A 61,382-nucleotide genomic window follows, 5' to 3' on the forward strand; every position below is an offset into this window, starting at 1 on the left:
ACTGTTTTCAGTAAGAGAGAAACCGCAGCACGCCTGCTGTGCTTTCAAATGCAACCAAACAACAACCAACCTTTATCTTAAAGTGCATGTTTGTTTGTTTTTTTTTCTTTTTTCCCTGTCAGAACATTTATTGCCCTTTAGAGCCATACTGAATTAATTCATTACTGTCCCTTTTCATGTTAAATACTGTATATCGTAATTTTGGATACTGGAGTTTCTGGAGTTAGTATCAGCTATAATATTGGAAATTAATACTTCATTTTGTAAGTGGTTGAGGCAGAGTTAACGTAAACTGTCTTACTTATTATTTATACTTATTTGCTGAAACATAGTTGAGTATGCAGTAGCATGAAATGGGAATACCCAAGTAAACCACAAGTAGCTCAGAATTGTGCTTTGTGTAAATGCATTTAGTTACGCTAAGGGGCAATTTTTAGTTTTCTTTTCTGTCGAACGTGGTTTATGCCGGGAGCGGGTGGTGGTGATTCTTACTTGCCTTTATAATACAAGAGGTAAAAATCTGGCCTGGGAACACCATGGGATCCCCCAGGAGGAGCTGGAAAGCATTGCTGGAGAGAGGGATGTCTGGATTTCCCTGCTTAGCCTTATGCCACCATGACCCAACCTCGGACTGGTGGAAGAAAATGGGTGGATGGATGGATGGATGGATGGATGGATGGATGAGGTTATAAAAAGCCTTGTGAGCAGCATTACATCTTCAGGGCAGACTGGAGGCAGCAGTGACCCACTATTAGAAAGTGACGAGCCTGGCCAGGCCTAGCTGGTTAGCATGCTAACTTCAGTAGAAGAAAAGAGATGATAGAGACAAGAGTTAACACTTCCATTGTTTCCACCTCTGGAGACAGCTGTTAACAAGTAAGGAATGAGGTTTGAGGCTGAACGCACAGCGTTTCCTCTGGACTGGTAGACTGGTCATGTAAATATATTCAAAAGTATTACAAGATTAAGTAATGGAGCGCCGGGTAACTGCAGCGTTGTACTCCTTCCCACCTGCTGAATGATTTTTTTATTGAGTGAATGAACGTGTCCCTTGTTTGGAGCCGTTTTGAGTTGGCTCAGTCTTTATCGGCTGTACACGACTGACACTCTTGTTCTGTTTAGTCTTTATTTCCTGGCTTTCAGGTTGTGTGGAGGCATCTAACTGTCAGTGGCAGCTTGACATGAATACTTTATCTACAGTAGAGTAAAAAGCAGGCAGACGCCTCAAGAGAAAATCTTTATCATTTCCTTTCTGATCCTAGCCAAGAACAAAACCCTTTCTATGATATTTCAGCATTTTCTCAAACAAGTGGTATTTTCCATCATATTTTTTATACTCTAACTGAAAATATGCATAAAGGTGTGAATAAGACAGGCAACACTGACTTACATGACTTTTCAGGTAAGGGTAATATCAGCAGTGACAGGTGATATTTCAGCGGGTGGAGGAGAACAGAGGGTATTTCTGGACTTTGGAGAGAGGTGTAGAGGTGGTTTGAAGGTTGGTGGATTAGAGGAAAAGGAAATAGGTTGACAGGGGCGGTAGGATAGGTGGAAAGGAAAAAGGAAAGAGGAAGAAAGAACGGGAAAAAGATTTAGTCTAGGTGAAAGCAGATGGAGAAGAGAGAGGAGGATTTGAGGGGAAATGGGGGGGGGGGGGGGGGGGGTGTCAACTCAGCAAGGAGTGTAATGTAGAGGAGAGTAAAAAAGCTGATATTTAACTTTTGTCTCTTTATTTATTTCTCAGCTTATTTCCTTCTCCTCTTGCACCAGGTTTTTTTTTTTTATTTTAGATCTTGATAGTCCTTTCACCTCTCTACACTCACTTCCTTCCCTTGCTTCTCCTTATCTCCTTGTCTCCTCAATCTCCCCCCTCTTCTTCTTGTTTCCTCCTTCCTCTTCTTTTTCATAGTCTCATTTCTTCTCTTCTCTCCTCTCACAAAAACGGTCATATCTTCTTCTTCTTTTTCTTTCATCATTTAACGTTTGACTGTGCTCTTTTAATCGCATCACTGTGTTGCAACGTCCTCTTCTGCAATAGTTCAATGGCCACAATTGGAAAATTTAGCGCCTCCACCCGTCTATCTTGACAAACAGACTCCTAACATTCGCATAACAGCAGACGATGGAAACGTCAATTGACTTAAGTTTAGTTTAGCTGTTTTTCTCGAAATGACGTAAAAGAAATTACACTACGTTTGTAGTTTTTCATCTACTCTATCCTCAGCCTTGTTGTCTCACTGCTTCTCCTCTTCTCTCTTCTTATGTCTTCTTCTCAGCCTTTGGATTTCCTCTCCTTTTTGTGCCTTCTCTCCCCGTCCCTCCTCTCCTCACCTTTCGGCACAGTTATTGATGGCCTCCTATTCTCTGTGGCCAGGCAGACAGGAAACACAGACCCCTGCAAAGACTGAAGAGCATCACAACCCCTGGGGCAGGTGACCAGGTGACTCTCTGCGTGTGTGTGTGTGTGTGTGTGTGTGTGTGTATGGGATTTGTACCCGGGTTAGAGTTATGGTGGTTGCGCTGACAGAGGCAAAAAGGTAAAAGGGGAGAAAAAAGAGGAAAAGGAGCAAAAGAATTCATTTTCTCCAGTAGGATGAGAGGTTTTGTGTGTGTGTGTGTGTGTGTGTGTGTGTGTGTATGTGTGTGTATAGAGTAACAGTGGACTCCTGCTACTTCCAGTCCCGCAGGCCTCTCAGAATAAATGGATTTTCTTTTTCTATTCTAGGACGCACTGGACCTTATTTCCTTCTCATTCTCCTCTCTCTTTCAATCTCTGTCTCCATCTCTGTTCTCCCCGAGCTACAAGAACATGCTCGCAGATGTTTGAAACCTCACTCTCAGCCCTATTATCTCGCAGAGCACCATTAATAGTCTTTAATTGAATCTAATTCCACTTGGTTACAGTGGACAATAAAAAAGAACCCATAAAAAAAAAGCAAGTATCCCACTAACCCTAACGCAGAGATAAGAGACATGCACAAAATAATAGCAGTAGTAAAATAATAGAATAATCCACTGATTTCATCATCGTATATTCTAGGACACATCGGTGTGTTATTGCCATGGCCACTTAAAGAAAGAAAGGCTGTGTTCAAACTCCCCTCCAGTTTTTACAGTGCTTTTGTAGTCATTTTAACTCCAAGTTCGGTAACTTTTACTGGTCAGTTAACTGGTAATACTGTGTGAAGTAGTTGCTATGGTTACCAGCAGAATATTATAATTTCTGTGCTGCTTTAAGACTGTGGTAAAAATGAGCACTGAAGTATAGTTTTAATAGATACCTGCCAATGACTCAAGCAAGTATATTCTCTGCCCACGGAGGGCTATAAAGTAAAGTAATGTAGGAAAGATGATTGTTTTCATTTTACTGTCTCCTCAGCTGAAGTCTTGAGGTTTTCAGATTAAAATTTGACTCGTGTTGTGTCAGTTGTTCTTTGATATTAGTGACCAAACCACATGTGTTAAGAGAACTTGATATCGTTTCAAGCAGACTGTCTTCCCAAGAAAAGAAAAGCAGTGTCAGTCAAACACTCAGATCTCAAATGCAACATATGTTGACAAAGCCCTCTACCAGCTGTATCAACTTTACCCCCTGACTTCTGCGGAAGTGGGGGCGTTATTATACAACCACAAAGTCCACATCAGGTTGAGGTCAGGCTGGACCTGGACCAAAATTCCTCTAAATCTCATGAAGTCATTTTAACCTAAGCAATGATTTTCTCTACCCTGTGTCTGTGCCTAAACCTGACCAAAGGATTGTGAGATCATAAAACAGATTTATTTTTGGAAAAATCCTGTCAATCAGGGATTTACATTAGAAAAAATCCCTGGTGGGCAATTACAAACAACGTGTTTTGTTCTTAAATTGGAAGACTTGTTGGATCCAAGATGAAGGCCCATTCATTCTGATGAAAGTTGTTCTCCAGGTTTCTACATTGTTTGGCCCATAGCGCCTGAACACTACAGTCCACCGCAGGGATGAATGGCATAAAAAACAATTTCCTGACACAGCTCTTCAACAAGTTTCAATTCTGAGATGGAAAGAGCAATTTCAGTGTGTCTGTGATGTTATTTTACAAGTGTTTGGCTGTGTGTGTGTACAGGAAATGATATTTTCTCTGGAACCATGTGAACTCTGATTTCGACTTTCAACATCACCTCTCAGCCTGCCACTGTTCCTGTGACTTTAGGCTGAACACAGTTGTGCTTTACAAGTAATTAGTGAAGTCCCAAAATCCATCCTGTGCCTCAGGTTTAGTGCCCGGTCATTCATTCATTCCTAATTTCATTCATTCATTCATGAAGTCACTGCAGAGAGTGGCAGAACAGAATCCTTTCATGTGTCGCTACGATTATAGGCGGTAACACTAACCTGTTAGCTATACTAACAGCTGAGCTAACAAACTAACTCGCACAACTGCTAAAAATAGTAGACGCAACAATACAAGCAGTCACAGAACTTCTTAATAATAGAATCCTCAGGACTCTGTGGTGTTAAAGCTGCTGTTGATATTCGTCCACAGATAATGTCAATCAAATCAAAAATACTCTTGAGTTTCAGCTAGTGAACTTCTGAGTCCTCTGAGCTAATTAAAAAATATTTAACGGCATAGTCTGTCAAAGGCAGCATTAAAATAGGATTCAACTGTTAAAATTTTTTACTAAAACTGCATCAATAAATCTATAACAAAACACCCCGATAATGAATTCCTGTAAATACACAATGTGTCTGTTTTTACACCAACTCCAAGAGAAGCTCACATCTCTTCATACGGAAAGCACTTTTTTAGAATATCAACTTTCATAATGTTTGTTACACTGTATTACCAAGCTTACATTAACTAAACAGGAATAGCTTTGCTATGTTTTTTTCTGCCTTTGTGCTTGTTGTTTCATTTCCACACTGATGAGCTGAAGCTTTTCAGTTTAATTAATTTTAAAAAGCTCAATGTTGCAGGTTTATTGAGAACACTGCTCCTTGTTGTTCAAATATTAGTCCTTTATCAAAAGTCTTATTAGTAGCACAAAGCTGCTGAGCTTGTGTTTATGTCATTTCACATTCACACTTTTCTTCCAAGGCATACTGTTGAAAATCCTGCCCCTGAATTTGACTTCTCAAATTCTAGTGTAGGCGTTTAGGAGCCGTCCATCTGCTTTGGCTCTCAGCAGCTCTCAAGCCCAGAATCAAATCTACTGTGAGAGAAAGAGGCTGAGAGTCTTGACATTGTCCAGAGAGGGTCCATCTCCAAGAGATCTCCATGGTGATAACTGCATCATGTTACATCTTACAGCAGCGAGGGAAGCTGTGAAAGGAGGAGGATGGAGTGGGGGGAGGCAGAGGGAGAGATTCAGTTTCATGGCAACATGCACGTTAAGTGATGAGATACAAATACAGTAGGCAAAAAAAAAAAAAGGCAAATACTTGTATGTGGAGTATGTACATATACATAGATAATAGGCCCATGTGAATACTGTGAATACTAATGTAAATGATATTCAACCTACTATTTATATCTAAACTACTAGCCATATTTTATAGACGGGTTTCTGAGCCACACGTGTGCAGGGAGGGGGTGGAAACGACCTGGAATGAGATCAACTTGAAAAATATTTTTTGTGCCTTCAATTACAAAACTAATGAGTAATGTTCATTATCTGAAGAAGGAAGCCTGCCTGTTAGCTCAGAGTGCAGAATTATTATTATTTTCATTATATTCAATTAATACAAAACAGATATGATTAAAAGGCTGTGGATGCTTTGACACTTAAACTGAAGGAATAAATACCAGTTTCAAGATCAGACAGCTCACACTGGTACTGGGTGTTTAAGGCAATGAATATCACTAAAGCTCTGTGTTTGACGTGCGTTCAGAGTTTTAATTGGGAATCGGTGACAGCAGATAGGGGAGCAGACTGATGGCTTTGGATGGAAAATTCGTCACGTTGTTGTGTTTATAAGAGAAAAAACATTGAACCGGCGTACAGTTTTGTGATCCTGTGAGGCTGATCAGTGATACTGATTAAATCCTGTACTGACACAGTTTGTCGGGATTGAAGCTCTGCTTGTTTACACTGCAGAGAGAGTGAGGTTTTGTATTAATGTAACACATGTGGCATATATCCTGATATCCAGTGAGGGAGGAGCAGGATTTTCATGCATGCTAATATTACAAATATAATAACTAGAATGAGCGCACAGGCAAACAGCATGAGATTAGTTTAATTTTATGTCAGGGGATGTCTGTGTTTTTAATATTGTGCTGTCAGTTGATGTTTGTGGGCACACAGGTCGTTTCTTTTACCTGTGGGGCTAGCCTTGTGTATTATGTAGCATTATCAGTGCTAGCATAGCTGGCATTTTTCAATGGAATATGTGTCATGCTAGTTGACAAACATCTACACATGCAATGCAAGAATCTGCGTTGCATAGAAATTCATCCCTAAACAGTAATTTCACGGGTTTTCAGCAGCTACTTTATTTCTAAATAGTGAAAATATCCACATACCCATATAATATATATCTAACGATTGTGCAGCATTTCCTCAACATTTTTCTGTCTTGTAGCTTGCTAGCTCATCGACAGAAGGACTGCTTGGTGTTATTAATAAAGATAAAACAACAAAGAGAAAGGCGTGAGTCCTACAGGGCCATGCTGGGGGCATGGCTGAGGGCAGTGACTGTGCCATTGTAAAATCACAAAATTACAGAAGTCCTGACGGCTCGTTTTAAGGCACTTTTTGAATACGGGCTGTGTTCATTTCTCCATGGATTGAGCCTTTTTATTTTCAGCTGAAGTGTTTTAGTCTGTGTTTTATTTGCTACATACAGCCTTAAACAAACTGTTCAACATTAGCTGTAGCTGTTAGCAAGATAGCAATGAACGCAGTGTTTGTGTGTGTGTGTGTGTGTGTGTGTGGAGTGTGTCTATTTGTTCTTTCTATTATTTCCCTGCAGTTTTTCCTCTTGTCTCTGCGCGCTCATGAGGCAGAGTAATAAAATCTCTGGAAAGCATGAATTTTCACTCAAGTTTAAACATAAGACCAAATCCCTGTCTGTCTGCCTGCATCTTAACACGGACTCTGTGTGCGATTGAACCACTTTGAAAAGCCATCTGCCAATTTGTTCTTTACCGTACTGTCTGTGCTGCTATCTGGGAGCTGTTGCGCTCCCTGGTTTAGAGCAAACAGATTAAACTGGAGAAACTAAATTAAAATACAAGTGCAACAAGAGGGGCGATTTCATCTCACCAGCTCAAACAGAAGTGTAGGAGTATTTGAATCTCAGTCAAGGTGAGACATCTGATTTATTCAGCCCTCTCTGGCTGAAGCTCTGCTGTTCTCTGAAATCATCCAGCCCTCCGTGGCTCATGGTTTCACAGGTTTCACAAACAATCATGTTCAGTTTGATTGTTTGCTTTAAATCTGCCAAGAGCAGCAGATGGATGGGGATAACTGATGTCAGGATAGAGTGCTTTACTTTCATGTTGCCTTGGGAAAATTCAGACAATCCAAGGAAAGGAAACCAGAAATGTACACGCTGTGCATGTGAATAAAGCGAATGTCTCGACGGTTTGAGACCCAGCAGTGCGGCCAGGGAAGGTAAATCATCAGTCTACATTCAACACGAGTGCAGGGTGACTGGGATATAATCCACGGTGAAGGGCTGCATTCTCTAATCCTTTGTAGAAGAATGGAAAATTATGATTCCTTTGTTTAACAAACATAGGGACTGAATTTTACTTGAAATAGAAGACATCTCTGACAAAAAAAAAGCATGTAGTGTTAAAGCATTCACTCTTCAATCATACAGTTGTCTCTGTTAATCGTACTGTTCACCAACTTGTCTTTGCTTGCCGCATGTTGTCAGATAACACTAACTGTCCCCTTCCTCACTCAGAAACTATTTACAGTAGATTCAGGTACATATGAAGGTTTTAGCTATTAGAATGCACTTAATCACCAAACCACGCACACCCACGAAGATCGAGGAGTGAGGACAAAAATCCTGTTTAGGGTCTGGCCAACGGTGGTGGAACCTCTTTAGCCAAAGGTGGAGTTGAGTTAGGTGGAGTGATGTATGAAATGAAAGATAGGATGTGCAATGATGCACTAATAAAACATTTTATATTAACACTGACTCGAAGGACTACGTGTGGTGTAAACGGAGAGCAGTGAGTGTTTCAGTTCATTCTTTTGGTTTTAGGGATTTTGGTTTTACAGCCCAGATGCAAACAGCAGACGGAGTTAATATCAATATCAAACACATTCACCATATCAACTTGATAACATGTCAGTGTCGTAATCACAGCATGCTCTTATCACAAATAACTTAATGCAGCTCTAATCATTAGTGGCCACTGAATGACTGGTGTATAAAATGTTTGAATGAAAGTCGACTGATTACCTGTTAGATGAAGACGCATTAGATTTGTAGACTTGTAAATGATAGCATGATAAAGCATGATGATGAAATTATTAAATGACCATAAATGATGATGATGATGAAGGAAATTCATGACTGAACATTGTCAACAGAGAGAGAAGGAAATAGACCATAGGAAGTCAACGAGGAAGCAAATGATCCTGAAAGCGGAATTAGTGCATATCATTAGTCTCCTGCTAGGCTGGCTTATGAAGAGATTTCATGAATTTTAATGAGATTGTTTTTAATTATACAAGTAAGTTTTCAGTAGATTTCAGGGCTGTGTATGACAGTATTCATGAAGTATGAATTAGATTTTAGGTCATATTTACCCAGTGGAGGTGTGACAGGTGAGGATGCCAAGCAGGAAGAACACCACTTGTTCAATAAACTAATATTCAGGAGGGAGTTTCAGTCAAGTGTAGGTTTGCATGTATCAAGTCTGTATATCAATCTTCTTTTCATAAACAAATTAGAGGAGAAAAACAGCTTAAATATTTGTAATTTTGTGGCATGTTAATTGTCAAATTTAGGAATATTTACAATATACAATGGTTTGGCCAAAAGCAGCTTCAAAAAGAAAAAAAATACATTTCCTGAAACTTGTTGTTCAAAATGGTTCCTCTATTTACTCAAAAGTGAAACTACTGACAGTTAGATGTAGTTTCTTATTCCCCTTGGATGCTTAGTGCATCGTGACAGTTTGTCCACTCACTTCTGTCTTCCTCACTGGACCTCAGCCTCTACATTTCCTGATGTTCCTGTCAGTACAAAACCTGTTCATCGGCACAGACACAGGCTTATTTCATGTAGCACTCACATGCACAACTGTGTCCGACATGGTGCAGAAAGAGTCATATATGTTTATGTTGCCATTTATTTCACATGAGCGCTTATTGTGTGAAGGGAAGAAGAAATGAAAGGACACCATCAGAACAAACAGGCTGGGTTGTTTGTTGTTTTCTGGCTAATTGGTCACATTTCTACAACAGCTTAATTGGGTGGAAAGTTTTCTAATTGCAGACAAAGAATGGAAGGTCGCTGGGCTCTGGCCTCACTCTGAGTGAACTGTTTTGGTAAAGTGTATTTGTGTGTGTATGCATTCTGGTGTTAGGAGAAAACTGGACAGCCCTCCTGCATAAATGTGGAACATGTTGTGTCTGTACAACAGCTTTGTCAATATTCCCTGGAGAAATAAAAAAGTAAGAAAGAAAACACAGCTCTCATCCTCAGGGAGTGGATAGGTGATCATCGCCTGCTGCCATTTTTCACAGACCTGCAAACCAGACGCACCTCGGGCCTTATGACAGAGGTTTTTTTTCTGTAGAGTCAATTTTCTTTCTCTGAGAAGAAATTAATCACTTCTTGGCCTAGTGAGTGTCTGTGTGTTTGTGTGTGTGTGTCTGTGTGTGTGTGTGTGTGTCTTTGTGTGTGAATTCATAATAACCTGTGTGCACAAATGACAAAGTGTGTATGTATGTGTATGTATGTAAATGTGTGTGTGTGTGTGTGTGTGTGTGTGTGTGTGTGTGTGTGTGCGTGTGTGTGTGTGTGTTAATATTCAGGTTGTGGAACAAATGCTAATTTAATCAATATGCTGTAAATCTGACTGGTTGCTGGTCCAACAATCCCAGAGGGGAAAAAAGAAAAAACACTGAAGCAGTGTGTTTGCCAACACACACACACACACACACAAAGTTCAACCGCTATCAGATCTATATATAGGTCTTCCCGTCTTCAATACCTGTTGTCTCTCTGGCTCAGGTTGTTGTTGTGTGTGTGTAGAGCTGAAAAGGTTTCCTGGCGGCGACTCCCCTCCATCACCTCAGACTCAGACTCAGACAGACTAAAGCCTCATTCAGACAGGATTTATTTCTCTAGGGGAGTTTGTGATTTTAATATTGCATGTGCTGATCAGTGATTTTAATCCTGTCCGGAGCACATATGGGTGTGATTTTTCTTGCCCTGTCCAAAACATTTAAAATAAAAGCTCTCCATGGATTTAAAGGACCAAACAAGTAGTTTAATGTGTTTTTGCCCACTAAATAAAAACTATACCATTGATTTCCATGTATTTCCATAAGTGTACACCAGTGGACATTGTCAGCTGAACAAAACATATTCTTTGTAAATATGGCACCTTAAACTGCGAGGGTCATTGACCTCAAGATCTTGATGTGTCTTAATATCTGACACTGATGTTAGACACTCATTAAAATCATTTCCGTGTAAAAATGTATGTGAATGCCTTGAACTGCCCCAGTGTGAAGCAGGAGTTTTCAATTAAAAACTCCAACTCCTGTGACTCCTCCCACTGTGAACACGCACACACACCCAGACACACACACAGATGCAGGCTGAAGGGTCAGGGGTAATGATGTCACCTCTGTCTGCTGTGTGTGTGTGTGTGTGTGTGTGCCCATGTGCGGTGTTAAAATGTGTGTTGCTGGAACCTGCCGTCACCTCATTACAGGACACCACCAGCCACAACTCATGCTGACATCCAGAGGCCATATTCACAGAGTATTTTATTTTACCACCAGGAGTTCTCCTAAATGGCACCAAAAAGTTTGGAGCCAAGAGTTTTTCCTCTTAAGACCCATTCACAAAGCTGCTGGGGGCAACCTTTACTGAGGAATGGAGAAAACTATTATAGACAGTGCAATAAAAAATACCCTTTTATTATCCTGTGATCCTGTCTGTTGGTGAAACAAATATACAGTGAATCACACTCATCCCATTAACCACCTTCCCACCTTGTTTGCTTGAATCCACCAAAGTTGAACTGTATGCGTGATCAGCTTGTTAAATTACTTTGCAAATGCATTCACAGAGGTGATTCCATTGAAATTAATAGATTTTATTGTTATAGACACTGGTGTGACTGACCCCATAAAGGCTAGAATTTTTTTTCTTCATCACCTAATCCAACATTGCAGATGATGGTGGTGTGGTTGGAGACGAACAGCTGTTCTCCAAAGAACATAAGTCCACTTTTGAGCAATCACATATCCCTAAACACTTGATCAAATCCTGCCCAAAATAACACCCTGTCTGCACTTTCCTCAATTATAGATCACATTGCAGAACTCAAACATGCTCTAACTAAAAGACTAAAACTGAAAAAAAGATGCTCTAAATCTGTAACCACAGGATTCCCAGAAAAAGCTATCAATGCTACTATCACTGTAAACATCTACCACTGCACCTTAACAAATCTACTGCCTTAAAACTGAAGCTTTTTTTGTTTTTAGGAATATTACACAGGAAAACTCATACTATTTCCCTCTAAAATGATTAGGCTAATATGTTAGCTGACAGAGCGAAACATAATTGTTTATTAGGGCCAGAGCACTGATGGTGAAAGCCCCCTATTGAATTTACAGTGTACATGATTATTCTTGTATGAAAATTTCCTTTTGAAGGGGGCATAAACATGCTCAAAAACTTTGCACATGTCAGGCCTGATGAATATTTAGATTTTTGGGTGTGGCCAAATGGCTAAATGGCGCCCCCCTGTTGCCGCACTACTCATCCTGCATTTCACCTACACGTATGAAGTTCGGTTGACACATGTAACATGCCAAGACTTACAAAAAAGCCTCATGCAGCCATACCCTAACAGGAAGTCAGCCATTTAGAATTTACTCTGAAATTTTTGCCATTTAGACGCGTTGTACTTTCATGAACTCCTCTTAGAAAAGTGATCACATCAACATCGTATTTGGTCCTAAGACCTTTGCCACGTTAAATTGTGATGCTTTGGAGTTTGGTGGCCAGAAAAATCACCATGAACAATCAACTCATGGTGCCCCAAACATTATGGGTTTGATAAGTGTCCCGGCCTGAAGACATCTCCATGCCCATATTTAGTATACTCATAGTGCCAAGTAATGGCAACACGAAACATCATGTTTAACTAATTGATGTACTCCTCTTTGCAGGTTGACCACACCCACATCAAACTTGGTCAGAAAATATTTCTGCCCTTAAGGATGCTACGTTACGAACATTTTGAGTTTTTATGTGAGGGCGTGGCTCTGGCGGTGCAGCCAATTCTCAACAGGAAGTGGTTGTAACTCTATTATACACTGTCTAATCTTGCCCTAACTTGGTCAGAAGATGCTAATCACCTTGATGATGATTCACTGTGAAAAATTTGAGTTTCCAATGAATGCGTGGCTGTGGAGGTCCGATGAATTTTGATGTTTCGCGATGAAACAGGAAGTTGTTGGAACTACATTCTTCAATCTGCCCAACCTCATGTTCGATGGTCACAGAGTCACAGAGCCACCCACTGAAAAAGGGAAGTAACAATGATGATTTAATTCACATTTTCTATGTGTGCCGATGTGTGTCTCACCTCACATACAGAAACATAATGTGTGCTTGTTGCGTGGTCTCTGGTTCTGTACAATGGACACAATTAAAAATTAATTGTAATTGACACAATTAAATTAATAAATTCTGTTGCCATGGCACCGCGGATGGCTGCCTCGGTGTTTTGGTGCGCATTTTTTTGCCTTATTTTCTTTATAAATCCAGTTTTCTGCTTTGGTTTCCGGAGCTCTTTCACCAGAGAAGAGCTCATTAACATCAGAGAAACAACTCCAGTGGATTTTTTTCCTACTTTTCTCGACTCATCTGTGGAATTATTGGACATTTTGGTCAGAGGTGCACTGACCGTTGCTCTCGCAGTGAAACGCCGGAGGAGAGGAAAACGTGCCGGTGCGCTTGCGCGTCTCCGCCGGCGCGCACTCCGCACACCGCTCCCAGGTATCTTTCTCTCCAACGTGCGTTCACTGCCCAACAAGCTGGATGAACTTCAGCTACTGGTGCAAAAGAACAGAGACTTTTCTTCATCTTCCGTCCTGTGCTTCACAGAGACGTGGCTGTGTGGATCGATTCCGAACTCTGCGCTGGAGCTGGCCGGCTTCCAGCTCTTCAGAGCGGATCGCGACACAGAGCTGTCCGGCAAAACCAAAGGTGGAGGAATCTGCTTTTATGCAAACAGTGGCTGGTGCACAGACGTGACAGTGATCCTGCAGCACTGTTCTCCTGACCTGGAGACTTTCATCATAAACTGCAGGCCCTTCTACTCCCCCCGTGAGTTCACCTCAATCATCCTGGTCGGTGTTTACATCCCACCACAGGCCAACGTGCAGGAGGCACAGCGGGCGCTCGCCGACCAGATACTGTGTGTGGAGCAGACCAACCCGGACTCCGTAGTTATTGTCCTTGGTGACTTTAACAAAGGTGACCTCAGTCATGAACTGCCCAAATACAGACAGTTTGTTAACTGCCCGACCAGAGAGGGGAACACTCTGGACCACTGTTACACCACAATCAGTGGTGCTTATCACGCCGTCCCCCGGGCTGCACTGGGCCACTCTGACCATGTCATGGTCCACCTGATTCCCACATACAGGCAGAAACTAAAACTGTGTAAACCTGTTGCGAGGACATCGAAGCAGTGGAGCAGTGAAGCCATAGAGGATCTGCAGGCATGTTTGGACTGCACTGACTGGGAGGTGTTCAGGACTGCTTCCAACAGTCTGGATGAGTTCACAGAGGCTGTGACGTCATACATCAGCTTCTGTGAGGACTGCTGTATCCCATCATGCACCAGGGTGAGTTATAACAATGACAAACCCTGGTTCACAGCTAAGCTCAGTCAGCTCAGGAGGCAAAAGGAGGAAGCTTTCAGGAGTGGGGACAGGGACAGGTTTAAAGAGTCCAAGTACAGGTTTAGCAAGGCGGTGAGAGAAGCTAAACGTCTGTACTCTGAGAAACTTCAGCTCCAGTTCTCAGCCAATGACTCTGCTTCTGTCTGGAAAGGGCTCAGACAGATCACAAACTACAAACCTAAACCCCCCCACTCCATTAACGACTTCCGTCTGGCCAATGATCTGAATGAGTTCTACTGCCGCTTTGAAAGACAGTGGGACACGCCTGACACTAACCTCCACATCAGAGCCACATCAGAACCCCCCTCCACCTCCCCTACCAAAGGAACGTCTCTCTCTATCCTGGAGAGAGATGTCAACAGGCTTTTTAAGAAGCAGAACCCCCGCAAAGCAGCCGGTCCTGACTCTGTCTCTCCATCATCCCTGAAGCACTGTGCTGATCAGCTGTCTCCAGTGTTCACGGACATCTTCAACACCTCACTGGAGACCTGCCACGTGCCAGCCTGCTTCAAATCCTCCACCATCATCCCTGTCCCCAAAAAACCAAGGCCCACAGGTCTAAATGACTACAGACCCATTGCCCTGACCTCTGTGGTCATGAAATCATTTGAGCGTCTTGTCCTGTCCCACCTCAAATCCATCACTGACCCACTCCTGGACCCCCTGCAGTTCGCCTACAGAGCCAACAGGTCTGTAGACGACACCGTCAACATGGCTCTCCACTTCATCCTCCAGCACCTGGACTCCTCAGGGACCTATGCCAGGATCCTGTTTGTGGACTTCAGCTCTGCCTTCAACACCATCATCCCGGCTCTGCTGCAGGACAAGCTCTCCCAGCTGAGCGTGCCTGACTCCACCTGCAGGTGGATCACCGACTTCCTGTCTGACAGGAGGCAGCACGGGAAGCTAGGAAAGCACGTGTCTGACTCCCAGACCATCAGCACTGGATCCCCGCAAGGCTGCGTTCTTTCTCCTCTGCTCTTCTCCCTGTACACCAACACCTGCACCTCCAGCCATCAGTCTGTCAAGCTCCTGAAGTTTGCAGACGACACCACTCTCATTGGACTCATCTCTGATGGCGATGAGTCTGCCTACAGGTGGGAGACTGAGCGTCTGGTGACCTGGTGCAGGCAGAACAACCTAGAGCTAAACGCTCTGAAGACAGTGGAAATGATAGTGGACTTCAGGAAAAGCCCAGCCCCACCCACGCCCATCACCCTGTGCGACTCCCCCGTGGCTACCGTGGAGCATTTCCGCTTCTTGGGAACCACCATCACACAGGATCTCAAATGGGAGCTAAACATCAGCTCCCTCATCAAAAAAGCTCAGCAGAGGATGTATTTCCTGAGGCAGTTGAAGAAGTTCAACCTGCCAAGGACTATGATGGTGAACTTCTACACCTCCATCATTGAGTCCATCCTCACCTCCTCCATCACCATCTGGTACGCTGCTGCCACGGAGAGGGACAATAACAGACTGCAGCGTATCATCCACTCTGCTGAGAAGGTGATTGGCTGCAATCTTCCGTCCCTCCAGGACCTGTACGCCTCAAGGACTCTGAGGCGTGCAGGGAAGATTGTAGTTGACTCCTCCCACCCTGGACACAAACTCTTTGAGACACTCCCCTCTGGCAGGAGGCTGCGGTCCTTCAGGACCAAAACCTCTCGCCACAAAAATAGCTTCTTCCCATCTGCTATTAGCCTCATCAACAAGGCTAGAGAGCCCCACTGTTGCTGATCAATTGCACCAATCACCAGAAAAAATTCCTTGTATGTGAAAACATACTTGGCAATAAAACTGATTCTGATTCTGATTCTGATTAAGAATGCAAAGAAACATGCAACAAGTGTTCTTGTTGCCACACAGTCTAAGCAGGAAATCTTAACCCGTGAGCACAGTGTCTGACGGTCACTAAAATGCACGACTGCTTTAACGGGCCAACTGCGAGCACCCGGAGGTGCACCGGAGTGCGAGGGCCCGCTCAATGCTGCTTGCAGCTTTAATTTGAGGTTGTCTTTGTTGTGACGAATATAGCTCTGCTTTTGTCTCCACCAACTCCTGAGAAATATATCTGGCTCTTTAGCTGCTAAATGCACTAGTTTCCTCACCAGCTAGTCTCTAAATTTGCTGAAATCAGCTTCCTGTTGCTGTTAGAAACACAGAGATTTGTACTAATTAAATGTGGCATCAAATCAAAACAATGCGCCAAAAGGGGCTAAAAAGTAACTGCAGAGTTAGCAGCAATTCTCTCATCACAAGAGGCTTCCACACATTACACAGTCATTTGTCACCATTTGTAGAGCTTTAAACATCATGAATTGTCTCCCAATCTTGGAGCGGGTTTTATGGCACAGTGACAACATTATCTACTGTGTAACATCTGGTTGAGTGTCCTGCTGACGGTATATGTTCCGACATGCAAACATGTGTATGTGTGTGGCCTAAAGTGTAGGTTAGCATGTTAATGACGCACAGGCTTGTGTCACTAGGCAGGATACACAGTGATTCCATTACCATTGATTAGGTGACAGTGTGTGTGCGCCAAATGTGTGTCAGTGTGACACACGCTGTAAAAGGATTAGAAATGTGGAAGCCAAGAAGTCTGTCTGTGTGTGTGTGTGTGTGTGTGTGTGTGTGTGTGTGCGTGTGAGTGTGTGTGCTGACAGAACATTAGTCAGAGAGCTTGTCGTATCAGACGGTGCATTACAGTACTCGCTGTGGAGGTCAATGGAACGATGAGTGTGTGTGTGTGTATGTGTGTGTGTGTTTGAGAGAGAATAAGTGCTTCACTGTCATCTTTGCCGCTCATATGATCATCTACTCATATTAAAGCTGCTTACAGGAAGATGTGGCTCTTTGGTAAAATCTAGTCGCAGCTGTAGGGGAACACAACACCTTTTACATATTAAATTCTGCATTGAGGTTTTGGGATTTGATCAATTCTAATGTTACCACTCATTAGGTAATTAATGAATTATCTTAGCAATAACACCTGAGGTTGCATATAATAACAATGTTGAGCATATCTTACCACCCTAAAATGATGTTGGTGCTTTGTGATTAGTGCTAATTTTACAACAGACAGATACATCAGTACACATTCTTTATTCTTTTTCTTTTGTATGTCATGCTAATGTTTTTTCCCTTCACTCATACATTTTTAAATATGACCAGATTATACTGAAATGTTAAGAGGCCATGTATGATGTTAGACTTTATAATGTTTCATTAAAGGCCCAATCCATATTTTTAGTTTTTCTAAAAACAAGTCAGGTATCAGGACATCCTTGAGCTTAAGGTTGATAAGGTGAATTATTTGACAATATTTGTATATGTGTATGTGCACAGTTTAAATACACCAGAAAACATGAACTATGATCCATGTTAGTCAATCAATAATGGAAATGACAGGTGGGTTCAAATCCTGTTTTCATGGTTCATTACAACAAATACAAGGTTTGACTGTGTTTTGAGTATTTAACTTATTGAAAAAACTCACTCTTAAATCAAATGATAAAACTGAAAAAGCTTTGAGCCCTACACAAACACACGCACAGCCTACACACATATCCAAATCCGCAATAAGATCCACTGCTGATGGTCTCTGCAGTGGTCAGCTCAGCACCTACCCACTGCTAACCAGCTACCTCATGCTGAGAGTATTCACACACACACACACACACACCAAATCAGTCCATACAAAAACAGCTACAGCAGCAAGCCAGCTCTGGACTTAGAGCTGAAGCCACATTGCCCCCTGCTGGTCATTAGAAGAACATTTCCTCTCAAAACCTTTTCTGAAATAACAGCAACTCCACTTAGTCCTCTGTTGCATGACATCCTCCAGTGAAGTCAAATTAAACAAGCATTTGAATTAACATTAAAAATGTAGGAAAGACTGCACGGTAGTAGGTAAAGCAGTTCTACTCATTGTGAAGAACGTGTGTTAAATTTTGTTGTAACTGATCCAGGTGGAGCTAAATCTGACTGCTTCTTTCTACTGTTATTTAAAAATCAATTTATAAAATATCTAAACTCACTACTTTATTACTTGCTAAATCATTATCTGTGAAGTAAAAGTATAGGGAAATTAAGCTGAATAAAAGTGCAATATTCCTATAGTGAAGTTAAAGTAAAAAAAAAAAAAAAGTAAAATGTAAATATTAACAGTAAAGTATAAAAATTGTATTTCATTAAGTGCTTGAGTAAATGTTACTGTCCAGTCTTATTTTCTGTTTTTTTTTAATTAAATGCCATGCCTTGCACCACAGCATTTTGCTTACAATCTCTCACTAAATAAAAGACGCCATCTTCATAATGCCATGTGTCTTCACATCCTGTTCTGTGGGATGAATCACTAATGCAGAATATCAGGCTGTACTGGTGTTGCTGCAGTATAGGCCACTAGTCAGTCGCTGTCTGTCACTTTCTCGATCAGGCTGTGCAGGGATGGATACAGAATCTAGACGGCTGCTCTTCTCATGTAATCATAATTTTCACATAAGATACTTTCAAAAACACAGCAGACTGTCTCACAAACCACCAGTTTCTGGAACCTGGCTGCATGCATTTGCTCCCCATCAGCCCCGAGAACACCACTGAGGTCCAACACTGACGCTAGATGATAAGGCCTGAAGTTGAGGTCAGTGCTCTCTGTAGGTCAGTTAAGATCAGGCCCTTCACAAACTGTTGCCACCAAGCAGCAAGCACATTAATGTCCAAAATATAACTGTATGCTGTAGCATTACATGGGCAGGGATAGAGGGACTGGAGACAGAAATATAGATGGACGGAAGAAGACACATCCAGTCACGATGGCTGAGTCATTCTGGCTCCACAGGCTCCATCTCATCTGGTATTGATTATTCATTTCTCAATGAATGCGCTCATTTGGGAGAGGAGAGAGAGAAAGCCAAGCTATTATCTGCTGTGTCAGATAACATCTGAACCGTGGTCATGGCACCACTCAATGAACAGAGAACATCACAGATTTAACAAGTGTGTGTGTGTGTCAGTTTTTTTTTACTTGTATTCTGCAGGTAGTATATACATTTTACCAAGCAAAAATGCTAAACTTAGTTATTCACCCCAGCCTAATCATGAAATCACACAGCTGTTACCTTTGTTAGCTAAGTCAGTAGCCTGCTTGTTGATTTTGAAAAGTAAATGTTACCCATGTCACTGATGACCAAGTTAAAGGAGGTGTCTTGCAGTAATAAACCCTGAAAGAAAAACTCACTGTTAGAGACTGGATTTACATCCAAAATGATCCCATTGACCCCAAATTGATATTAAATCACCAAAAACATTTCTACGGTGGGCCGCTATCTTTATTCTGTTCTGATTCTGATTATGTAATTTAATTTAGTAGCTAGAAATTAGGCCATATGTTTCACAGCAGAATACAGTTGAGCTCACCAGTTGCTCCTTGCTGACACAAGCTCCATCACTTCCCGCAGTCTGCTCGCTTTCCACAGCCGAAGAAACTAATTCAGCGTCATCAACCGCACTGAGGAGATTATTCTGAATTTTACCAGGTCTGCAGGTAAACACAGTAGCAGGTCCAGGTGTCAGCGCAGGTTAGCATCATATTCTGTCATCAAGAAAAGTGGCTCCAAGCTCCATCAGTGTCTTTGTTGTGTCCTCTAAAAGGCAATTTCTCCTGTCCCACAAACAGCACACATCAGTAATCAAATTCTTCGTCACCTCAGGGCACACTTGTCTCCCCCCCCCCTCTGTTAAGTCCACTCTTGTCTCCCCAAAAGTCTTTGACTGAACCATAGACATTAGATGTGGTTGGCTGCCTTGGTGGGGGTGTTCAGGTTGCCAAAGCCTGTGGTAATTCATGGACCACTGTCTGTGTTGAAGAGCAAGTGTGGCCGGCAACATCGTTCATTTTTTCGGCACTTGCCGTTAGTTAAATACCTAGTCTTATTGGTTAATGATAATGACATCCCCTCGTTGTGTCCCAATTACCACTACACAAATTGTGGTTTATTTTGTTGTCACTCAATATTTATGCCAAGTCCACTTTCTACGAGCTAAATGCACTTTGTGTGAGACCAGCCAAGGCCACCACATGCCCTGGGGCAACGTTAGCTCTAATGTATGAAGAAGCACAGGCAGGGGCAAGCACACCCAATTCTAGCTCCAAATACTGGGTTTATGGTTATGATAGTAACTGAATGCCAAGCAAAACAATGAAAAAAGTATATAATTTTAATAAGTTATAAATTATTTTAACAATAACATTAGAATTGCAAATTTGTAATATCTTATTAACTAAAAATACACCTCTTAAAAATGGTAGGGCCTGCAGAGAAGGCCCTGACGGACCTCCTCTGAGGCAAAGTCAGAAGATTTTCAATAATAAAATCAAACCTTTACTTGATTTTGTTGATGGTTCCCTTACTGGCAAAAAGAGGCTAAGAGTCCACAGCCATGCTAGTGACTCTGTTTTGAATTAAGGCTAACAGCAGCATGCTAATATGCTCGCAAAGATAACGCTAACATGCTGATATTCAGCGGATATGATGTTTACCATGTTAACCTTTCATCCTGATGGGGACATGATTGGCAATGCATCTATTAGTTGTTGAGACATTTCAGTTTCTTCCTTTTCCTGCCTATCTCTCTACTCTTCCACTCACTGTGCCCTTCATTCATCTTCTGTGTCAGTTAAGTGATATTAAACTGGCAGAACAATAAACTGAAAGGGATCGAGAATAATTAATTTGTAATTAATTAAAAAAAATATTTTGCTTACAATGACAATAAAGGCTTTCTAATTGTAATTCCAAAGTATTAAATCCCTCCACAATTTGAGCTGTGCCTTTTTTGAAAATCCAGTACAACAGTCATAGATCTTCATCATGTGAAACCGAAGCACTGCATTTGCTACAAACTTAGTGCAGATAATCTGAGGCAATTCATATTATATCTTGAATATTTTCTTCTGCATCATTCATTTACAAGTTGTGCATTGCACAACACTCAATTCAACCTACTACATCTGAAGAGTTGTGGGTGGGTGGTGGACACAGCATCAGGCATTGTTCAAACATGACAGAACCTTCATTTTTGAGTCAAGATCCCAAAAGTTAAGAAAAAAAAGCCTGAAATAAGTTGTTTTTTATGGAAATTGTCATGGTATGATGTTAACATCATCTAACCTACAATACTTCTGTGACATATTTTTGTAGAAATAAAGGCATATCTTGATTTTGCTCATTTACACCAGTATTTGAGTCATTTGTGATTGTCCTTAAATGTTCAATTTAAGGGAAAAATCTTACAAGTTTAAGAGGTTAATAATGTTTTAGAAAGTTTCAAGAATGTTCAGTAAGAAGAATGACCAATAATGTCCTCATAACCTGGCAAAGAAACCTTTAAAAACTTGCCATGACACGTTTTTAAGATGAACATTGCCATAACCCACTGGGAACATTCAGGGAGCCAAAAACTGCTCACTGGGTCTCCTCGTCTCTGCGTCTTCACACCCCAAACTCTCTCACTAATTACTACAACCTGTCAGCCTCTCCCGGTTGCTGTGGCGACCAGCTGTCGTCATGGCAACCCCAGTGGTCTGTCTGGCTCGGTGAGGGAGGGGGTGGGAGTGTTATCATGCAGGAAGGTGAGATAAGAGAGTTCATTTCTTATTGAGTAGATAAAAGAGTAGCTGGTCTCCGTCAGTGAAACATTTAAATCACAGGGAATCAGTGGTGAAGCTTAAGGGCCAAAACTTCTTGTGTTCACATGCGTGCTTCCGCTTTTACTGTCGTGAATATTCAAATCAATATCGAGGTTCAACCTGACGCTCTTTACTTTTACACAAAGATCCACAAAAAGCAGTTAATGTTAAGATTTTCAAAACTTCAATATAGCAGGAGAAATGCTATGTGTGCATTATGGACGCAAAATTCTGTGGTCTGTCGTAAAGAAAATACACAGTTCTTTGAAATAAGCATCTATTTCCCAAGACAATTCAGGTTTTACCTTCAGGCTACAACAAAGAATAGTTGACTAATCAATAGGTCAACAACAGATATTGAGTCATTTATTCAAATTAAACCTTTTTCTGCTTTCAGCCTCTCAGATGTGATGATTTACTGCTTTTCTCCCATTACATTTTAATCATTACACATTTAATATCTTTGGGTTTATGACAGTTCGGACAGACAAAAAAAAAAAAGACATTTAAAGGCACATCCCTAATGGGCAGCATTTTTTAATAGTTTATAACATGGACAAATAAGTGACTAATCAAAACCATAATCAACAATAAAAATATTTTTAGCTGCTGCTGTTTAGTATTCAAATATTGTATCTTTTATTTTAGAGGAATCACTCACTAAAGAAGCATTGCTGTACTAAACAAGCAGAGCAGTAAGCTAGGGACAAAAAGAAGATGGAAAGACCAGTAGGTAAGCTTCAGCTTAACCCCGATCCAGGTTCATGCTGCCCCTGTAAGGCCATCTGATCAAACCAGGACATTTCAGTCAGGCAGGTGAATCTTAAATTAATACCACAGGAAGAAAGTTGGAAATACAAACCCATTGGATGCTGGTCAGACTTAGTTATTTCTCATGTGGAAAGATTCTCTCCCAGCTGGAGCACTGCTCAGCAGCAGCAGTGTGCTTCGTGCACAGTATTGCTGTGATAGAGCTTGAAATGACTGTATATAGTTGAAATGTGTCATTGAAAAAGAAAGCCTGGAGGTTTTGACTGTTAAAGTGGTAATCCGACTTACTGACTGCTACCAATGAGAAAGCTTCACCCAAACTGGTGACTGAAAAAAAAAACAACCCTCCAGTGTGTTTTGTCATTTTTATTAACATCATGTTTTTTAAAAAATCTCTCAAAACTTCCCTGAGAACAAAATCATAAATCTTACATTATTTAAAACCACTAACTACAACGACCTGACATAATACACTGAAAACATAATCTAACAAATGATCAAACTGCAGTGACAGGATGAACGTGACCTGGACCTAAACCTGGACAGAAAAGATATAAAAGAACTAGAGCCAATCAGAGATGTTAAATTCATCGACACCCGCACTCATCCACCACCATGTCCTGGTAATGTCGCAGCACCACGTTGTCGTTGTTGTCATAGTACAGCATGGAGATCGGGGAGAGGCGGATGGGGACGCAGCAGGGCTGAGGCGTGCCATGCGGGTCCAGGGAGTGCACCAGGGTCTGCAGGATGGCGTGGTTGGTGCCATTCAGGCTCTCACTGAGCGGGAATGGACACTCACCGTGGCAGTAGTTGGCCATGTAGCCCTGCGGAGCGATGATCCAGTCCTGCCAGCCCACATCTTTGAAGTCGATGTAGAGGCGTCGGGCCTTGCACACGTTGCTGGGTGTCACAGGGAGGTGGATGGCACTTCTCCTCTGTCTGGAGCGACACTGCTGGGGGTTGAGGGACACGGCCACCAGGGAGGCCTGGATCAGCGGCAGGGTAAAAGCCGGTTCTAATGGGAGGGAGTTCCCGGGGTGAAAAGGAAGAAGCTCCTCTGGATCTGTGCTGAGAGGAAGCAGCTCTATGACCAAACCGTAGTTGCGTCCTGGTTTGCGCCAGTTCTCTGCCAGCGAGGTGAGGTCCATGGTGAGGGAGGTGGGCTCAGGCTGCAGCTGGATTGACTGGGACAGCAGGAGTCTGCGGTTTGCCTGGGGATTGGCTCCCCTAAGCGTGGCTCGGATCACTTTATACAGAGACACGCTGAGGGCCCGGGGCCCTTGCAGGAGCTCTGCAGATCTGAAGGGTTTCCAGTGGAACTTGACTTCCAGCTGAGCCAGAGACAGCAGCTCCACAGGCTGCAGGACGGACATGTTGAAGAAAAGCTGCTTCTCCAGACAGACCTGACAGCTGCTGCTCCACCCAGACACCAGCCGGCCTGCAAAACATCAGCAGGGAGATCAGACTTTTAACAAGGACTTAACAGTGTTTCAGGAGTTTATTTAGGTTTTTTTTTTTAAAGAAGTGGAGACTGGGCGCATGACAGCTTAAATCCTGGAGAGGAATTATTTGTCATGACCACTTACTCTCTCAAATACACCCTGTGGTTGCACTCACTCTGCATTTTTGGCAGCACAAGAGTAAAACTGAATTATTATTATTTACTGAACTTGAAAAATGATTAGCATAAACATCAATAAAAAGGCTTTCGCTGAGTTGTCACAAGCTTTTGTTGTCTGCTTTGAACAAACATTTACAAAAAATGAAGGTGTTTCGATTGTTTGCTCTGGATAATAGTGGATATTCTCTGTCTTACCTGTGTACAGATTGTAGGTGCTGAGGCTCATAGGCCTTGCAGCTTGTTTTGATGTCCTTTTTTTTTTGGCTAAACCTGCTTTTTTAATGAACCAAGGTGTGCCCAGCTTTACAGAAAAGTACAGTACAGATCTACAATTCACATGTGGAATGTGTTCACTTGACCATTATATGGCTAGTAAATGTTTATGATTGTTAAGATGAGCTGATATAAATGTGCCTAAATATTTTGTTCCTAAAACCTTGGCATGCTATGGGCCCAATGGGAAGTTATATTAGTGCAATAAATTCAGAAGTCTGTCCAAAACCCCAAGAGTAATTTTCTCAAAGTTTGTCTGTCTACTTTACGTCAAAAGTGTATCCTTCCAGTAAATGCAAAACTACGTAGTCTCAGTCATGTTATGTTGTAGAAAATAAATGACCACAGCATCTTCATTTATGACAGTAGTTTGATTTCTGTTCTTCATCAGTGGTAGTTCAGGTCCACCCAGAAAATGCAGTTAACATTGATTGAGGAAAACTCAAGGGGCCCCCATCCACAACTTTTCAAAATAAAAGACATTTTAGCATAAACCAGAGCTTCACGTTGGCCAACAACCTGTGCCCGTGATAATAATCCTGGGCCTTATAATTACCAGTATGTACTGGCTCTGATACCTTGGTCCTGCACGTATCGGATGATGTTGCCGCGGACCCCGTACTCTGCCACCGTGCAGGGGTCGCTCTCCGGGGTCCGGATGTTCTCCGACCTCCGGAACATCCTCCAGAGCGCGGAGGGGACTTGGCGTCGGGGCTGTTGGCTCCGAGCGGGTCGGGGCCGCCCGGAGAGTCCGAGGGAGCCGAGGAAGAGCCGCTCCTGAGTGTTCATCTCCTCCACCTGTGAGAGGTCACACACACCCAGAAAGCACACGGCGAGCAGCACCAGAGGAGACAAGCTCGGCCCCATGTTCGACTTCACACGGCCCTGCTGGTTCCCCACCTGAGCTGTGGCTCCCAGGAGGCGCACGGTGTGGGTTTTAACCCGGGAGACCTCCCGCTGTGCAGCTGCATAATTATGGTAATGCGAAGCGGGCAGACAGGCCGGAGATAAGGTGAGGGGGGGGGGGGGGGGGGGGCTGAGCTCAGGTCAGCGCCTCAAGAACAGCCTGAGCCAACACTTCAAACAACTATCTGCAAAGCCTGACATGCAGTTGCCCAGTTTTAGCAATGCTCAGTGACGGTTTTATAAAAAATAAGTTACTCTGATGTGCTCTGAACCCTCTCCTGCTCTCATTAGTTCACTCTGTAGCCTACCACTCTTTACCACTTGGAGTTTTTTCACCATATGTCTGAAATGTGTTCACCTGACCCATGAGTTTGTGAATGAATATGTGACTGATTAAAAGTTTAATTCACCTAAATACCAATAAATAAATAAATGAATATTTATGTAAAAACACACACACACACACACACACACACACACACTTTATGTTTTGCACTAAAGATTCATTTTCAATTTTGATGCTCAAAACAACAAATATTGCATTGAAAGATGTCTGAAACATGGCTGTGATTACTCCAAAGACCTCACTGTAGGGCAACTGTCCAACAGAGGAACAGCACCAGTGAAAACACTGCTGATCCCATGATGTGAACACAGTTGGTGGCTTTAACATGAACAGCCAGGAGACACCAGCATCATACACCACTAACGTCTGTCACAGTTTTTGCGGCATGATTCATTATTTATTTAAGAATATTTCAGCTGAAGCAGTTTTATTTGCAGTGTGATGGAAACCAGGGTAAAGACTGAGGTCTGCTGCAGCTTTATATTCCCCTGCAGTCAGCTTGTTACTCCATCTAGTGTCCATTTGAGGTACTTCCTGTTTGCAATTCTTCAAACTTGCAGCACTGACTGCACCATTGTGTTTTACATCAATCATCTTTACTTGTCATGTCATTTAAACAAATCAATGATCAATGATTTTTAGCTTGCGACTCCCAAAAACGTGTTTGCACCTGACATTCTCAACTTTAAAATGTATATGTTTATTTTCATTTATTTTTTGCCCTCAAGATTTTACCACTGATCTTTTTAATTAAGATTTGGCTCCGGTTCTGCTCAGTCTATATACATATTTGATTTTCTGTTTTATATTAGGGCTGAACAATGAATCAAAATATTATTGCAATCACAATATGGTATCCAGTAATCCAGGTGCTGCTGGGAAAATCTGCCCACCACCAAGGTGGGTGAGGTGGAGCCTGCTCCCCTCTGGCCTGACACCAACTATCTACAGCAACCTGCCTGTGTTGCCAGGGCTGTGGTGGTGGAATCAAATGATGTGAGCGCTGTGGGTCCCGTATACCAAACTTCCTGCTGCACTGAGCCAGGAGACTAATGCTCCTGTCCCGATGGCTCCAGACCTCCGAAGTTTGGCTTGACTGCTTCCTGCGCTCCAATGCTCTTTCTGCCTCCGGCCCAAACAACTGGAGCACAGAGGGAGTTTCCAATACGCGCCATTCTGGCAGCAATGTCACAAATCCGCAACCGGGCACTGTGGCCTGGGACAGCAGGTGTTATTTTCTGTGCTTCATCTGGAGAGAGCACCGGTGAAGCAATACACTGGAGGGATGGGATTCAGGCCATGTTCCCCTGCATCACACACGGAGGCCATGGTCCTAGCATTCCTGCTATGGTGGGAAAATGCCCTTGGGTTCATCCATCAGTGCTTCAGCCAAAAAAACTAACTTACAAAGCTAAGCTAGGAAACCAGGTGAGAGCTGTGTATTATATCCACAGCTTGTGACTGGAACATTTAGCATTCTGAGGAATTTATTGCACAACCAACTGTTTAAGACGGTCTGTGTAGCTGGTGAGTGAGCCAGAACAAGAAAAGGAAACTCCAAAACCTCCAGGAGGCCAGAGGGTAACAAGTCGCTCTCTGACAATTGAGTCACAGGCAGAATGACAAACATCGAACAACACAGATTGTGCTTACCTCCCGTCAAACCTGTAAGCAAAATACAGAACCGAAACGCAGATCTGTGGAGCAATTAACCTACGAAGAACGTGAGGTGAGGCGTGAGGTGTCATATCCACTGTGTTCACTGCCACTGTCAGTCATGAAGGACTGAAACAGAACATGAACTTGTCTATAAAGAAATATTTTTTGTGTATTTGGACCTTTCCTGTTTTATCAAGTTCCTGCCTACAAAATGAAATACTTTTTTCCAGTGCAGGGTGGAGGAACCTCATTCAACACCTGTGGACCGTGAGCCGGGCCGAATCATTCAGCATCACTGTTGGAGCTCACTGATGCTTTAGTGTCTGAATGGCAGCAAAAGTCCTGCAGCCAGGTTCCAAAGGTCTGTGGAAAGTTAGAAACCATGAGAGTGGAGGAGCAGCAGATGAATGCTCATGTTCTCTGGAATGAGACGTTTAACACTCGTTATAGCTACCATGCTGTTATTAATACAATACACTGAGTCAGTTCCAATGATTTTTTAATATAGTTGGCAATCAAAGATGATTTTGATTTGAATCATTATTTACAGATCAGTATGTACAGTGGTCAAACAAGAGCAGGAGGCTGTAGTTACACTGTGTGTGCGCGCCAAGGGGGAGGAGCAGAGAGGAGAGGGGCGGGGCAGAAGTAGCTGACATTCATCCTTTCAAATAAATGAATGAATAAATCCAATAACGACTCATTTCAATCATCTATTCAACACCTAACGGTGTGTGTGCATAGCTTGGACACAGATTTGGCGACACACACACCCCACATACACACACACACACAGAATAAATACACACACACTGTATATGAACAATTCACTGATAGGTAAGACAATAGATAGACAATAATGTGCACTAGCTGATCCTCATTTAAAAGTCTCACCTGATCACACACACTTGCAGAGACACGTTCACATAGACCCTCACACATACACAGAACTACAGCTGAACAGATACACACAACACACCGCTAGATTCAGCCTGAGCCTCTCCCGTCATCACTGCTTTTATATTTGAGATTTCTGTGCTGATGTTTGCGCTTGACTCAGAGAAAATAAGTTGCTGCTTTTGTTAAAGACAAATAGAAATAAAGTTATTAAATAAATCTTTCTGTATTTTTGAAGATATATCCACAATCACCAAAGATTCTTCAGGAAAAAAACATTCTCCTTCCTGTAAACTGCCAATAAAACTGATATTTAGCATATAGTCTACAATATAATCATGTATATTTTATAAATTAAATTTTACCTGAACTCTACCGCATGCTTTATCCAAACAAAACTCCATAACAGCTAGTAGTTTATAATTTTTCTAGAATTTATCTTTAAAAAAATTGAATTATTTGATTTCTGTCCTTTTTGTCAAGGAAAAAAATTATATAAAATGCTTTTATTATTGACTGAGGCTGAATTCATCCACGAGCATGGTAAGTAAATTTTGGATCTAGTATTTGATTTATCCACTAACAGGCACCAAAGTCTGTTAAAACATAGTAGTATTTGTTTAAAATATAGCAGAATTTCCATTTTAACTATTAGTAACAGCTTTTACACTGAGAAAATAGTGTTATTTCAAGTGTAAAGGAAAGTTCAATTTTAACCTTTGTTTGTTGAGGTGCATTCCCGTTTACGTGACCCAAAAAGACAAATCACAAATAATAGCTGCTTAACGGTGTGGAGAGAGGGGATGTGTTGGGATTCAGGATGGTCACTGCGTCACATTAGTTGATTACAGACTTAATTCTTGCTATTACTGGGCACAAACTACACACTGGACTCAACAATTACACCTTGCTGTCTTACACAACTTGAGTGGCGTATATAGTCGCCAGGGACCGACTTCACTGTTCCTCCTCCTCCTCTTTGCCTCACCATGTTCTCATCATGTGTAGAGAAGAGAGGGCTCCTGTGGGTCAGTGTGAGGTGAGACACTGTAGAGGTTATCACAGCCGGTGAGAGAAGGCATAATCAGGCTGTTATTATGTAGTCTGATCCCAGAATTAATATGCTACTTCATCGTACACCAGTGAATGTTTTCTGTCTCTGCAGGACAACAGAGTCTGTGAGGACTATGGGTATGTCTTCAATGACACGTTAACGTTTGCAAACCTGCCTGGTTTTGACTGCTATCAGATTGCAGATGAAAACAGCAGCTTATTTAAAGCAACTTGAAAAGAAAGTCTCAAATATAAAAATGATGACTAGTTGAGAGGCACAGTAACAGCAGTTACAGCTGGAAACACTCAGTCAAAGTTACAGTACTTGAGTAGCTGATCAAGGCGTACACACATCTAGGGCTTTGGTGCATCATGGGACAATCAGGAGTGTTATTCTTCAGTTCGAAGGAGCACAACAGGCGCCGATCTGATTGATCAGTCCATATATATATTTATATATTTATAACTATAAATCCATCCAATGAGCTATGTACAAAGTATGGCAAAGAATTTATTATTTCAATTTATCAGCAGATGTCATTGGCTCTTCACTGTGTCTAGTCCATAATGTCTCCAGTGATGTGAACGTTTCATGCTTGGGTGGGGAAGAGGGTCCATACCGGCAACCTGCAGCAGTGTTCGACATGGACTCATGGACCCAATCTGCCCCAGAGCAAAAGCTCAGCAGAGTCCATCCAGGGCCTGGGTTCAGTCCTATAAGAAGAGGATGGGAGGTCTCGCCACCAGGGTCATGTAGCGTTGACCTCCATGATGTGGTCGTCAGTGGCGGGCAGCACCAGGACCTGCTGTGCGTGGCTGTGGTTGAACACCTGCCCAGGGCTGAAGGGCTCCAGACGAGGCATGGCCACACCCTTCTGCTGCTGGTCTCCACTGCCCACAGAGTGGATGCTGCCCCGGCTGCGGATGCTCGCCGTGTCACCCTGGTCGTCCAGCGTCTTGTCCAGCAGGGACAGACTGTCGTTCTCCACGCAGCTGTCTGAGGGTGGCAACAAACAAACAAATTACTCTGTGAAAATCCTGGAGTTTTTGTTGTTGTTTTTTTCATATCTTGGGTTGCTTCTTTCTGTTACAATGATATTTTGAAGAATCAATGATAGGTCAAAGAAAAGAAGCCGTCACGTTGTAAACAAACTAATTTGACCAGATCTATTTGAAAGAGAAAACAAAAAATTTAAATTAAAATGTTAAAATTCTGTTAAAACCCACTTCTTCAAATGGCCGCTGGAGGCTGGCTGCAAAACTGAGTCAGTCCCCATAGACTCACATTTGAAATGCCAAACTTTACAACAGAAATAAACATGTTTACAGCCTGGTACACAACAAACAGTTTTGGTCTCTACAGCTAATTTCCTGACTTCATGACAACTGTATGGGGGGTGAATTTTTCTATAACTCAAATTTTAAATTTTATTAAGGCTTAAAGTTTTGCATAATTGAGGGTGTGTCCCTTTGAGTGACAGATGAATAAGTGTATGCTTGCCACAAAGCGACATGCACCAGAGTCTCAGCTCCACACATTCTACATCTCTTTGCCCATTTTGTATTAACCGGGGGTTCAGCAGAGTCACGCTCTGCCAAGATGGTGATGGTGGAGCAGCTCACTCTGAGCTTCAAAACCACTCTTCAGAAACCTGTGTGTGACGTAACACTGAAGACTGTGGTAAAACCACAGTCTTCAGTGTTACTGAAAACATTGTGATAGTCCATTTAAAGTCTGTTTATTCAATCTGTTTATAACTTGTTTGGGGGTCTTAGTAAAACTCCTCCTCAATAAATAGCATATTCTCACAGCTTGTGCAATACCACCTGCTGCTGCTGGACTGTCAACTGTCAGGGATTCAGTGTCATACGTAACATGCGGCATGACAGCAAGTCCAAAAGGAGTGTATCTACTGTTTCCCAGGACGTTGGAGTCTGCATTCCTTCCCTATGGAACAAACATCTACAAAGACGTGTGGCTTTACACTCGGGGGGTCTTACCAGGGTCTGGCTGAATGGCCACTGCTGCAGTGTGAGGCAGGTACTTCAGCACTTTGATTTTGGGGAAGGGCAGGTGTCCTGCGAACAGAGGCATCACTTCGATCTGCACCTTGTGGGTGGCGTTGGCCGTCATGGGCATCGACACCATCCCTGAACTCTTCCCACACACCGCCCAGTTACTGCTGCTGTCAGCCACTGTGGACACGTACACGTATACGTATACACACACACACACAAGAACTGAAGTCATACAGAACGGATATCTTGTCTGTTCTAGAGTTGGGAATCCTGCAATACCGACTGAAATGTGAACAGATTTTTATACACATGCACATTAACATGAAAATAAGTTAATCTACTAGAAATATTTGTGTGTTGATAAAAATTCACACTGATGAGTCTTCGCTGTATTTACAGTGAACAGCGGACATAACAAACATTATATTTTAATCTGCAACTAATGGTTATTTTCTGTAATAATTTAATAATTATTTCTTTCATTAACTGATTCATCGCTAGGACTATAAAAAAAACAACAAATAAATACACAGGAGAAGCTGGAACCTACAATATAAAATCATATTGGTATGTTAAGTATGTTTGTTGTACATTTTGGATTTCTGTTTTTTTAGAACAATTAGTTGAATATTTTACTATAATCTAAAGAGTAGCAATGACTGATTAATTCAGTTACATTGATAATTAATCATGTGATAATTTAGTGTGTATCACAGATTACCAGAACCTGAAGTGATGTTTGCTCAAATGCAGCTGAAATGTTATAAATATACTTGTTACTAGATAAAAAGCTCAATCAAGATAATTCCTCTCTCAGATTTTGTTCATCCACCCTCTTCTGAACCCAGACAGTGAGTGATTCTCCAGACATACCTTCATACATGAGTTTGGTGGTTTTGAGACCATCAGTGTCAGTCCTGCTCTCCTCTGCCATCTCTCCCTCTGCAGGCTCAGTCAGTCGTGTTATACACACCTCTAGTCCACAGAGGAAACCAGAGCGACAGTGTTGCTCACCAGCAGGAGGCAGGATCTCAGCTCTCACGCTGTACAACGTCTGACAAAATCAAACAGAGGTTATTTATGGCTGGAGAGTCTCCGACTGTGGCTGGAATTCTTAGATAAAACTTAAAAGGGTATATGTTCAGTTTCCCTGTCCACATGTTCCACAAAGATCTACAGATCTGAGCTGCTGACAGCACAATCATCAAAATAAATCTTTGAGAGGACTCACAGTGACTCTCTCGAGCTGGAACTGGTAGTGGAAGGGTTTGAAGGCAGAGACGTCCTGGTTGAGTGGAGAGAAGTTGGCGGAGAAAACACACTGGAGACAGGAAGGCAGGTCATCCTTCCACCTCACCTCCCACAAGCAGAACACACTGTGCTTACTGCACAAAAGCTACACACACACACACACACACACACACACACACACACACACACACACACACACACACACCAGATATCAAGATCAATTAATGTTTGATGGAGTTTTGATGATCTATAAAATGACATCAACAGGAGAGAGATGTATATTGACTGTCAGGAAGTGTCCACATTGATGTGGACACCGTCATGCGTGACACATGAGGCTCCATCCACGTTACCACCTGAACTTTAACAGAAGCAAAACTCTGAAAGCTCTTCCTCCTGTGTGGTAAAGAGTATGGTTGACCGATCGTTTTGACAGACTCTGCCTGATATCTGCACATTAAACCTCTGTTCTGTCATTTCCACAAAGAGGCATCCAGGAGGCCCTCAGCTCAGATGCCTGAACCCCCTCAGTTGGCTACTGTAACACCTCCTTTCCTCCGGATATGTGAGCTCCTCACCCCCCCCATCCTGCGCAGCCCTGCTGAGGAAACGCATTTTGGCTGCTTGTAAACATCATCTTTATTTCTGTCACTACCCAGAGTTCACGGCTATAAATTGGGTGTGGGGGTTGGGTTTCCAGTTTGGAACACAGATATAGAGTAAATGGAGAGCTTTGGCTTCAGGCTCAGCTCCCTCGAGATGGAAGGCTGAAACTAAGGAAGAAAAAAATGTAGAGAAAGATGTATTTTTATATATATTATATATTTATATCCTCATTAGTGTGAACATGAGCTTAGAACCCATCTTTCTTATTTCTAATGTTTCCCCCTAACTACCGTCAAATATTATTAAGTCCATATCTTTTTTTACAAACACTTTTATCAAATGCTTGAAGTTATGTACTGATCTCTCCTGTTGTCACTGTTCAGTTGTGACAATTTCTCTCCGCTCACCTGTTGTGCTTTAGTGTTACGGGACTGTAGCTCCAGTGCTGCATGCTGCTTCTCTGTCAGCTTCACTTCAGCCAGCGTGAAGTTTACATCTGACACGTTCTGCACGCACACCTGGATGTACTTCCTGTTGGGTCAGATCAAAGGTCACAGATCAGACGTGTGTATGAGAATGTATGGGGAATGCACGTGGTAAAAAATGCTATGTTCAAACCCATGAAATATTGGTTCTTGTATTTTGAGGATTTTATTTGAAAGGTGTAATGTAAGAATTTCAGTGGTGTCATGACACATTTTTGTTTCTGTGAGCCTGGAGGCTGGGGGCGGGGGGCTGGGGGCTCACCTGTTACCAGCAGAAAGCAGTGAGTGTTTGGTCTTGAAGGGGATGTAGAAGGTGAGAGCTAGCAGCGTGGAGTAGATCGACCATGGACAGTCGATAGACATCTGTGGACAGACACAGCCAAACTTTAATAACAATTCCCTTCACTTATCATGGTACAAGAACAGCCAACTAACCCACTTTACCCACAGTAAATATTTAGCTGGTTGATAATATGTATGCTTCTGAAAATCATAGGCCTGCAACATGTAATTACTTTTGATACTGATCATTTTATCACTTGGTCTATAAAATCCTCACATCTAAGAACCCAAACAACCACATTTTTTATTCCACTTAAACAACAAATTTTCATTAGAAATGTGAAATGCCTCCATCACAATCTCCCCCACATAAACTGAAACTCATATCACACTCTAAAACTGTGTATTTGTGTGTGTGGACTTCACCCTCTGGTCGATGGCGGTCATGGGCGTGTCAGGATGACTGTAGCTGCGAGGTCGATGGCGGACCTCCCCATTGGTCAGCCTCTCATTGACGGGGCGGTCGGACCCGGATGGGATGATGCACAAAACCTCCAGCTGAAACTCCAGAGTGTGGTAGGGAGGGGTCGGGGGCAGGCTGATACTGGTCACCTTCTCAGACGACTGAATGGAGAGGACGCTTTCACCCACCAACTCTGGACACAGGACAGAGATAGAGATGGATGAATTGAGAACTTTAAAGCAGCATATGTGTCAGTTAGTGTGTTTACAGGCATGAAAATAGCTGGGTGTGGTCAACTTTCTGCAGGAGCTCAGCTTTATAAACATGTACATGAGATATGTGGCCACACTGGGGTGATTAAGAGAAAACCAGTTAACAAAGGTGGATTTGTGCTGAGGAAATCTGACTTCTTGACCATGTAAGGTACATAAACAGACTTCAAACAGCACTGAGATGGTTTGCCAGAAAAGACCAAAATAATAATTAAATCCAAAGTTCAACTGAAACCAAAAAATAATTATGTGAGAGTTGAAGGTAATCTCTGTAAGTGAATGTGGCTGGTGGATTCAAATGAAGCCTTTGAAATATGAACCAACCAGCAGCGGGGTTGGTGATGCGGGCGGTGCAGCTGGTGGAGGGCAGGATGGGCATGGTGTCTGTGTTGCTGAGCTGCAGAGCGTCTCCTTTCTTCACAGCGTAGTGACCCGTCAACAGAGTGAACTTCACTATCTGAGGCAGACCAGCTAACAGAGGCTCTGAAAACAGAACAGCAAGTACATTGAGCAAAGCACACACACACACACACACACACACGCACTTCAAAGTGTGTGTTAACATCGGGGTAATCAGAGCAGTAGAATCATGTATGATGCAAGCAGTGACTCAGATAAAACTTCAACATAATTAAACACTGATTATCATCAATAACAAGTAGAAGCACAACTGATCATTAAAATAATTTAGCTTCTGCTAAATTGTTGAAGAATACTGAACTTGAACTTCTTCCAAAACTAAACTTGATGCATGATGAAACTGGAATTACCGCCTCACGGTTTTATGCCTCCGCCACTCAGATTACATCTGTTTATCCAGAGTCATACAAAATATGAACCATTTGTGGGAAATCTTGTCATAATTGCTGTGTGAAGTTTGGAGTAATTGCTAAAAAGTGTTTTGTGAGGTCACACTGACCTTTACTACCAAAATCTAATCAGTTCATTCTTGAGTCCAAGTGGACATTTGTGCCAAATTTGAAGAAGTTCCGTCAAGGCGTTTCTGAGACATCCTGTCCACGAGAATGGGACGGATGGACAACCTGAAAACAAAAGCCTCTGGCTCTGACTGTCGCTGGCACAGAGGCATAAAAAGAAGGAACTGTATCCAAATGTTTATATGTTCCTCATTCAAATAAACCAAAACCAAAAGTGCAGGTAGAAATTCATTAGCATTCGACATGTTGAGCTAAAGAAGCCTGAGGGCTTGTGAGTCATGCTGTTAGTGCATTGTTAGTTTGTTCAATAAGAAAAATCTGTGAAGAGCTGAGAGTGCAGCTCCTCCTTCAAGCACAGCAGGGGATTTTTTAAAAACAACATTTTGAAAGTGTAATTGTCTGAAGAAATTCATGTCCATAAGTAAAAAGTAGAAACAAAACATACCTGAAAACTATGACTATTACCACAACTTTAGATTTCAAGCATTCAACATTATATAAAAAATTCAGACCTGAGAGAGGCTCCACAGTGAGCTGGGGCTCCTGAGAATACACTTCATACTGGACCGATGGGTAGATGTGAGGCAGCACAAACTGCACCTGACCCACTGTGGCACACAGCTGACGCAATGTGTAAGTACCTGGCTGCCCACTCTACAAAGATGAAGAGTGGAAAAAAAAGAACAAAAAACAAATCAACAGATACATTTTGAATCTGCTTCTGAATGTCAAACACTAATCAACTGGTTTTTCCAAAGGTCACTTTTTTTTTTATCTTTTCATGTACAGCAGCAACAAAGTGTCTCTTACTGGTGCTGTGAAGATGATGCTGTTATTCCCAGGCTCTAATTTTACATCCTGCACTTTCAGCATCTGTGCTCCTTCCTTCATGGCAACAGTAGGAGGGCTGATACAGTTGGGCGTGTCTGGTGGTGAGTTGCTGTCATGACGACGCATGATCAGGTGAGTGTTTTTACACACCACTCCTGTTGAGTTGAGAGAATTGTCTGAAGGACTCCTGTCCTGAATCTCATCCATTTCTAAAGGAGGACGTGTGGCCGAGGAGGAGGGGGGACCCGCTGACGAGTTACCCTGGCTAAACTCTACTGTCCCTGGGTTTGTTTGTCTCTGAGCTCCCTTAGACCTTCCATGAGTCCCGCCATGATCCACGTCAAAGTGAATGCTAGCAGCTACTTGCTGTATGTGAACCGACACGGGCATCAAACATCTCAGAGTGAGCTCCACCTGCAGGACGGCTCCGGAGTGCACAGAGGCCGTCGCTGGGTGGAACTGCAGCCGTGTGAGTTGAGCGAACACCCCCATGCTGAGAGTCACATTGTGGGCTGCAGAGGAAAAAATAATAATTTAAGTTAGCAGTGAGAATGAACTAGTAAGTATGTTATGGTTAACTGCAGTTTAATATAACTTACACAGTGATTTAGTAATCACAGACAACAACTATATGAGCCCTAAAAAACATTGATCACAGACTGATGATACAGAAGAAATATGGTGGTCCTTTCCTTGTAAAGTAAACATGTACCAGTGATGAACCTGATTACTTACAGTGATCTCCAGACTTGCCAGCGAAGGTCAGAATTTCCTGACAAAAGTGCTTCCTCTCCTCTGTGGTCAGATTCACGTCACCAGCCAACAAGGCACTGGTCTGCAGGTAGCTGTGGTGGGTTGTAAAGGAAACCAAACACTACAGTGCATTGGTGCAAGAACCAAGAATCACCCTCCTGAACATAGGGTCTTCTGTTTTCTCTCCAAGGATGTTTGGCAACATTAAGCATCAACAACGGGACAGCAACATAACCCTGATTCAAAATATGCCCTAAAATGAGTGGACTAACTCAAAGCTCAACAGCAACATTTTTGATTACTGTATTTTTCTATAAAGTTTATACAATCCATAACTTTATGTGCCACAAAATGTATTATTTGAAGGAAGGATTTCTATTATACTTCAGCAAGAAAAAAGTGAATAATCTTGAGGTTGTGCAATCAAATGACGGATTATATCTGATTCTTTCTGTAGCAAAGAAAATGATCTGAACCCCATATGTGCAAGTGTGTGCAAGTTCTGTTAAACAAATGCATCCAGAACCATTGTGCATCCTGAATGACAGTTGCTTCCTCTTGTAACTGAGTCTCTGCACCACTGCAAAGTTGACATATTTGGCCCTTGTTTAACTGCAGGTGACCTTTGTGGCACTGGTGCTGTGAAGGATACTCTTCAGTTCTGCCCAGCAGTTTCTGACACTCAGCAATCTGTTTCCTGGTGTGAGTGACAGGGAGGCGCCATCCCTCTGATACATATGACTTCAGAGCTTCCTGTAAGAAGGTCTCTGCCCGCTCAGGGTCTCCCTTCCTCCTAACAAACACAGACACAGAAATTTGTCAACTTGATTTTTTTAAATCTGCAGAAAAGAACAAGATCTGGGTTTTACAACACATCTTTTTAAAGCCATTTTAAAAAGACCAAGGTAAAGGCAGAAAACATTAGTGAAATTAATGTTGTCAATATTGTTCACCCCAACCACATCTATGAAGTGCTGTGACTCAGCATCAATGAATCTTAAACAGTTTTTTTTCCCACTTCAGTAAAGGTGTTGTTTCGCAGACTTAAATACATGTGAGCCGTGACATCTAGTCTGCTAGATGCCCGTCTGCTATTGGCTGGTGTTCTGCATCAGATGATGCTGTGTTCTGTATTTAAAGAAAATGACATCATTTCTCATCAAAGATCAGTAAAAAAGCAGAGGGACAGTTCAGCTCCTTGGTTTTGCCAGTATGTCTAAACACTGCAAATTCTGTCACTGCTTTAGGAGTATGACTTCTAAGAAATGCTCTGTTCCAGTTTTTCTGTTTATTGTTAAGCCCTGTCACCCCCCTCATACCACATTTGTGCTTTCATTTATTCTGACTAATTAGACCTTTCACTAGGACTGTGTGGGTGTTTACAAGCAGTGATTGATTGAGTTCTGGAGAAGAGGCTTATTCAGCAGAATTAACTGAAAATGTGTGTGTGGATGTGCAATGTTTTAAGGAAAACTGTGACACCTGCATACACCCTAACCCAACCAGCAGCTTTAATCCTCCTTACATGTAGAACTCAGCCAGGCTTTTTCCCACCAGCCTGGCGGACCTCAGCCGGCCGATGGCCCTGTACATCTCCATAGCAGCGTGAGAGAGTTCCTGGTGCAACAAGAGGCCAACAAGGTGGTGGTGGAGGCAGAGGGTGAGAGAGAAGGAAGAAACATAATCAGTTTCGAGAAGATTATGCCTGAGAAAAATATTGATTGATTTAAAAAAAAAAAAAAAAAAAAAAAACTGGTGCAGGAATTAAGAGAATGTTGAGTTTACTTCCTGCTTTGCTTACTAGTGAAATACAACACCAAACAGTGGCAGAGCGTTGACTTACAAGATAGTGTCTTTCAAAAGCTTCTACAGACGATAAAGCTTCTTTCAGCTTTTTGTAAGGGCTCTGCAAACTGTTGACTGTGGACGAAGACACAGGAACACAGTTAATTCTTCCCACTCAAATAAGAGTCAGGCTTCTTCATTACACTTTAATCAATATTCTTGGCAAAACAAGCTCACACTTCTTTCAGTGAAGAGTCAGCTCAAACCCTAAAGGCCCTGACACACCACATTGAATTTGTGCCCAGACAAACAGACTCGTGCATCTGCACTGTTAAAAGCTGCACTTGAACACACTGCATAGTACAGCTGACAGTCGACATGCATATACATTATGTGCCAGCATTAGATAAAATACAGATAAGAGTAGGTCATATATATTTGTCAGCCAATAAACATGTTTTTCAAAATCATACAAGTTTCATGTAACAAGAGAGTCTGAAGACTCACCAGTCTCAGGCCTCTCATCCCCAAGTCCGGCCAGCAGATCTACAGTCCTGTTCAGGTCCTCAGATGTGGGTCCCTTCTCTGACACCAGGCCACAGAGTTCCCCCAGGGACTTCAGCTGGAGACGGCAGACAGGAAGAAGAATAAAGGATTCTTATTAGAAAACACAATCAATTGGAGAAAACAATGTTGACCACATATTTACTGTTTGCTATTTATCACTCTAATATTAAACTGACCAAACAAAGACAAATGCATTATTTTAATGCAAAACTGCACAGCAGAAAATAATATACAAATGATACTTAATCAATAGTCTTAACAGCTTAATGGAGACAAACATGTTTCACATTAACCTGCGATCCACTGAAGGTATCACAACATATCCTGGAAGTTAAAATAAGTGATAAAAGCTGAAGCGCCATTATTAAATATTTCTGTCACCTTGTCAGTGGCGTAAGCCCACAGTCCCACAGTGTGGGAGCAGTTTGCAGCTAACTGGGCCTGATCACAACAGCCCTCAATCCTGTGCAAAACCTCCAAGCAGCTGAGGAACACCCAGCAGTCCAGCGCCCCCTCCAGCACCGACACCTGCACGAGAAAAGGAGCAACAACATAAAATGTAATGATGAGTGACACATTCAGTTCAGTCCATTTAGGTTTTTGATGTAGGTTGTTGTCTGTCCATATTAGTATGGATAATGATGATTCCTAATTATTTGGGTCACCCCTGACCTCTCGTCTGGTGAGGTGCCTCAGATCAGTGGATCGACCTGTTTCTGTCTGACGTATTGCCACAGCCCCTCACAGATTAACACAAGTACCACTTCATCAACAACACCCACTTCAACTGGATTTTGTTTAAATATTTCTAGCAGGCGTAGAATGAAATTTACTGTCAGTGTTTATGTTGGTTTGGTCAAGTTTGTCGCTTAGGGGTGACAGAAGCTGCATGTTTCAACCATTTAACCATTATTTTTTAACTGTTTCAGCTTCTCTGCTCACTAGCTAACTAGTTTTCACACACTGAATTGCAACACTTCAAAGAACGACCTGATGTTATTTCTGTGAAACACATATGATTTAGTTTCACAAAACTACACATTTTCACTTTTTATGTTTTCATTACGTTATTCGAAGAGATTACATTTTGGTATTCAACCTGTATTAAGTGTGTGTTGTCCTACAAATAAATACACAAATAGAATTAAAAAAAGCCCTGTCAGAGCCAGTATACCTCGAGCAGGCGTAGTTCCTGGACACAGTTGTGCAGCAGTTCCAGGGCTCTCTGAGTAACCTCCCAGGGCCTCTGGAGGAAGATGAGTAAGGTGCATTGGCGGGAGAAGAGGTAGCTCCTCAGATCCAACAGGCTGGCCTCCCCTCGCTGGATCCCGTCTCTCTTCTCCATGTCAATGGGCCGGCGAAGCAGCAGGCCGCTCCAGCTGCGCACCGGGGCGCAGAATGAGCCAAGCCAGTTAGCTGTGTCTGCGGAGAGAATCACAATAGTTGGACCAAAACCAAAACTAGAAGGGACCTTTGATCTTGGGAACAGAAAATGCATGTCCAAAATGCACAGCACTGGGTAGTGGTTACATACCTCCAGCTCCAAAGTTAAGGACATATTGGGTAAAAAGAGCATCTAGTTCATCATATTGGACCAAGGCATCCTCAAACTGCTGCAGCATCTCAAAAACAAAGGCCAGCTCCTCCTGCACAATCACACACACATACACTCATTTGAGACACAACTGCACTTTGACATTTAAACATCAGAGTGATTCATTTATTCTTATGTTTAATGTAAATAAAGACAGGTTTTCATTCCCATTGAGTCAGTTTCAGTTGTAACACACCCTCTATTTCTCTTTCGCTGCATACAAACCAATTACAAAATCACAGTCCACATGCTCATTCTCTTTCTGCATACCTGGACCATGAAGTATTCACAGAAGCTCCAGCCGGGCTGGGTGCGTTTCTCTCGGAGTGTGCGCATGTCATCTTCGAAGCGGCCCAGGTTCTTGGTGAAGGACATGAGGAGGAGAGTTCGCAGCTTGAGTAATAAGGAATTCCAGGATTCCTGAGACCGAGATGAGTCCTTCAGAGGGTCTGACAGCACCACACACCTGCAGCACAATAACCTTCATTTACTCAGGAACAGTTTCATTAACATGTTTTCTGATATTCAGCAAGTATTTATTATGTTGTCTGCTGTGTCTACATATGATCACATTTCACATCTCTGTCTATGAGCAGAGCAACTACATTCTGCTGTTACTGTGGCAAAAGCAGAAAGTTTGGCAGTCAGTCTGTTAACACGTTCTTGTTTTCTTCTGCCAGTTTCGACTAAATCAGCTTGTTAATAGTAACGGAGGCTCCTCACCTGTCGTTCTGTTTGTTGCAAAAATCACTTCGGATCTTGTCCACGATGGACGACCGAGGCAGGATGTTGGTCTTCTTGTTCTTCTTAGTGTCGTTGGTCTCCACAACGATGATGACCCAGTCTGCTGAGCCGTGGGCCCGCAAGCTGTTCTGCCAGCGCATCATGTCCTCCTTTACCATGCTCTTATACGCCTCTGTATCCTACAACAGAACACAATCCATTTATTATCCAGACATTCTAAGGACATTCACATTTACCTTTAAAAAATGAAAATAAACAGGTTTCTCAACAAAGATCACAGTGTATTATGAAATAACCATTCAACCATGTGACTTCATATACATATGGAGGAATACAGTGTGTAACTGATGCTGCCAATACCATCACTGTTAAAGGTAAGTGTCACCCCATCAAGTTTCATAAAAAACAACTGAGTAATGAAGGAAAATGGAAAAGATACCTGTCTTTTAAATGACCTGCATGTTGTACCCAATGAGGATGTTTCCTCATCAGAGGACAGATGCTCCAGAAAGAGTGGTGGCCAGCAAGTTTACATTTTATCATGACTAAACCTGTATGATACTGAATCTTGTGACTGGGATTTACTGTGTGAACTGGTGTAAAAGGCTTCAGCGTAGTGTTTGTTGTAATTTTGCTGGAGTTGAGTAGAGGTGAGATACAGCTTGTTGTGCCAGTTATTATGTAAGTGTTTACTGGGAGGGAGAGGAACTGAAGCCCTGGTTTTACGCAATGTTTATGAAGTGAACTTGCTTGTGGGTTCTGAATCTTGGTAATCAGTTGAATTACCCTGCACATGCAAAGACAAGTTGATAAGAATTACTTAATTTGGCACTTTTCCCCTTTAGTGTGGTTTCTTTGAAGCATATCTTTTTAACTGTGCCACTGAAGGGTTGGTGATTTTTGTACAACTTATCATTTGTTTGTTTAAGACTGTACACACCCATGGAAAACCCACACAGCTGTTTTCAGTTACACTGGCTAATTATTTTTGTCTGACTGTCCTCAGTAAGGGTGCCTCTGCCTCCCACAGTCAGCTGATTGTGGATGGATCAACTGTCTTTCATGCTCACTTCCTTGGTTGCTTCAGTTTAAGTTAACAAGCTCAATGGGTCATTGAAGGAGCTGCATGTGAATCATGTTAGCAGTAAAACAACTATAATTACATTAATTTAAATCCAAATACAGACATTGAGTTTGACTAGTTTGAACTCTGTGGTTTTATAACCTGTGCAGGTCACAGCTTTCTGTCTGATCATGTCTATGGCGCTTCCCACCTGTCCTCACCACCGTCATGCTGTCCTGCTGTATGCATGGGGGAGGGGAGGGGAGGTGGCAGCCCCGCCTGTACACCGTGTTCAGCCTGCTAACCCTCCAGTTAGCTTCGTTAGCTGAAGCTGAAGCTCTTCCAGCAGGACAACTTGCACCTTTTTACATCCCACAGGTCAGAGAGGATGAGTCAGGGAAACCTGCACCAACTATAGGCAGGGGAAATGTGTGTCTGTGCTCTGAGGTTGTTTTCCCCACGGTGCACAAATTAAGCATATTATCTTTGAGTTTTACACTTTAAACCAGCAGAGTGCAAGTTCTGTTACCTGCAGCGCAGAAGTTGTCCACCAAAACAAAACTGAAGTTGTGTGTAAGATTTAGGTGTTTGTGGTAAAATTAATGCATGTGACAAATAAAATTAAGGACTCTATCCAATGATGTCTAAACATTCACTTGGTTATGAGTCTGAACAAAAACTGAACAATCCAAGTATTACACTATGAGGCTTTAATACAGGTCTATCATATTCATTTGTAATACTGTACAAACGTTAATGTTACTGTGTCCATACAGCATGAACCCACAGGTTCACTGCTCCCACACTTGAGGCACAATCTTTAGGAAATGTCATGAGTCACAGGCTGATGACAGCACTTCCCTGAACTAACCAGCTGCTCAGTCAGCAGCAGCAGGTTCCTGCTTCTCCTCTTGTTTTTCTGCCCTCTGCTTTCTCTGAACAGTCTCACAAAGTGGACGTCAAGTTCACTTTAACCTGGTGACTCCAGGCTCCTAAAAGTGCATCAAGTACGAACGTATGCACAATAATGCTGATACATTTGTAAAGGTATTGTTTTCTCCTTCCCTCCACACAAAGACAATCTTTTCACTTAGGTACATTTTAAAATGCTATTTTCAGAATCAACCTTTACAGACATGAAGTTAATATTATCATTATTATAATTATTATCATAACATTATTAACTCTGTGAACTTGCAGATCTTATGTATCTCAGTTTACATAGCTTGCATATGATGATGTCTGTGACCTATTTTTACCCAGATAAGATAACTAAGTGCTATTCTATTCTTAGAGTGTAGACAAATAGATGTATTTGCAGATCCTGCAACTACATTGATTAAACAAACTTTATCAAGATTTGCACAGGAAACCTACACAGGACATTTCTTCAACTTTCATTTGGTAGCTGCAACATTGAGGCTTTGAGTTGAGTCAGTTTCTCTCCGTCATCACTCTTTGTATTTGTCAACATAACTAATCACACAATACAAGTGCTCAGTGAAGGAACAGTAAAACAGTAATTTGATCCAAAGCAGAGGCAAAGGAATTACCACTAGCATCAGTTAGCAGGTAGCAATTATGACCAGAAATCAAACCATTATTTTATACAAAATTATCACTACAACAACAGTATGTGTCCAGCTATACTGAATGACAGACAGGGGAGGAAGAAGAAAAAATGGAGGGTAAACTTGAGGAGAAAACCAGTACTTGCACATATCTGACACAACAAGTATGATTCAACCCCTCCCCTGGCTGAGGTTTGGCAAATATGCATAATTTTGTTGCTGGGAGAGCTGTGAGGAGCAAAGGTTTTCATAACAGGGCTCCACCGTGTAATGTGGCACAATGCAATATTTAAATTTCACTGTGCTGTCAGTTAAAGTTCCGAGTGCCTGAATCATTGAAGCTGTCGAGCAGGGAGGGTGGGTTTGTGTGTGTGTGTGTGTGTGTGTGTGTGTGTGTGTGTGTGTGTGTGTGTGTGTGTGCGGCTGTGCTGTGAAGTTACTCACACAGCAGTCAGTCCAGTAGATGTGGAGGAAGGGGAAGGTGAGGAGAGCCTTGTTACCCTCCTTGGGGAGCAGCTCCTCTTTAAACTGGACAAAATTAGCTTCAAGGTGGATCATTTTTGGTGCACGGCCATACGTCCTGTACAGGAAAGACAGCAGAGTTTTATAGGATCAATTATATTCTGTTCACAATTACTATGATTTTTATTGTCCCAAGACAAAATATGACCATACTTTATCTATGGAATATCCATGGCTGAATCTTCCACAGATTTAATCTCCATATTCAACCCCATAAATGCACTGAAATCCTAAAATAAACATGATTCCTTAATCGTTCACTGGATCCTCAGCTCTCTCATGAGCTTTAGTTTAAAAGTGTTTAAAGGAAAATTCAGTTTATTGTCACAATTCTGACTCATACAGTCCTTTATCAAATCCAACAACTGAAGAGAGAACAGGGCTTTTATTTGAGACAATGCAGTGCACAAGACAAAGTTTTGCAGTATTTCCAATTTCCATTTTAGCCGTCTATTCTTTGTTTGTGAGAAAATACAAAACGTTTCTCTGTTAATTTGCTGTTGCTGCAAAACATTAAAACCAACAATAAAACCCAGGGTATAAAATATCCCCATTTTTCTTTACCCTTATATCCTTCAACAATTATTCATATCAGTCTTCAAAAACCACCTCAGCACAGAACACAGGTGACAAACTGTGTACAGATACATTGGCCCTGTTAAGGCCTGGTAATAACATCCATCCTGAGTGATCTCATCACAAGTGGACAGCTCTAAGTTCAGGTGTGAACACATCCAAGATGCATACAGCATTTAGGGAGGATTTCAGATCCGCACCCTCAGACCACATTTGAAGGTGGTCTGGGCCACATGTGGCCACATTCTTTTAACAGTGTCAACGGAAATGTGTCCTGACCACATTGAAGGACTCCCTACTCTAGTGACGTCCGCTGCCACAGGCTATTTAGTCCTGTCACAGTGTTATAACGGACAGAAAATATTTTACTATTTCTAATGGATAAAACCTTGTTTCACTGTAGAGCTGTGCGCAGCGCATTGATTCACCCAACCGCTCTTTACCGCTCGCTCGCTCGCTCGCTCACTCACTCGCTCACTCACACGTACATACACAGAGGCACATTGACAACAAGCCGTCTGTCTGATTGGCTAAAAACAACACCGCATACCTGTTTGTTTGCATATGAAGCGGGGAAGTGAGATCTGATCATACGAGGTCACTGGAGACGCATTTTAAAGCCAGGTGTGAACAGACGTACTTAGAGCTGACCACTTGTGCTCGGATCATTTAGGACGCATGTTAATACCAGGTCTGAACAGGGCCATTCAGCCTGGTTATGGTCAATAACCTCCTTCTGAATGCATCCAAACCCATGTATGCCACACATACTCTGATAGTCATCACTGGCATCCTTCATAGACTCATTCAAATTTCTGGAGTATCAATGCAGATATTATTACAACGGCCAACAAGACCTTAATTCCCATTCCAACTCATAAAATTCAAGGTGAGGCAGTATATCCTGCTCCAGTCACCCATCACAGAAAGCATCCTCGCATTACACACAGTAGTCTATCATTGCAGTGTGGATGAGAATAAGTCATCATTAAATGCCTTTATCGGAGAATAAAGAGGATGGTAAAGAGATTAAGACACATTGTGTCTGACCCTCTACACCCAGATGATTTCTTCCCCTGTTCACTAATATTAAAACTGCAAACTAACAGTTAATGAACACTTTTATATGTACGTACATCCTGCTTCCAAATGATAATTATTAATATCATGTTTTTTCCACAGCATGTTCAGCAGGCCAGTGCTCACTCACCTCCTCCATTCCATTGGCTCCCTGGGAAGCTGTTGGGCCAATGACGTGTAGAGAGACGTAAACAAGCTCTGGTCTCCAGCACCTGTGATGAAAGGGGGAGGAAGAAGATGGTTTCAAAATGAGGTCAGAAATGGAGAAATCAAATAGCTCACAGGAAAACTGACATCTAAAATGTACTCACTCTCATGTCCTCATAAGAATAAATGAGCTAAAGATATGGGATATTGTTACAGTCAAATCCCCACATTTCACTAATTCAGGTTTGAGCACCAGAGGAGGCTGAATCAAGTTTACACATAATTAGAGGGTTCCTGGATTTATTATCCCAATAATTTATTTGGTAAGAAAAGCAAGATTACAAGGTGAAAAGTTACTAGGACAACCTAAAATTCAATATCTGACAGTGGAAAAATCCAAGAAAATTTAAGATTAAAATGCAGAGCAGATTTTATGCAAACATCAGAACTATCATTTTTGCTCTCCTGTAAAATTAAAACGAGCATTTGTGACCCTTTAGCACTCTGCTATTATGCTTTTATCAGGTTTCAAACCCAACATAGGTAAATTCCAAGGCAGCAGTTAGCCTGCAGGTAGTTATGAGATATTATGGCATTACTGGGCACATACACTGTATCAGGAAATGCATTCTCAAGAACAAATGAACAGTAATCCATAAAACCAAGAGTCCAAAAGACCTCTGACGGTCTTTGTCACAGAAAGTAAAACACACACCAACACATCCAGCAAACAAGGTGAGGCAGAAATGTCATTTTCATATTTGACACTGTATTAAAGGATGTTGGGGTTTTGCTGGGACAGTCCGATTTGCTGCACTCTTCTCTATAGCAGAGACCATCAGACCATCAGACCATATATGGGTCAATGTCCTGTGGCACTCTCTTCGGAAAACCAGATACTTTTTCTCTTAAGGTTTGTGGAAATTTCTCCTCCTCTAGTTTGCGTTGGGAACTGTGTTATAGGCAATTTTTTAATGCCATCATGTGACGTTTTTTTGATTTACTTGTTTTCTCATTTACAACGGAATAAAGGCTCCAGACTTATTAAGTAGACAGCACTGAAAGCAGGAAACATTTGGCAGAACCATTTCCACCGAAACACAGAACACAATTAAATTTTTCATCTTAACTGTGTTAGTGATTTTTTCCTCATTTTTCAGACTCTCGTTTCTGTATTTTCTAGTGACAGACTAGTAAAGGCCTGCTTTCAAAAACCCTTGGATATTAACTCTTTATTCCAATCGTTCCACATTACGTCCCTGCATGTTTCAGTCTGCTCTTCCATATTCCTCCATGACTGTACAGATCCATTTTTGGAGGTTGATCCAGCCTCCTAATCATCACCAAACCTGTGGACCAGCCCCCCACCTGACTTCCTATGACTGGTACAATCCCCAGTCCAGCAATGATAAAGTGACTTAGGTTTCACAGCAGGTGCCTCATGTCAGAAATGTTCAAACTGTCACTCATGCTAGTGGTGTGCATTTTGATAACAGCACCTTAAAGGGTTGAGGCACTTATTCAAGCTGTACTGGAACTAGGCCAACCATTCAATGAACCATGTAAAAAGCACTTTTTATAACTCCCCTCGAGGGATAAACAGGAACACTGGTCTTACGCTGTTCACCCTGTACAGATGTAAATACCCTCAAACATTATGCAAGAAGAAAGTCGGCACTTAAATCAGTCACTTCTGTTTCAATCCAGTGTGTTGGAACTGGGCCGAAACACTTCCCTGTGCTGACAATCTGACTGCCCTGTAAATCAATTAGCCTCACTACCCACTGTGTTAACACCTGGGCAGATACGAAAGCTCACTGAGTGTTGAGTTTTGCTGTGTGGCATATGACCTAACTACTGGAACATCTGCCGTGCCAGATTTAGTTAAAGCATCTTTGTGCTTTAGATAATGGCATTAATCTTTCCTAAGTCAGACAGCTCCAGTATGCTCCAAGCAAAACTGAACTTTGAATGTTCACAAAGGTTATCTAAGGCTGCTATCAATGCAGCCCTGCAAAACAAACACCAGTGAAATCCCTGTGACTGTTAGAGCCAATCATACACACAGGGTCAAATAACAGTGAAAGTACAACATTGCTCGTCTTGCTGGGACACCTGTAAAAGCAGGAGGAGCAGCGGGTTACACATTCATGACTCTGATGAGAGCTTTTATTCATGAATCTATAAATTTGTGTTTCAGCGTGTGCCAACTTTTTCTTAAAGGCTAAAACGACACTTTGTCTGTGTGACACAAACAGCCTGCAGGCAATTCAAATCAGTAATCTCGCAACACAGTCATCACAAACATAGACACAGAATGCAAAGACAGGCCATTTGTAGCCAGGATAGGTACCAAACATCTGTGACCCTCCTCCCCCAAAATAACTGATGGCTTACACAGTGAACATAATAATAAAAAATAAAAAAACAGTGGTGTAGGTAAACTGTCATGTCAGTTTCATTATCTGAACTTGCAACTTGCAAGAGCCCTTCTCTACCTCAGCCCTAGTTTGTGTCTCTCCTATACTTTTTTAAGATTTAGTTAGAAGTTTTAGATTTAGATTAGAAGATTAGAAGTTCCAAAGTTTTCCTCCACAGTATAGTAGATAAATATTTGTATCATCCTTGACCAATTAATGTTAGCAGATGGAAAACTTTATAACTGTTTACTTGTCCACATGTCATCTTTGCTCAGATCACAGAATGGAGACTTTAGAGAAATGGACTGAAATTCTGCATCATTATACACCATTGGTACCCCAAGGCTGCAACTAAGGATTCATTTCATATTCAAATAGTTGATGATGTTGTGTTTTTCTATTTGTCAAAAAAAACAAAAAAACAAAATCCAATCATAGTGAAAATTGCCAATCAAAAGTTGTAGAGCCCAATTTAATGTCCTCAAATATCTTATTTTGTATGACTCAATAACTAAAGTTATTCCACTGACTGTGATGTAAAAGAGAGAAAAGCAGCAAACCCTGCCATTTGAAAAGCTGGAACCAGAGAATGTGTAGCAATTTTATTATTTTTGCTTGAAAAATTACTAGAACTGACTAACTTGCTAGAAGGATTAATTAGATAGCAAAATAGAGGCGATTATTTTTCTGCTGACCAACTACTTCAACATATTGTCTCACCCTTTGCAACTCCAATGGGTACAGACTCTGAGGTATATGGATGTGAATGTTTGTTACACAACCTGCAGGGCTTCCTTGAAATGATCTCTGACCAATTTGCTTATTTTTCTTTCATCCATCATCAATGCAAATGCCATAAATGTAACAATGATGACTTAGGACCCCCGATAACCACTCAGGAAACACAGGTGTTCGCTGGATCCCACTCTGGGCTACCTTTGAGTTAAGATTTTGAATCTACCAACACTGGTGAACTATCATACCTATGTATTCCTGTTACATTCAAGGTCTACTCCTGTATTGGAGCACCTTAGGACCACACTGTCCTAAAAATGGAGCAGCCTGCGGCGTGAGGTGAAGCTGGCACCCACTACCAGAGCCGGCTCCTAAAATAACCCCTCGAAGAAGCTTCCACAAGACCCCAAGGGATTTATGAATGGCAACCCGACCCCACCGGCCAAACATCATGTGGCGACTACTGTCTGTGCTGCTAACAGAGGAATCGGTGGGTGTCCAGTGGGGAACAAGGTGAAATCCTTCCCAAAACTGCAGCAACTAGCCGTGACGTTTTATCGTTAGCTCGGCCTGTTAATCAGTGTAGCCACTAGCTCGCTGACAGCGACGCCGCTTTTCAGCTGAACACTAAGCACAGACAACGGTGTAGTATATAAATATGAAAATATTACTGCCCTGACGTGAAGAAATTAAGCCACCAATCGTTACGCACACTCACACACAGCGTTTCCAAGCTGGTTAATATAGTGTACCTGCTAGCTTAGCTAAAACGAGCAAATGGCTAGCAGGCTAACTGTCAAGACCAGAAAAAATAAGACTGAACGTCTCCTTTTCATAAACACTCACATGTCACAATCGGCTTGTTTTCCATAGTATAGATGATTGGCTTTTCCTCTTGACACTCCATATGTGTTAGCGTTAGGACTCCATGAAAGTGACATACAAACAGAGCTTTATTATTAGTAAGTGCTTATGTGTGCAGTTGTGTTGAATCGATGGGGCCTGTGTCCCCACTGCACTTCCGGGAAGTGCGTAAACGGTGCGTCATTAAAGGGCCGGCTGTGCTTTTTTAAATTACAGGTACGAAAAAGAAAAATCCAGGTGCAAATATTCAGATTCTTTACGTAAGTAAAATACAAACAAAAAAACCAATACCACACTGTAAAATACTTTATTACAAATAAGAGTTCTGCATTCAAAATGCTATGTACTGTGGGTATGTCAGTATTAGCAGGAAAATGTATTTAGTAGCCAATCAAAACTTAAAGCAGCCTACTCAATGCAGAAAAAGTCCTAAGTCTAAATAGTATATCCAATGATTTACTATATATTATATTATATGTCATTAGGTTATTTCTCATGCATTAATGTTTAAGCACAATTTAACCCCTGTAGTTGCTTGAGATGGTTTTTAAACTATTTGATATACAGTAAGGTAGCAACAAATGATTATTTTCATTTATCAGTCCGTTTAATGATGTCCAGCACAGTTACCCAGAGCAGACAATTGACAACTTCACATCTTGTTTTTAGCATGACAAATGAAAACACTTAAACCATTATTAAAACAATAGCTGATTGTATGTAGCTCTCGAACAAACTCCCTGCTGACATCAGACTGTCTGATCAGACTCCAAACTTAAAACTCATCTTTGCATCTAAACTTTCATTAAGCTCCTTATTCTTTCACAACTTCAGGCGTTGTACCTGTGACATCCTTAAACCAGTTTCAGCACTAGTTCTGTTTTGAATGATACACGTTTATCTACAGTGGGAGATACAACGCTGCCATCTAGGGATACAAAGTTGTATTGCTGCGTCTCAGATGTGGAGGTTTTCAATATTTTTATTAATATAAAACAGACAAACACTTACAGACAAAAAATACACACTTAGATTTTTTTTTTAACCTTCATTCTCATTTTCACTTATTTTGGTCTTTGATTCATTTTATCTGCCCTTCATCTTTCTGTCCCATTCATCTTTTTTTTGAGCCTTCTTCTGTCTCTCTCCCTTCTTCAGATTTTTTCTCTTCACTTTTCTCCTCTTTCTTGTCTTCATGTTCAATCTCAGCTCCGTCTCCTTTCCCAGGCCTCTCATCTCCTTTTTCTTGGTTTTTCTCTCCTTCATCTTTGTTTTTCTTTTTCTGGTCATCTGGGTCCTTCAGTCCAGATTTATCTCCCTCAACCATTCTTTCCACATCTTCCTTTGTGCTTTTAGTGCTTTCTCCATCTCCCTCTTTGGTCACATCATTACTATCTTCTCCCTGTCCCTGTTTTTTCACCCTTGCATCTGAAACCTCCTCTTCCTCTCCTTCTGCCTCTTCTCGCTCCCATTGAACCTCCCCTCCCACCCCTTCACCTCTTCCCTGTGCTGTTTCTCCTTCTTCCCCATCTTCTGGCAGCTGAGTATCCAGAGCTGCCACCTCCCACTCCAGCTGCTCCACCCTGGCCTGCATCTTGCGGTTGCTTGACTCTAGTTCCACCATAAGTCGAGCTAGTTTTGTTTGCAGGACCTCCAAGTTGCTCTCCAGTCTTTGTATCTTGGTTTCCATGTTCTCTGCCTCCGTCTCCTCTCCATCCCCGCTCTCCTCCAGCATGCCCATCTTGGTGAGGATCTGTCTGCCTTTCTCCTCCAGGTGATGTTTGGCTGCAGGGAACTCAGATAAGACGTCTGTCAGGTCTTCTTTGGACAAGCTAAACAAGTCAGAGTGGCCGATGCTCCGGATGTTAGCAGTGCGACGATTGCCTGACTTGTTGCCTAAAAGAAAACATGTTATGATGCCTTTAACAATTTAGTGGAATTTTTGAAAAACCCAACAATACCAGTACAAAGGATATGATGTTGCCAACACATGTTCCATTATCCAGAACGAGCCCATTTCATGAACCATATTTCTTGTTTGTGTTTTACTGCTCTGCTTTTCTGTGAATGTGATGGATGTTACATTATTGCAGTGTTTTTTTGGTCTCTGTTGCTCTGCATAATTTGTGCAATGCTTCTGCACCATGATTTTGTGTCTAATGTTGCTACCTTCACGTCTTTCTGTCACATGTTTGTATTTGTTAACCTTGGTTTTATAGAAAATCTTGCCAATAGACAGCAGTTGAAAATTAGCTCACTGGCTCAATAACAGACATGTTGATTAGCGTGCATTGTCCTTAAATAGATACATACAAATTTAAATAAATAAAATTTCAGCACTGACATTCAGTACAGTTCCCCCTGGAAGCAGAGACTCCAAAACTGTCTTATTCCATTGTTGCCAGCTAACTCCAGGTCAGAGTCCTGACCAGTCTTAGTACAGTAGCTACTTTACTCACTAAATGCAACAGCAAGAACTAAAAACATAACAGAAAGATGTCTCTACTCTTGGTACCAAAACATGTTTGTCTGCTTGAAGCACCTGTAATAGTCAAGCATTCTACATTTTTTCACACTGTTGAGGCCGCTAAACCCTCTCTTCTGAGTCTATTCACCACATACATGAATTATTCAATATCATAAGACCATGTGCAAAGTACTGTACTTTACATTTGACTTACCTTTGATGTTGAGGATACTAATTTCCCCAAAGAAATTCCCTTCACTCAGCACAGCAAACTCTGTGACCCCATCATCTGCTACAACAGCAAGTTTTCCCTCTCTGATGATGTACATTTCATGGCCCACATCTCCCTTCCTGCAGACGTACTCTCCTGGACTGAACACCTGCACGAGAAAGGCATGAGAAAGTGTCTTCATCCTGAAACAATTATCTTCTGAAAGCATCTCTCACGTACTATAAAATAAACTAGGCAAAGCGGCAGGGTTGAATTCAAATCCGACAAGAATACGCCATTGAGTCACTAAGTATTGAACCTGGAAATAGCAAACTGTCATTGTGCACTATAAACAAAGTACTAAATGAAGTAAAAGTGGCAGACAGAGGATGATATGCCTGATTTCCATTGATATACGATTGCTAACACCCAGCCACATAGCTGTTGGTGGAGCTAGCTTATCCAGTCAAATCCCATCTTCATGCCTTGAACTCCTGATGATAAATTTGCACATTTGCCGTGTTAACTGTTACAGAGTTTGTGTACTTCTAAGCATGACGTCGGTGCTTTGCATCTCTCTCAGGTGTGGGTCTACTTAGTCCAGTTACTTGTAAAATTCTTAATTTAGATTAAGCAATGAATCACATTATAATGACCCAAACTGACTCAACTGCTACATGATGTATATAAATAATACATATGAATAAACTGTCAGGTGGACTAGCATGTCCAGTTTTCCTATCCCAATCTCCTGACGAATTAGTCCCACCATTACCCCCTTTTTTCAAGTACACAAAGATTGAACCCTACATTATAAAGCCTTCATGGTCAGTCACAGCAGGCTCTTAACTGTGGGGGAAAATTAAATGACACCTTTCACAATTAATCTGAAGGAACAGAGTCAGCTCTTATATAATGTCCTCTATAGTTTGTCAACAGTATCAAGAAAAAACTGATAAATGATGGAATAATGCCATGTTAAGATCGACACAATGAAAAACACAGCCCCATCATTCATTTGCCACAACACAGTGTGGTGTCATCTGCCAACACACTGCTTTGGCCAATTAAATCTACCCAGATTACTCACAGCATAATTAATTCTACTGTTTACCTCACAACCATGATAGAGGGAAAAAGTGATGTTCACCCTGAACTGCCAGAATTTAAAATTCCATTCTAATAGTGATGTAAATTGTTTTAAATCGGATGAACCTTCAAACCCACAACATAGCCCAACCCTAATGCCTGCCTTAACCCCTAGAGCCACCCTGTCCCTGACCTGAGGTGTTAGCTTAAGCACCAGCTCCTCCAGCAAACTCTTCTCACAGCTCTGGAAAATGGTGACTTTGGAGAGAGTGGGAAGGTGAACGCTGACAGCGATCTCTGTCCTCAGGTGTAATGGCAGCTGCTGCAGGATTTCATTCTCTCGCATGATTTTCTTGTTGATATGTAGATGCTGGTACCAGTTGTCGATGTGCTGTCGAAGCTCCTTGTTAATGTGGTGGCTACGTAGGTATGCCTTAACCTGAAAAAGGAAATGAAGCTTGTTTTCTGTAATACAGATAGAATGTAATCATAATGTAACCAAACGTGAAGCCAGCTCCCTTTAACTGCTTTCAATTTATTTTGTGCCATTAGATAAACAATTTCAGAAACTGTCAGAGAGAAAACTAATTTCAGAAACAAAGAGTCTTAACTATGATAATCTTCCAACTTACCAGCTCATGGTTAGGGAAGAAAACATTATCTCGGTCCCTTAGGCTTGAGATGACATTACCAACATTCCCAACAATTGATGCAAACACCAGCACAGCAATGAGCAGGTCTGCAATCATAAACAAGTGCTCCTCCTCCCTTTTCGGCAGGGGGGTGTCTCCAACTGTGGTGAAAATCTGGGCAGAGAACCAGAAGCAGTAAAAGTACTGACGGCGCATGGAGGCAAACTCTACATGGGTGATGTTGGGGTAGACCCATCTATCACTTCCAAAGCCAATGTAGCTGGACAGTGCAAAGTAGAAACAGGCATTCCAGTGGATCAACACAAAGATGTAGATCATGAGCTTGGAGATGCGGAAGGTGTTGGGGTAGGAGGTTCTCGTCTCCATACGATCCAGGGCCTCGTTGAGTCGTGGCAAACGGAGAAGACGGTTGATCCTCACCAGCGGAGTTTGGATACCAAAGACAAAGTAGAGTAGGTCAGTGGGCAGCAAGGAAGCCAGGTCCCTTAAGAAACGTCTAGAGTGCAGGTAGCGCTTCTTCAGCTGAGCTAGGTCTCTTATCAGGATACCCTGATCCAGGTAACCTGGAGAGGGAAGAACAAGGAACAAGTACACTTCATCATCGGTAGAATTACCTCGTGAAAGCTTAGATTGGCTTTAACTTTTAGAGAGGATCAAATCTGGCTGACTGCTTAATACTGCTTTCATATCATTAGTGGAAGGTGGCAACACGGAGGACTTCCATGTTTATGACCGGCAAATTTGATCATCATCTGATTGTTTTGTTGCAGTGTTGCTCATGTAGGGGTTAAAATCTTGTGCAGCACTATATCTATTGATTGTTATGAGATTACACTGAACAACTGACCTAGACTGGTATGAGGCAGCCCACCTGTTAGCCATTTGAGGTATTTCTGTATTATTTAGCACCAAATTAGATAGTTGGGAGGATTTAGAAAAATTAGTTTACTGGTCTCATTAACCCATTAATGCTATGACTGACAACAGACAAAACCAAATGCTATTTCATTTCATCAAAACTAAACTTGAATGTTTTTCTTGTTCAAATTATTATTCATGAGTCATACCTTATACCATACCAGCACTTGAAGTTTCCGCTGACTGGTCGTTTATTGAGGACACTGAAAGGTAGTTTTTTAATCTTAAATTGCTCTTATCAAAGTTTTTAATGCTGCTCTCTTTTCATGTTTTAATGTGTTTATGTCACAGGTATAATATGTCTTGTTGTATAATGTGTCTTTTGTTGTTTTTAAATGTGACCTGCACCTGATCTGTGGATTATGGTATTTCGCTTCCATGTATGTTAAAATGTGTATTTTGTGCAATGAAATGCAAAAGACTTGTTTTTTGTCTTTTTTACTATTGTTGACCAAAGGTGCATATTCATTTTTCTTCTAGCCTTAGTTTTCAGCTCCAGGTTTGATGGGTCCAAATTTCTTCCCAGCGCCATTGGACAAAACCATATTAGGCAGCAGGTGTCATTGTAACTGAAAATGTCCATTGTTGTCTAGATGCAGGCGTTTTTGTGACCAAGCTCGGTGTGTGCTTTTAAAAAACAAAACAAAATTTCATCACATCCCATTTTATCATTGAATTATACATCATGATTGATTGTGTTACATTTTGGAGGAAAGCAGGATCTAAAATGCAGACAACACAAAAATGGGATAAGTGTTTTCCCACTTATGCCGTGGTGTTTTAAGGAAAAAAGAAAGGCGACTACAAAATAAAAGGGGAAATTAATCAAAAGTCCAAACCAAGAGTCAAACAAAGTCCAAAAGTGATTAAACATTCTAACATAAAGTGTCCGAAAGATTGATTATATATGCTATTTTTAATTCATGTCATAAAAAAACTCTCTTACCTAAAGAAAGAAATAAGCTTCTTGTATTACTTTGAGGTGGATTTTAGGCTCTGGTTGGGCTATTTAAAGTAAAACCTGCCAATTTATAACTAGTTTAACCAGAAAGATGTAAATTTAATACATAATGATCATATGGTCAAGTGCTTCTTCATTATGATTGTTTCTGTATCGTATTTCACATTTTATGACTGCGTATGTGACAACATTTACATTCTGTTTCAAAGACTCAATTAAAACAGACAAAAAGAGAAATATTTACCTGTGTGAACAGTGACAATCATGTCAAGTATATACACAAGGTCCACCAGATAGTCCAGTGTAAGCCACACAGGCAGGTAGCTCAGTGCAATTGTTGTGAAGCATGTCCTGAGAAAATACAACCAACAAGCCTGAATTTCAGGGGAAATCAAATGATTACAGGTTACATGCTTGGATATATAACATACTGTATAGTATTTAATATTAATCATATTCAATGCTTGTACCTCAAAATGATGATCACCCAGTTGTAGACAATGGGGAGGATCATGACCTGTAGCCAAACATAATAAAACTGATCTGCCGGATCAACCACCCACTCCTTCCAACTGAAAAAAAAAAAAAAAAATGATGAGAGCGAAGGAAGAGGGAAATGAGAAGATCAGTCATACACAAAGAAAATAGTCATTTAGCGATACATACTGGTTCAGTCCATATGTCTAAATGAATAGTAAGTTAAATTGCACAAAAATAACAAATAGATATTTGAAATCATATCTATATATTTGGAATCTGTAGGATTTTGCAAAACAACATTTGCCTCAAAGGGAGAAATATTCAAAATAATTTTGAATGCTTTTAAACCTATATTGAGATAGTACTGTCGTGTAATTATCAGAAATGTGTTTTGTCTATATTGCCATCCTACATCTTTGTAAAAACATAAATAAGTGCCTGTCATTTAAATCAAAAGATTTATACTTTGCAGTATTTAATGAGAGCCTATGTTTTGGCAGACCCTTCCTTTAATTCCCTAATGCATTAATATGTAAGATTAATGGAGGAGTATACATATGAACAAATGTTGTGATGGATAAGAAAAAGCCTCCAAGTAGATTCAATTAGGTGAACTCCAAACATTTATTCTCTCATGAAGATGCATTGTCAGTTCTTCAGCAGAGCAGAGATTATGTATTGATGTATTGATCCCATTTACTGGAACATTGAAACTCTTCATAATAATCTAATATATATACATAATAAATATATATATATATATATATATATATATATTACTCACTTAACTTTCAACTTCAGATCCAGGATGGTGTTGCGGTTCCCTTCATCCTTGACTCCATCTTCTCCTTCCTCATTCACTTTCTGCCCCTGATGCCACCTGAAGAGTCTCTGCCATTGGTTTCCTCTAAAACTAGTATCATCTGTTTTATCCATTCTCAAAAGTTTAGCATTAGACTAAAACATTTTTCTAAATGATGACCTTTGCTCTTGTTCTTGTTCCCTCTGCATCAGCATCAAACTTTCTTGGACAATAATTCAAACAACCTGGATGACTTGCATCAGGCAGTACTGCGTGGTTCACCTAACTAAGCAGGTGTACCTGAGCACTGCCTGGTGATGCTGGTCTCTATGGAAAGAAAGCACAACAGATGTCATGTGTCCTCGGGGAATTCTTCCTTCCCCTAGAAAACCAGAGCGGTCTTCTACTTCACATCCTGGAGGCTGCTAGAGAAAACAAACAATGAGCCCACACAATGTGTCACTGTCAATAAACATATGCAGAATTTACTATAGGCCAACATGCACTTTTAGATACTATACGCCACCTTAAAAGAGAATTGAAATAATTGTTTCTATTCTGATAAGGGAATCTGGACAAAATTAAATGTTTACAAAAATATGTTTAAATGAAAAGCTTTAATTGAATCTCAAGAACTGAAAGTAAAATTTTATTTTTCTCCTGTTTTCTCCCAACCATATTGCATTTTGCTCTTTTCTTTTTCCAATGTTTCATTTGGGCTAGTGTTTCATCATTAGTTTTTACATTATATATGTCTACCCAACAACAATGGTATATCAAATTGTTAAAATTAACTCTGCCTTCACTCTGGAACTAATAATATAGCCTACTTGATCAGCTATAATACTAATAGTGTACACAGCTGAATTTTATAATTTCCTCTACAGCACTTAAAGCAGTAGATGAACAAGTTCACTGACACTTTTCAAATTGGTAAAAGTATGAGGCTACAGCACAAGTTTTTCTTAAGCTTTTTTCAAGTCTTCAGTCATATGGGATTACCTGTTTTTTGATTTTTCTCATGAATACACCTCTAGAGCAGTAGGACAAAAGTTTCAGGTCTTAATTTTTGACACACGTATTCTGGATTCTTACAAAACAGATTCAAAAAGAAAAATGATGATCTGTTGCTTTTTCTTGGTCCAGTATTTACTTTTTACAGACCTAGGTGACATTTTATAAAGTTTTCCTTTTGGATTTTCAAAATGAAAAAAATGTGTGATGAGCTTGACATTATTGTCAACAATTTTTGCACTAATTTGCACTGATACCCACGGCTGGCTGCATCTCTGCTGTGCGCTGGGATCTGAATAACCAATAACCGGGCCCCTGCCTCTCAGCATCTTATCACTCCACAGCTCACCTCACTTCACAGTTTCATATACAGACCAGTCAAACAAGATGCTGCTACTGTCCCAGTGACAAACTGACATGTGACAAGGAAGTGACATGTGACAAGGAAGTGACATCCTCAATGATGACCTGCCTTAATGGGAAGACTGACAGTGCACTTTGAATTTGACCCCAAAAGAGGGTAGTGACATGTAGGCTAAATGTAAACGAATGGACTGAGGGCACTGTTTGGTTATTGTATTTGAATATTGTCACTGTAGAGCAGGTGAAGTCTTTGAAGATGAGATTTCTAACAGCTTTTCAATTTTCATTTTAATATGGTCACAGAACGCTCACATGCAGTGAGTGCATGAAAATGAAACTGGATTACTGCATTTTCATTTCCATTTTTACTTAAATACCACGTACTAGTGGGGTCAAATAACTGCTGATGTGTTGGGTCACATCACGTGGCCTAACTGTGCAGCTCCTTGAGTGTTCTCTGTTCTGTGCCCTGAGCTCATTCTGCATTTGCCCGTCACTTGAGCTGGTTGCCTCTACTGAGCTTTGCTCCTTAGTGAGTACTTTATTTTATCATTTTTCCTCACGACATGTTTATGTTGTTGTAAAGTAGTATATCGAATCTCCTTGGTTTATTCTGACATGATTATATATTTAAAGTGAGAATGTATTGATGTACTGATTTTGATTTAGAATTGTTTGTTGATTGCTTTATTCAAAATAATATAATGGAATTTGAACTGTGTGTACGTTTTCTTTCATATGTACAAATATAACCACTCAACTGCAACTCACACCTGACTGACTGCAAGCAAAAAGGATGAAATACTCTCAAATGGAACCTGACACATAAACGGAGACATACAATGACACACACTCACACAAACATACAAGCAACCAGGTACCAGTCATCCATTACTTGCTGTAGTTTAGTTCCAGCTGATCCTGAAACAATTTAGTTTCAGTGTGAGGGACGTTTCTCTGAGAAACTTTCAAACCCAGTGTCATTTAGCCTCTTTCTGCACACTCTTACTTTCCTGTAAAAAAATCATTTCAGTTTTAAAAAGGTCACACTTTGAAAACCCCTGGTTTACACAATGGACTGCTGGTAATTTACATTTCATTTTCTTAATATACAAAATAAAAATATAGCTGCTATAAAAAACATAAAACACTGAAGGCCTAGATATGAAGATACAAGCAAAATATGGTAAAATAATTCTTTGTCAAGTTATTCTTTTAAATTGAGAATAGAAAATTCTGATAACAAATGTTGGTGCACATTAATACTTGCAATTTGGTACATTTGGTACATTATTATTATTATTATTTTTTACAGTACTTTGGTTACATTTGGCCCCTTAGAAAAGACACTCTTGACTTGCATTAAGGAAAGTATAAAGTAGCCATCATTTTTTGAGCTTGTGGGGGGTGAAGGTTTCGGTATCTGGGCCTCCGCTGCCTTGATTTTGACCACCACTGTTTACTTCATGGAAGTGCAATAGGCCTGTTCTATCACTGAAGTGCCCCAAGCAAACAGAGTCATTTC

At 41.4% G+C, this 61,382-nt stretch overlaps 3 protein-coding genes across 3 annotated transcripts; all 3 read right to left on the reverse strand.

The window, feature by feature from the left end:
• Positions 1-22,924: 22,924 nt before the first annotated feature.
• Positions 22,925-25,460, reverse strand: gdf3 (growth differentiation factor 3). Its single transcript, XM_071480456.1, has 2 exons — positions 25,049-25,460; positions 22,925-24,014 (listed from the first exon to the last, which is right to left on the reverse strand). Exons 1-2 carry the CDS (start codon positions 25,335-25,337, stop codon positions 23,161-23,163), a joined length of 1,143 nt encoding a protein of 380 aa, XP_071336557.1. The 5' UTR covers positions 25,338-25,460; the 3' UTR covers positions 22,925-23,160.
• Positions 25,461-27,863: 2,403 nt separating this feature from the next.
• On the reverse strand, positions 27,864-51,065 carry trappc10 (trafficking protein particle complex subunit 10). Its single transcript, XM_071480417.1, has 23 exons — positions 50,882-51,065; positions 46,864-46,945; positions 45,000-45,135; positions 41,901-42,100; positions 41,448-41,643; positions 41,118-41,229; positions 40,758-41,005; positions 39,965-40,111; positions 39,524-39,638; positions 39,075-39,151; positions 38,757-38,848; positions 37,884-38,024; positions 37,214-37,323; positions 36,458-36,990; positions 36,160-36,301; positions 35,034-35,192; positions 34,401-34,630; positions 33,955-34,055; positions 33,615-33,738; positions 32,582-32,746; positions 32,224-32,404; positions 31,333-31,527; positions 27,864-30,328 (listed from the first exon to the last, which is right to left on the reverse strand). Exons 1-23 carry the CDS (start codon positions 50,940-50,942, stop codon positions 30,081-30,083), a joined length of 3,795 nt encoding a protein of 1,264 aa, XP_071336518.1. The 5' UTR covers positions 50,943-51,065; the 3' UTR covers positions 27,864-30,080.
• An 80-nt stretch (positions 51,066-51,145) lies between these two features.
• cnga4 (cyclic nucleotide gated channel subunit alpha 4) lies at positions 51,146-59,051 on the reverse strand. The gene is made up of 7 exons (XM_071480442.1): positions 58,463-59,051; positions 57,669-57,770; positions 57,443-57,549; positions 55,299-55,882; positions 54,860-55,105; positions 53,581-53,746; positions 51,146-52,795 (listed from the first exon to the last, which is right to left on the reverse strand). The coding sequence occupies exons 1-7, from the start codon at positions 58,612-58,614 to the stop codon at positions 52,014-52,016; spliced, it is 2,139 nt and encodes a 712-aa protein (XP_071336543.1). The 5' UTR covers positions 58,615-59,051; the 3' UTR covers positions 51,146-52,013.
• Between the last annotated feature and the right edge of the window lie 2,331 nt (positions 59,052-61,382).

This window comes from Trachinotus anak, unplaced genomic scaffold (assembly GCF_046630095.1).
Source record: "Trachinotus anak isolate AG129_WGS33_773 ecotype Australia unplaced genomic scaffold, CSIRO_AGI_Tana_v1 ptg000001l, whole genome shotgun sequence".
In the NCBI taxonomy this organism is placed as follows: domain Eukaryota; kingdom Metazoa; phylum Chordata; class Actinopteri; order Carangiformes; family Carangidae; genus Trachinotus; species Trachinotus anak.

Excerpts from the sequence above, each read along its gene's own strand:
- gdf3 (XM_071480456.1), bottom strand. The coding sequence starts at position 25,337 with ATGGGGCCGAGCTTGTCTCCTCTGGTGCTGCTCGCCGTGTGCTTTCTG. Across the intron at positions 24,015-25,048 it reads CCGATACGTGCAGGACCAAG|GCCGGCTGGTGTCTGGGTGG; the intron begins GTATCAGAGCCA and ends GATGTTTTGCAG.
- trappc10 (XM_071480417.1), bottom strand. The coding sequence starts at position 50,942 with ATGGAGTGTCAAGAGGAAAAGCCAATCATCTATACTATGGAAAACAAG. Across the intron at positions 45,136-46,863 it reads GAGCCAATGGAATGGAGGAG|GACGTATGGCCGTGCACCAA; the intron begins GTGAGTGAGCAC and ends TTTCCTGTACAG. Across the intron at positions 38,025-38,756 it reads AGCCTGGCTGAGTTCTACAT|GAGGAAGGGAGACCCTGAGC; the intron begins GTAAGGAGGATT and ends TGTGTTTGTTAG.
- cnga4 (XM_071480442.1), bottom strand. The coding sequence starts at position 58,614 with ATGGATAAAACAGATGATACTAGTTTTAGAGGAAACCAATGGCAGAGA. Across the intron at positions 57,550-57,668 it reads TGGGTGATCATCATTTTGAG|GACATGCTTCACAACAATTG; the intron begins GTACAAGCATTG and ends GTATTTTCTCAG. Across the intron at positions 52,796-53,580 it reads TAGTATCCTCAACATCAAAG|GCAACAAGTCAGGCAATCGT; the intron begins GTAAGTCAAATG and ends GTTTTCTTTTAG.